This window comes from Papio anubis, chromosome 4, assembly GCF_008728515.1.
Source record: "Papio anubis isolate 15944 chromosome 4, Panubis1.0, whole genome shotgun sequence".
Classification (NCBI taxonomy): domain Eukaryota; kingdom Metazoa; phylum Chordata; class Mammalia; order Primates; family Cercopithecidae; genus Papio; species Papio anubis.
The window spans coordinates 9,728,617-9,800,189 of NC_044979.1; the positions used below are offsets into that span (position 1 = coordinate 9,728,617).

General features: G+C 46.3%; 2 protein-coding genes across 2 annotated transcripts in view; one reads left to right on the plus strand and one right to left on the minus strand.

Annotated features, from left to right (window-relative positions):
• Positions 1–10,437: 10,437 nt before the first annotated feature.
• Positions 10,438–42,162, minus strand: ZNF398 (zinc finger protein 398). The gene is made up of 6 exons (XM_003896818.3): positions 41,838–42,162; positions 34,637–35,032; positions 21,489–21,615; positions 20,843–20,956; positions 17,027–17,140; positions 10,438–14,640 (listed from the first exon to the last, which is right to left on the minus strand). Exons 1-6 carry the CDS (start codon positions 41,859–41,861, stop codon positions 13,487–13,489), a joined length of 1,929 nt encoding a protein of 642 aa, XP_003896867.1. The 5' UTR covers positions 41,862–42,162; the 3' UTR covers positions 10,438–13,486.
• Positions 42,163–62,395: 20,233 nt separating this feature from the next.
• Positions 62,396–71,573, plus strand: part of ZNF425 (zinc finger protein 425) — a 21,146-nt gene continuing 11,968 nt past the window's right edge. Inside the window, exon 1 of the mRNA XM_031665048.1 lies at positions 62,396–63,738. Within this exon, the coding sequence (XP_031520908.1) occupies positions 62,689–63,738 (1,050 nt within the window). The 5' untranslated portion in view covers positions 62,396–62,688. The remainder of the gene's footprint in view (positions 63,739–71,573) is intronic.

Genomic DNA, 71,573 nt, shown 5'->3' on the forward strand with positions numbered 1-71,573 from the left:
TAAGGCAGAGATCTCTAAGGCCCATCACCCTGTGTGGAGGCAGACCTGCTAGTACCTTTAAGTTCCACTGCACTTTGTAAAATAAAGGACATTATTGGCCTACGTGAGACATGTGCTTAGAGGGCCATATCCAGAAGAACGGTTATCAAGTACTTTCTCTGCTAGGCACACTTCCAGGACACAGAAATGAGTACTTCACAGACTTAAGATTATCCTCAAGGAGCTTATAGGCTAGTAAAGTCCACGCTCCCAGAAGTCAGTGATTTCCTTCCCTGCTTCCTGGCCCTGACTGTAAACATCACGTCCACTTTTATTAGAGGAACCAGGCAAGTCAAGTCTGAAAAGCTCTAGGCAAATTCATTTCCACCAGCAAGCCACATTTCAGAACACATCTTCTGCACTACAGAGTAGCAACTATCTTTCCTCTTTCCTAGAGGTGATAAAGGCAGGACTAGGTTAGTCCCAAACATTTATGCTATCTTTTCAGTATAAAGCCTTTAAAATGACTTGCGTTCCTAAGCACTTAACTAGTTATAACGATGTCCCTTGTTACACAATAAGACATCACTGTAGTGTGTCTACTTCACATTTCTCCTTCACGGAGGGTGGACTTTCATGCAGCCATCAACACTTTCACCCTTTAGCCCAGAGCTAGAGGTCCCATTCATTGTTAAGATAATCACAGCACTTTCGGAGGCCAAGGCGGACAAATCATGAGGTCAGGAGTTCGAGACCAGCCTGGCCAATATGGCGAAACTCCATCTCTACTAAAAATACAAAAGTTAGCCAGGCAGGGTGGCGGGTGCCTATAGTCCCAGCTACTCGGGAGACTGAGGCAGAAGAATCACTTGAGCCCAGGAGGTGGAGGTTGCAGTGAGCTGAGATCCTGCCACTGCACTCCAGCCTGGAGACAGAGCAAGACTCCATCTCCAAAAAAAAAAAAAAAAATATATATATATATATATATATACACACACACACACATACACACACACACATACACACACACACACACATATGGGCAAAGCTACTCAACTCAAATAGAATTTAAATGCACAGGCTTCATTGTACTTGCATTATTTTATTTTATTTATTTTTGAGACAAAGTTTCACTCTGTCACCCAGGCTAGAGTGCAGTTGCTCAATCTCGGCTCACTGCAACCTCCATCTCCTGAGGTCAAACAATTCTCCTGCCTCAGCCTCCTGAGTAGCTGGGATTACAGGTGCTTGCCACTATGCCCAACTAATTTTTGTAGTTTTAGTAGAGGTGGGGTTTCACCATGTTGGCCAGGCTGGTCTCAAACTCTTGACCTCACGTGATCGACCCGCCTCAGCCTCCCAAAGTGTTGGGATTACAAGCATGAGCCACCACACCTGGCCACTAACATTATTTTATAACCACCAAGCCTAGCAACCACAGGCCATAAAAGGCCATAGTGGATACCAGCACGAAGGTAGTGAAGGGAGTGATTAAGGAGAACGTCCCAGAAGGAAAACAAGCAGGGAATGAGGAGGAAGCTGCTGTAGCTGCATAGGCTGTGGGCCCAATTACAGGTCCTTCCATGATCAACCGGCGGATGAGACAGAGAGATCCCCAAGAGTGGGAGAGATCCTGCACTGGGAGAGGTGTCCAGGCATAAAACTGATTTCCAGGAATCACTGGGTGACTAGGAGACAGTTATCTAACGTACTGAGGAGCAGAATGAGCAACTGAATAAAGTGGATTATAAATGCCACGTATCACGGTTAATACACGTTTCTTATTAGGGAAGGACCCAGGCCTGGCCCCTCAGTCTCTCAGGTGGGAACTGATTGCTTTTCATCTACACCCCTAGAAATTTTATTGTTACTGCTCTGGACAGGATATCTGAAGTGATAGGTGCTGAACTAAAGAACACAGGAGAGGCCAATGGAGAGGAGATGCATCAACGCCAGAACATTTATGTCTACTATTTCCTAAAGATTTCTGGTGCTCTGCGTCTTTTCAACAACTGCAATAAAGCTTTATTTGAGGAAGAAAACTTCTAGACTAACTGTTAGCTAAGTGAAGAGGGTAACCAAATTTGCACTCCTATCTTGGTTTTTCGCCCCATACCTAATTTAATGAGCAGGCTATGAAGTACCAATGTGGTCACCGGGATAGGGAAAGGAAGGCAGCTCAGTTTCTCAGGCTTCCTCCGCCACTGGCATGTCTCTGGTCACAGTTTTCCACCTTCATTTTAGGACACTGTGCCTAGTTATGCCAACCTCCAAGGAAGAGCAACTCTTTTTTTTTTGGAGACAGAGTCTCGCTGTGTCACCCAGGTTGTAGTGCGGTGGCAGTCACTGCAACCTCCGCCTCCCGGGTTCAAGCGATTCTCCTGCCTCAGCCTCCCGAGTAGCTGGGACTACAGGCATGTGCCACCATACTCAGCTAATTTTTTTGTATTTTAGTAGAGACAGGGTTTCACCATGTTGCCCAGGCTGGTCTCGACTCCTGAACTCAGGCAATCTGCCCGCCTCGGCCTCCCAAAGTGCTAGGATGACAGGCATGAGCCACTGCATTGGGCCGAGCAACAAATTAGGTTACAATATCAGTGACAGCCTCAGTGTGATAAAAAATCAGAGACAGGGCTTTATGGAGGGGATGGGCACTAGGAGTAAGGTGACAAAGCCCCAGACCACTTAAAGGGGCAGAAAGTATTAATGTGGGGGTGGGGGAGAAATACAGTCAAATATTTTGTATTATAAAGTTTTAGGGCAATCTGCTCTTGCAAAGACATTTTTTAACATTTCTGCCCTTTACAGACCCACCTTTTGGCAACATTTTATTTCAAACTTAAACACCCAAACACATACACGTTCTCTTTCTCTTATTTCTGAAAATTTTTCCTTTACACATATGCAACGTTTGGAGAAAGTACTTTTTTCCTCTTGAATTCATTCTCAGTCTCCTTCAAATAAGCATTTCATTACCTTTACAAGTTTTGACTGTAGATGAGTAAAGTTGACTGGCTTCTCGTCAGTTCTTAGTGACTCCATGGTACCTCTCCACTGCTCAGGTAACTGAGCATGCTACTAACATACTAACACAACAGACACCTAGGGCTTAGAAACCCTTTATGCAGATGACAGGTTTCATGTTGGTAGTGCTATCGCCATTTCTAGTGAATCTATAGTGGAGGAAATGACAAGCACTTTTTTTTTTTGAGGTGAGTCACAATGTCTATTGCTTGCAGGCTGGAGGCGCCAGTGGCATGATCTTCTCACTGCAACTTCCATGCCTCCCTGGGTTCAATGATTCTCTGCCTGCTTCCCAAGTAGCTGGGATTACGTCTTGCCCGCCTGGCTAATTTTGTATTTTTCTTTTTTTGAGGCCAGGGTCTCCTTCGCCAGGCTGGAGTGCGTGGCCAGATCTCAAAACTCCTGCAAGCTCCGCCTCCCGGGTTTATGCCATTCTCCTGCCTCAGCCTCCCGAGTAGCTGGGACTACAGGCGCCCGCCACCTCGCCCGGCTAGTTTTTTGTACTTTTTAGTAGAGACGGGGTTTCACCGTGTTAGCCAGGATGGTCTCGATCTCCTGACCTCGTGATCCACCCGTCTCGGCCTCCCAAGGTGCTGAGATTACAGGCTTGAGCCACTGCGCCCGGCCTAATTTTTGTATTTTTAGTAGAGACGGGGTTTCGCCATGTTGGCCAGGCTGGTCTGGTCTCGAACTCCTGACCTCAAGTGATCCACCTCAGCCTCTCAAAGTGCTAGGATTACAGGCATGAGCCACCACGCCCAGCAACCTTTCAACTTTTAAGTGCAGATTTGATTACTAAAAATGGCCGAAATTCATGTAAAATAAAGTCTAGTGCTCATAAAGAAACATTCTAGTTCTTCCAAATTCAAAAATAAGGTATTAAAACCAAGTGCTGGCCGGGCGTGGACTCACGCCTATAATCGCAACATTTTGGGAGGCCGGGTGGGCGGATCACCAGGTCAGGAGATCGAGACCATCCTGGCTAACACAGTGAAACCCCGTCTCTACTAAAAATACTAAAAAAAAAAAGAAAAGAAAAAAAAATTGCCAGGCGCCTGTAGTCGCAGCTACTCCAGAGGCTGAGGCAGAAGAACGGCGCAAATCCAGAAGGCAGAGCTTGCAGTGAGCCAAGATCGCGCCACTGCACTCCAGCCTGGTCCACAGAGCAAGACTCCGTCTCAAGACAAAAAAACAAACAACAACAACAACAAAAGTATTATTGTTAAATCCAAGTTGGTAAGGATGTCACTAAAGTCCTTTTTTGCTCTTCACTAAACTGCTCTTATGAGGAGGTACTAGCCTCACCATTCTGGAAGTTAGTTAGGTCTACAGCATAGGCATGGGGTACCAGTCTCATCTGTGCTCACCTGGTCCTGCCAACTGTTTTTGAATCAGAGGCTCTGGACACAGCTCTGCAGTCTGAAGTGAATGCTGCTTTTCCCACTGACTCTAGAGCTCCTAACTATTGAGGTCAGAACTTTTTCAACCACCATTCCCATAGTTTTATATCCTTCTGAGTCCTGCCTCTAGAATCAAATTATGACTTCCCATTGTGGATTCAAAGGCCCTTTATTAATCTCCAATCCACAGCTCCCTGCTCCAATAAAGCAGGCTAAGTAGCCATTTCCAGTCCAATAATTCACTTTCTCTCTGATCTTCGATACCTTGTAGGCACATTAAAATCACTTGGGGGAACTCAAACACAAAACATCCAGGCCTCATCACACACCAATTAAATCATGCCATGGTGGGCCTTGGCATAAATATTTTTTTGAGCTCCCCAGGTTATTCTAAAGTTCAGCCAAAAACAAACTAGTGCAACAGAATCTTCCTCCTACTCCTCATCTCCTTGTCTCAGTCCCACAAGATCCATCTGGGCAAATAAACACCCTAAATGACTACTTTCTTAGCTAATAACATAAATATGATTGGTGTAATTATTCTTGCTTTTATCCTGCTCTTTACTCACTGAGGATGGCTTGTAGGTATCGTCTTATACAATTTTTTTAAATTATAAACTCAAGGCCAAGAACTGACCTGATGTACATAGATTGATGTACATCCTTAATTTTGAATCCTGCTTGTTTAGTCAACTCTTTCCAGTAACGTGCCTGCCTTCCTGATGTTCTAATTCTTCCTATACATACAAGTGGTTATCTTACAAAAGTTGCTGCTAGAGCTAAACACACTATACATGTAAAACTAATTTTTTCACATTAAATTTCTTCATCTCTGTCCATGCATACTTACACTTCTATTGCTCCCCAAATTGCAATCTTGGGCTAGCTTCTCATCATAGGCAAAGCAAATTGGAAACAAACAACTACTGCTTTTTTTTTTTTTTTTTTTTTTTTTTTTTGCTACAAGGTCTCACTCTGTCACCCAGGCTGGAGTGAAGTGGTGCAATCATGGTTCACTGCAGCCTCAACCTCCTGGGCTGAAAGGATTCTCCCACCTTAGCCTCCAAGTAGCTGAGATTACAGGAATGTGACACCACACCCAGCTTTTTAAAAATTTTTTGGTAGAGATGGGGGTCTCACTATGTTGCTCAGGCTAGTCTCAAACTCCTGGGCTCAAGTGATCCTCCTGCCTCGGCCTCCCAAAGTGGTGGGATAACATGAGTAAGCCATCACAACCGGCCTCTGCCCAGTCTTGAATGAAGAGAAGCATCAATATGACCCACGATATTGTTTTTTGTTTTTTTCTTTTGAGACAGAGTCTCACTCTGTCGCCCAGGCTGGAGTGCAGTGGCCGGATCTCAGCTCACTGCAAGCTCCGCCTCCCGGGTTCACGCATCCTCCTGCCTCAGCCTCCTGAGTAGCTGGGACTACAGGCGCCCGCCACCTCGCCCGGCTAGTTTTTTGTATTTTTTAGTAGAGACAGGGTTTCACCGTGTTAGCCAGGATGGTCTCGATCTCCTGACCTTGTGATCCACCCGTCTCGGCCTCCCAAAGTGCTGGGATTACAGGCTTGAGCCACCGCGCCCAGCCGATACTGTTTAACTGGTTAACAAAGGAATTCTCCTGCAACTACTATATCAACACTGGCTTCTTATGCCTGAAATATAGACTTCAAAGCACTTCAAAATCTTTCCTGCCAGGTGTGGTGGCTCATGCCTGTAATCCCACCACTTTGGGAGGCCGAGGAGGGCGGATCACCAGGGTCAGGAGTTCAAGACCAGCCTGACCAACATGGTGAAATCCCATCTCTACTAAAAATACAAAAATTAGCCAGGGGGTGGCGGGGCTGTGCGCGCCTGTAATCCCAGCTACTCAGGAGTCAGAGGCAGGAGAATCGCTTGAACCCCGGAGGCAGAGGTTGCAGTGAGCTGAGATCACACCACTGCACTCCAGCCTGGGCGACAGAACAAGACTCCATCTCAAAAAAAAAAAAAAACTTTCCTCATTTGATCTTCACAACACCTTTGTAAACTGGGTATTATCCTCACATTATGAATGAGAAAACTGAAAGCAAGGTTAAAACTCTGGTCTGCAACAGGCGGGTGGCTGAGCCTGTAATCCCAGCACTGGGGAGGCGGCCCGGGTGGATCACAAGGTCAGGGTCGAGACATCCTGGCTAACATGGGTGAAACCCCATCTCTAAAAATACAAAAACTAGCCCGAGAGGTGGCGAGCCTGTAATTGTAGCTACTTTCGGAGGCTAGGCAGGAAGAATGGCATGAACCAGGAGGTGGAGCTTGCAGTGAGCGAGATCGGCGCCCTGCACTCCAACCTGAAGCGACAAGCGAGATTCCGTCTCAAAAAAAAAAAAAAAAAAACTCTGGTCTCCTGACTTGCTTTCCAGGATCTTTTTCATGACAATAATCCTTATTCTTACAAAAACATTAAAAATGCTTTACGCGGGCTGGGCGTGGTGGCTCACTCCTGCAATCCCAGCACTTTGGGAGGCCGAGGCGGGCAGATAACCTGAGGTCAGGAATTCGAGACTAGCCTAGCCAACATGGTGAAACCCCATCTTTACTAAAAATAAAAAATTAGTCAGGTGTGGTGGCTCACGCCTGTAGTCCCAGCTACTTGGGAAGCTGAGGCAGGAGAATCTCTTGAACCCGGGAGGCGGAGGTAAGAGTGAGCCGAGATCACGCCACTGCACTCCAGTCTGGGCGACAGAGTGAGACTCCATCTCAAAAAAAAAAAGCTTTACACAATTGGGTGTGGTGGCTCTAATCCCAGTACTTTGGGAGGCCAAGGCAGGTGGATTATTTGAGGTCAGGAGATTGAAACCAGCCTGGCCAACATGGTGAAACCCCCATCTCTACTAAAAATACAAAAATTAGCTGGGCATGGTGGCAGGCACCTATTATCCCAGCGACTTGGGAGGCTGAGGCAGGAGAACTGCTTAAACCTGGGAGCCAGAGGTTGCAATGAGGTAACACTGGGCCACTGCACTCTAGCATAGGCAACTCCATCTCAAAAAAAAAAAAAAAGGTTTACACAAAGAGCTTTACATTACACAAAATTTATAGGGAAAAGTAATCACTGAATTACCCAGCACCCTAGCAAAAGAATTACTTTGTTTTCCTATGTTTTGAAAAAGTGAATTAAATGTATACTTTCTATTTAAAACAAAATTTTCTACTTTTGCTAGAACTTTTTCAGTTTGTGTAGCTTTGGAGTTATAATAATATGGATAGAATGAGACTCTTTAGTCTGTAAAAACACATACCTCTCCAAGATGTTTATACTGCTGTGCAGAACAATCACTCAAAAGGGCAGAATCTAGGAAGAAACCAGACAAGGAAAGAGGACCCAAAAGTAAAATCTTAAATTCTGTAATTTTAGAACTGAAGGGTCTTTTCCCCAACTCTGACAATCCTAATCCAGAAGAAAGGACTTTATATTACCATGTTGTTCTATTTTCACATTAGAGATAGGAAAATGAGATCTTTGTAAATTAGGTAGTTTGCCCCATACAAGTAGAGAATGTTAAGCAAGGACCATCATCCACTTTTTAACTCCTACTTCTGGTGACCTTCCTACTATACAATTATTCATTGAGCAACCATGTGCCTAAAAGCATGTGGCATCATGAGGAATACAAAATAATACATGGCCTCTGTTCTTGGGTAGCTTAGGTTTTAGACCAGTTCTAAGATTTTACAGTAAATACTGGTTTTGCTAATAAACATAAAGCCGCATAGCTCAATGAGGTTTTATCAAATATTTTATGTTTTTTTTTTTTTTTTTTTTTTTTTTTGAGATGGAGTTTCGCTCGTCACCCTGGCTGGTGTTCAGTGGCGCAACCTCGGCTCACTGCAACTTCCGCCTCCAGGGTTCAAGTGATTCTCCTGCCTCAGACTCCCGAGTAGCTGGGATTACAGGCACCCGCCACCACGCCTGGCTAATTGTATTTTTAGCAGAGATGGGGTTTTGCCAGGGTGGCTAGGCTGGTCTCAAACTCCTGACCTCAGGTGATCCGCCCGCCTTGGCCTCCCAAAGTGCTGGGATTACAGGCATGAGCCACCGTGCCTGGCCTTTATCAAGTGTTTTATTTGAAATGTAACCTGGCAATTTTTGAGAACACTGCAGGACACTGCTTTCGAGGCATCTCTGGGATATAATATCTGCCGCCTTTGACGGGAGGTTGGTCTTAAGGGTAAATTTTTTTTTTTTTTGAAGAGGCAATTTAACCAAGTTGAGCAAAATCATTGTGTATGTGTGTATACATATATGATTGTGCCAGTTACTCATTTAAAAAGAAACTAAAACAAGGCCAGAAGGGAGGAATAACATCCTAGAAAGTGACAAATGACTCCTGCAAGATACATAAACTGAACCTTCTAGATACATAAACAGAACCTTCCATATTGTTTTCTGCAAGAAACAATATGCTCTGGCCCGATAGTTCTGCAGAGCAGCCTCCGTTCTTGGCACCTTCACTTCAAATTCAGCCCGGCTTTATGATCCCCCATCTGGTTGGTCCTGTAAAATCTTTCCTGATGGCTGATACTGAACACCTCCTGTCAGGGTCCTGTGTTAAACACTACATAGGTTCCCTCCTCAGCCTTAACACCTCTGAGACACAGGTATTGTTATCCCTATCTTACAGATAAGGAAACTAAGGCTCAGGATGGTTAAATAACACATCAGTTATCTTACTTATGTCAGGACTTGAATCGAGGACTCCAGAGTCCCTGCTCATAACCATTAAGCTGTACTAACATACATGATGTATTGTTGTTAAGGCTCTGCACACTCCCTGCCCCCACCAATCTGATCTATCTTGTCTAGTCATGACAAGCAGTTCTCAGGTATTTCTTTAACTGAAGAGTTAAACTGCATGGTTTCTCTCAGGAGCACTTGATGGGCTAAGAGTTTCTCCTCCACACTTTCTGTTGGACACCTTATCCTTCCCACTGATCCATTTTACTTATCCACTTTTGAATCTTAAGCAAACACTCTTTGGAGCTGGCCTGCAGTTCTGATAGCAGACTGATGAAAGAAAAGAGTAACATCTTTTGCTTTTAAGAGTCTGAAACATTTTAAAACAAAGAACGGGCCAGACACAGTAATCCCAGCACTTTGGGAGGCCAAGGTGGGCGGATCATGAGGTCAGGAGTTCGAGACCAGCCCGACCAACATGGTGAAACTCCATCTCTACTAAAAATACAAAAATCAGCCAGGTGTGGTGGTGTGTGCCTGTAATCCCAGCTACTCAGGAGCTGAGGCAGGACAATCACTTGAACCCGGGAGGCAGAGGTTGCAGTGAGCTGAGATCACACCACTGCACTCCAGCCTGGGCGAGAGGGCCAGACTCCATCTCAAAAACAAAAACCAAAAACAAAGAACGGCCTCTGTGTATAAATCCTGTGAGAAATGACTGCTCCTTTGCTACAGATAAAGAACCGGAGCTAGGCCAGGCAAGGAGGCTCACACCTATAATCCCAGCTCTTTGGGAGGCCTTGGCAGGAGGATCACTTGAACCCAGGAGTTCAAGACCAGCCTGAGCAATATGGCAACACAGTGAGACTTCTCTGAAAAGAATTTTTCAGCAAAAACAAAAAACCAAGACTAAAGAGAACAGGCTTAGAAATATCAATAAGGCCCAAAGACAGAAAAAAAAAATGTATTTAGTGACATCAGAGGTCCTTGTCCATAAGAAAATTGTCTGGGAAAGATGCTTTTGCTCGTGGCTACTGAGCTGCCCTCAGGCAGCCACTGAGGATGCTTTTTGTAGTTTAAGAAGCTAAGACATGGGAAGAAGGGCGGGTGTCCTATCCCTCCTCAGAGAAAACCTGAGCAGAAATTTGGGATTTCCATTCCATTTGGAATGAGGTCCTTTCTCTCTCTCTTTTTTTAATCAACGAGGCTTTTGTGGACTGTTACTACCTAGTAAGTCACAGGGTCTGGTCCTGGTTGAGACAGGCATGAACATTTCTCAGATATGCTCAAGAGAAGCCCAGCAGAGCCCCACACCTTCCCCCCAGTAGGAACCTTGCACACTTTATTATTAATGAAAAGGGAAGTAGTTTCCAATACTAAATGGTCAGCAGAAAAGGAGCAGGGCCATCTTCTTTCACTTTCTAGACAATCAACCAACTTCCATTTATTTTCACAACTGTGGCTAAACCAGAGGTTCATCCAATGGTGACAATGAAAAACCTAGTAAGCAAAGAGTAAATCTGGTTATAGTTAACACCTGGATCCACTCTAAGGGAATGGTGCTTATGTGTAATAGTGACAACTTCTTGGTCCAAAAGGCTGACAGATGAAGAGCACGTTTCTGGGGTTTCCCCTTTCCTATCTTCTCTGGTCATGACAAGCAGTTCTCACGTATTTCTTTAACTGAAGAGTTAAATTTGCATGGTTTCTCTCAGGAGCACTTGATGGGCTAAGAGTTTCTCCCCCACACTTTCTGTTGGACACCTTATCCTTCCCACTGATCCATTTTACTTATCCACTTTTGAATCTTAAGCACTCTTTGGAGCTGGCCTGCAGTTCTAACTGATAGGGGACTGATGAAAGAAAAGAGTAACAGTTGAACTCTCTACTTTATTCCTGGGCTGAGGATTAGTATCACGCCTGCTTCCATCTCTCTGAGACGGCCTCACACATCCTCTTTCATTCCGTTTTAGGGCTCTTGCTTCATTTGTATTTGAGTTCCTTTCACAAGGGACTGTGGGATCTACCTGCAGCACTTCAATCCACAGGTCTCTTTCATTAATAAGCTGTGCTCTTGGCAAATCTTTGAGTAAAAAAGTATTTAAAGTGTTACCTAGTCCCACATCTCACCTACTGTAGGAGTCCCTCCTCCAGCATACCCTGGCAAATGCTTGAAATCCATTCAGAAAAGGAGCTCAGCACCTAGACAATACTTTGGCTCTTCTCCCTTTTCACTGGGGAAATCAAGGTGCAAACTAGAGCTAAATCTCACATTCAAGTTCATAGTGGGTTGCCAATGAAGCCAGAACCCTGGCTTAGGGATTCCCAGAACCCCTAAATCTTCCCATGGTATAGGTCCAGATTCTGGCTAGAAAGCTCTTAATCCCAATATGCTACGGTACTGCCCATCATGTCTTGTTCTGTTATTGGGCTTTTCCACTGTAAGTTATGACAGCAGGCACACATTTCTTGTGTCTCCCACGGTCCCTGGTATTGTGAATGTCAGAGAGCAGATGTTTTATAAATGTGATTATCCTACAGAGCAACATGTTCAGACACAGCCTTTCCAGAAGCCAAGTTAGCTGGGCTAACACCTTTTCCTAGTGTTGTTATGCATAACTAGAGAGAGTGAAGGTTGGGCTAGGTGATAAGCAAAAAATGGGTCCTTCCCTTATCACTTCATCAAGAAAATATCCTGACTAAACATTTCCAGACCTTGTTCTAGGCACCTCAGGAAGAAGCAGAGGAAACAAGAGTATAGGAATGAACATTTTCTGCCCAAGATGTAGGACTTCTGCATTCTGTCTTCTACCTCAGGCTTCCAAGTGGGAGTCAAACAACAAATCAAATAAATTTTAGTCAAGTTTCAGCAGGAATTTATCTGCTTTGATTTTGCTGTCTTATTTAGCTTTGCCTGGACAGAAGCCAAGGACAGAGACAGAATTTTGGCAGGAAAAGCAATGTATCACAAGATTTTTTTTTGAGTAACTTCTAGAGGCTCACTTTTTTTCCTTTCAACAGCCTCATTTTGCAGATGAAAATTTGAGATCCATAAAGGAAACAGAACTTAGGCCCAGCTGCAAAGCCACTTAGCAGCAGACTCGGATGCTCCCAGGTGATTAAATCACCCCAAGAAAAGAACGAATGGTAGTCAAAGCCCCTAAAAGCAATACAGGCAGGAACAAACTGTTGTTGTCTATGCATGGTGCTTAGTTCTCAGTGATCTAGGAAGTTCCTCAATCTGTCCACTGTCAATGGGATACAGCCAGATAGGGTGAACATACACTCTCTCTGATGACTCAAGAAAGCTGCATTACAACACTGTTATCATCTCACGACTGAGGATGAAGAGTTCACTTTCTGGAAGCTCCATGCTTCCAGAAAGTGCTGTGATCTTTGTTGTTGATGATTGTCAAGAATATCACACACCAGGAATGGAGAAGCCAACTTACTGGCTTGGAAAAGATAAGGAAGAATTGGATGTGAACGACTCTCAGAACATGGTGTAGGCACAAATTTTAGGCCGTTCTATCATTGTTAAGCCAGCTATTTCTCTGAGGTCTCTAGCTTTTAAAGCTGGGACTGAGAAAACTGTTGCCAATTTTTTAACCAGGACTTTGCCAAAGGTTTCTAGCACTTTAAATGGCAATAAGAGCCTGTTTCAAATCAAGCCAGTATAGTTAAGGAATGTTCTCCTTAATAATCTTTTAAAGTCAGATTTCATATTCAACCAATATTAAACAAAATGTACGTGAAGAATTAACCTAAGAAACCTAGGCAGGCAGTCTTGAGTTACCATGTTTCAGGGAAAGGTAGCCACAGAGGCTTGTGAACAGATCTTGGCTGGTTTTCAGACAGGAGGCAGCAACATCAACAGTGGCTTAAGCACTTTCTCCAACAACCATCTTAGCTATCAAGGAGCTAATAAAGGGCTTTATGGTTAAACATTCTCATGCCTCATGATGGGCTTCCAGTTTTGGAGACTCTTCCCATGTACCTGTCTCTACCTAGAGACATAATCTACTATCAACCTGCTGTTCTCTGAGAACAAGAGAACCAGAGGTTAAATCCTGCTTTCCAACCTCTCCACAATATTCTTGTAACTTCTGCTTTTGTTGTATCTTTGAAAAGATGGAGGTCCTGGGCCCCTTTCCAGGTCTTTCTGGGTTTCAAAATGTGGTATTCTTGTAAGTGTGTGAAATTCCAAACCACAACCATGTCTCTAGTCAAGTGTATAGGACCCCAAATTCAGTGATGTACCAGGTAATAATTACTGTGGGTGTTGGATGGGGCTCACAGACTTTCTCTTGGATTTTGTACCCTACTGTGAGCATATACAACCATGAAGCCACAGAGATTTGGATTTACAAAACTCCCCCTCCACTCCCTTCCCCATACCACTGGTTGGCCTCTAGACCTTCAGTGTTGACACTCAGGCCAGAAGTTTCAAGCCCAGTTATGAGGGGACCTGGTGGGTCGGGGGGCTGACCCGATGGGTCACTATCACCGCCACAGCCTCCATTGTGGCCCGAACGCAGGTGGTCCTTGAGTGTCTGCTTGTAGCGGAAGCTCCTGCCACAGTAGGAGCAGGGGTAGGGCCGCTCCCCGGTGTGGATGCGCTGGTGTTTCATGAGGTGGTGCTTGCGGATGAAGCTCTTGCCACAGTGAGGACAACTGAAGGGCCGCTCGCCCGTGTGCAGCCGCCGGTGGTTCAGCAGGTGCTCCTTGCGCATGAAGCTCTTACTGCAGTCAGTGCAGGGGTAAGGACGCTCACCTGTGTGGATCATCTGGTGACGGATAAGGGCCGAGTGGCCGTTGAAGTCAATGCCACACTGAGGGCAGGAGAAAGGGCGCTCTTGTGCATGACCCCGCTGGTGGAGCAGGAGGCTGATTTTCAAGCTGAAGCTCCTGCCGCACTGGGCACAGCGGAAGGGCCTTTCGCTTGCATGAGCTCTCCGGTGGCTGGTGAGTCGAGCTTGGTCAGCAAAGCGCTTGGGGCAATCAGGACAGGGGAAAGGACGCTCAGTGCTGTTATGGACCCGAAGATGGTAGGTAAGTCTTGATGGGTGAGTAAAAGTCCTGGCACAGTGTGGGCAGGTGGGGGGCGTCTCACTGGCATGGTCCTGGGAGGTGCTGCTGAGGTCCACCTGTGGAGTAAAGTGCTTAGGGCACTGGGCACAGGGTAAGGGGTGCTCAGTAGCGTGGCTACATTGGTGGGTCAGCAACATGTCTTGGCTGAGACTCTTGCCACAGTGGTGGCATGAGAACACCTGCTCGCCAACTGGAGGTGGGAGGGGATAGCTACCCAACTGAGTAAAAGTCACTTGTCCCTCAGAGGCTTCAGGCAGGTCAGTGGCTGGACGTCCAAAAGGTGTCATGGATGTAGACTGCTGGCTTTTGAAAGCCACATCTGAAAAAGCATCCTTTGCTGTTGCTGGTGGAGAAGAGAAAGGGACTGGAACTTCAGGGCACAATGAGGATCTAGCAAGGCCTTCAGCTTTGATGACAAGCTCTTCATCTGAAAGAAAAGACTCCAGAGTTATACCTATCAATAACTGTCTCACTAGCAACTCTCATGCATTCCTACCCAGCTCTAACAGATCACTCCAAGCTCTCAACTAGCTCAGATCAGAAACTCAGCAGAAGGTTGCAATAATAACCAAGACAACAGTGGTCTCTGTGACAAATCATCAGAGAAATGAAATGAAATTTTAAATTTATTTTATTTTATGATAGAATCACGTTCTGTCGCCCGTGATGGAGTGCAGTGGCGTGATCTTGGCTCACTGCAGCCTCCACCTCCTGGGTTCAAGCAATTCTCCTGCCTCAGTCTCCCAAGTAGCTGGGATTACAGGTATGCACTACTGTGCTCAGGTAATTTTTTTTTTTGAGACAGAGTCTTGCTCTGTCACCCAGGCTGGAGTGCAGTGGCGCAACCTCGGCTCACTGCAAGCTCCGCCTCCCAGGTTCACGCCATTCTCCTGCCTCAGCCTACTGAGTAGCTGGGACTACAGGCACCCGCCACCACGCCAAGCTAATTTTTTGTATTTTTAGTGGAGACAGGGTTTCACCGTGTTAGCCAGGATGGTCTCGATCTCCTGACCTCGTGATCTACCCGCCTCGGCCTCCCAAAGTGCTGGGATTATAGGCATGAGCCACCGTGTCCAGCCGTGCTCAGGTAATTTTTATATTTTTAGTAGAGATGGGGTTTTGACATGTTGACCAGCGGTCTTGAACTCCTGGAGTCAAGTGGTTCACCTGCCTCAGCCTCTCAAAGTGCTGGGATTACAGGCATGAGCCACCACACCCAGCCCTCATCAGAAAATTTAACATTGTACCTCTTCTATGCTATCTGTTAAGAAACAGAAAATCCTTGGCATCAATCTTCCCAATGTTACTTTCACCATATTTTACCTCTACTCAAGAACTTTCTCTATTGCCTGTTGTGACAAAGCCTAAAATCACATAATCATCTATTCCTATTTCTATCAGATCAACCCATCACTGTGGTCAGCTGTCTCTTTACGTCCCCTGAGAACAGAGTACACATTTCTGCTATGCATCTTTACTTATTCTGTCCTCCCTTTTGCAGAATGCTACCCCTCTCTCCCCATCTTCCCAAATTATACCCAACCATATCATACCAATCTTGTAAGGTACAATTGTGGCTTTATGCCCTTCCTTAGGTCTTATCTAAATACCTAAACGAAAACTGATGCATGTTCTCCTTTTTTTTTTTAGAGACAGGATCCCCCTATGTTACCCAGGCTGGTCTTGAACTCCTGAGTTCGAGTGATCCACCTACCTCAACTTCCTCCCAAAATGCTGGGCTTATAGGCATGAGTCACCAAGCCCAACCTGATGCATGTTCCTGAAACTTCTCATTCGTTTATGTAAGTCATCCACCCCACTCATCCTTGACACTTAACAGGCTTGCCTAGTACTGGTATGTATTTCCCTAGTATAAGTTTCTTCAAGAGCTAAAACTGTCTTATTTTTCATTTGTGTTTCCCAGTCTAAAAGAACACAGAGCACAGAAAATACTAAAAAAACAGACTGCATTAAGCTGTATAAATGACTGCGACCCTTCTGATCTTGAGATTCTCTTCTATAATACAAATGGCAAAAGTATCTTAGAAGGAGGGTACTTCTATTTCTTCTCCCATCATTGATTTTTCCTTTCACTGAGGGAGGGCCCTTACTTAACATTCCCATTTACGGCCGGGCGCGGTGGCTCAAGCCTGTAATCCCAGCACTTTGGGAGGCCGAGGCGGGTGGATCACGAGGTCAGGAGATCGAGACTATCCTGGCTAACATGGTGAAACCCCGTCTCTACTGAAAATACAAAAAACTAGCCGGGCGTGGTGGCGGGAGCCTGTAGTCTCAGCTACTTGGGAGGCTGAGGCGGGAGAATGGCGTGAACCCGGGAGGCGGAGCTTGCAGTGAGCCGAGATCAGGCCACTGCACTCCAGCCTGGGAGCACAGCGAGACTCCGTCTCAAAAAAAAAAAAAAAAAAAAAAACATTCCCATTTACACTTCTCCACCGCCATTTCTGTCTCCAGAGCTTGTCTCCCCACCCCACTCCCACTTTTTCTACCCTTTCTACATGATTTTCACGTGTTCTTCCGTCTTTCCCCATCCCCATAATTTTGGTTCGTCTGTATGCACTTATTTTTCTTGTTCTGACAATTCTCATTTGTCTTTGCACATAGGAGTATATTTTCTCACTTAAAATTTATTTTAGTGACTGTTTGGTTTCATTCGTAATGTTGAGCATGGCTTTGTTTCTTTCCCTCATTCTTTTCCTACACATTTGCCTCTACAAATTTCACCTGCTGTTTCTTCAGTCAGTCCTGGCACGAGCTAGATATGGACATGAACACCTCTTTAATTTCTTACTCACCAGCATAAGTGCTTTTGTAAACGTCACTTTCCTTGGACTCCGGTGGGGCCCCAACCTGAGGCTCTTCTTCTTGTTTAATCCAGGACAGAATATCTGATGTTGAAATACCAGGCTCTAATTTATGGGAGGGAAAAAAAAATGGCCTTCATGAACTTGAATAAGAAGGTGAGATAATCATGTTGGTTTGTCGAATACTGTATTTCGCTCAAATATTTTTCTTTTTTTTTTTTTTTGAGACAGAGTCTGGCTCTGTCGCCCAGGCTGGAGTGCAGTGGTGTAATCTCCTCTCACTGCAAGCTCTGCCTCCCAGGTTCATGCCATTCTCCTGCCTCCGCTTCCTGAGTAGCTGGGACTACAGGTGCCCACCACCACGCCCGGCTAAGTTTTTTTTCTTTTTTTTTTTTTAGTAGAGACGGGGTTTCACTGTGTTAGCCAGGATAGTCTCGATCTCCTGACCTCATGATCCACCCACTTTGGCCTCCCAAAGTGCTGGAATTACAGGCTTGAGCCACCGCGCTCGGCCCCAAAGATTTATTTCCAAATAACTATAACAATAACACATAACCAGCCTTTTAAAAAATGTATACAGGCTGGGTGTGGTAGCTCACACATATAATCCCAGAACTTTGGGAGGCCGAGGCAAGTGGATCATCTGAGGTCAAGAGTTCAAGACCAGCTGGCCAACATGGCAAAACTCTGTCTCTACTAAAAATACAAAAAATTAGTCAGGCGTGGTGACAGGCGCTGGTAATCCCAGCTACTCAGGAGGCTGAGACAGAAAAATCGCTTGAACCTAGGAGGCAGCGGTTGCAGTGAGCCAAGATCGCACCATTGCACTCCAGCCTGGGCAACAAGAGCAAAAAAACTCTATCTCAAAACAAACAAACAAACAAAAAAACCAAATCAATTTCCAGAATTACAAAGTTAGGTCAGTACAGACACAGAATCCAACTCCTTAGAAACACTCTTTTCAGATTCCCAATTCTGGGCTCTTTCTAAGAGATATGTTACCTTTGTCTATTAAATGATACAAGTCATTGCTTCCTAAATGCTGGGAGGGGGAAGAATATAGTATTGGCAAGTCCTTCAGGTCTTGGGGGTTCTTTCTGAAAGAAAAAGTGCACAGCCTATAGAGGCTTTGCACACAACATGCCTCATCTGATCAGTACCAAAACAGCCGTGCTAGCTATTACAACCTAGGCCTATATTGCCTTTTTTTTTTTTTTTTGGACTAAATGGACAAGCTGTCAAGCTGACAAGAGAGCTTGTCAAGCTCCAGAGAGTACCCTGAAGCTCTCTATGGTTATTTCTCAAACACAGCCTTGTGAGCAGAATATGGTTAAATTCACAGCAAATTAACAGAACTCACTACTTTACCCCAATGTCTTTTAAATCAGTTAGATGCCACTGAAAACTAAAGGTGTTCTCAAAGCAGAAATAAGAGGCTGGGATAAGACTACAGCCCAAAAGACCATCAGGTTATGGGGAGAGATTTGGAAAATAGATTTTAGCACATGCAACAGCTGCCTTCCAACCTAAAAGCAAAGCTGAAGTGTATTAAACATAGTCTAATCTTATCTTCGTTCTCTTCCAGATGTAATACACATACACACCTATAAGGGAAAAGGCAGAGGGGGAAAGACTGGATATAAGGAAGAAGATCGCTTAACTGATATCCAGAGGATTAACTTTCCATTCAAAACATCTAACTTTTGTTTGTTTGTTTCTGAGACAGGGTCTCACTCTGTCACCCAGGCTGGACTACAGCGGCGTAATCTCGGCTTACTGCAACCTCTGCCTCCCAGGGTCAAGCGATTATCCCACCTCAGTCTCCCTAGTAGCTGGGACCACAGCTAATTTTTTGTATTTTTGGTAAAGATGGGGTCTCACTCTGTTCCCCAGGCTGTTCTTGAACTCCTGAGCTCAGGTGACCCACCTGCCTCAACCTCCCAAAGTGCTGAGATTATAGGCATGACCCACCATGCCTAGCCAAAAAACCTGACTTTTAAAACACTTACCTGCTTGTTTTTAAAAATTTTGTGAATGGGCTGGGTACAGTGGCTCATGCCTGTAATCCCAGCACTTTGGGAGGCTGAGGTGGGCGGGTGATGAGGTCAGGAGTTCGAGACTACCCTGACCCAACATGGTAAAACCCCGTCTCTACTAAAAGTACAAAAATCAGCTGGCTGCGGTGGTGGGCGCCTATAATCCCAGCTACTTAGGAGGCTGAGGCAGGAGAATCGCTTGAACCCCAGAGGTGGAGGTTGCAGTGAGCTAAGATGGCATCACTGCACTCTAGCCTGGGCAACAGAGCGAGACTCCATCTTAAAAAAAAAAAAAAAAAAAAAATTCTGAATGATGAGTTAGTGCTCTAAAAACTACCAAATGTTTGGGAGGCCGAGACGGGCAGATCACGAGGTCAGGAGATCGAGACCATCCTGGCGAACATGGTGAAACCCCGCCTCTACTAAAAAATACAAAAAACTAGCCAGGCAAGGTGGCAGGTGCCTGTAGTCCCAGCTACTCGGGAGGCTGAGGCAGGAGAATGGTGTAAACCCAGGAGGCGGAGCTTGCAGTGAGCTGAGATCTGGCCACTGCACTCCAGCCTGGGCAACAGAGCAAGATTGCGTCTCAAATAAATACATAAATAAATAAATAAATAAATAAATAAATCTGGCCAGGCGTGGTGGCTCACGCCTGTAATCCCAGCACTTTGGGAGTCCAAGGTGGGCAGATCACAAGGTCAGGAGATTGAGACCACGGTGAAACCCTGTCTCTACTGAAAAAATACAAAAAATTAGCCGGGCGTGGTGGTGGGTGCCTGTATTCCCAGCAGATTGCGCCACTGCACTCCAGCCTGGGCGACAGTGAGACTCCATCTCTAACAACAACAACAAAAATATATATATACACACACACACACACACACACACACACACACACACACAAATTAGCTGGGTGTGGTGGTGCATGCCTGTAATCTGAGCTACTTGGGAGGCTGAGGCAGGAGAATCGCTTGAACCCAGGAGGCAGAGGTTGCAGTGAGTCAAGATCACGCCACTGCACTCCAGTCTTGGCGACAGAGCAAGACTCCGTCTCAAAAAAAAAAAAGAAAGAAAGAAAAAGAAAAAAATAACTGTATGGGACAGCAGGTGGGTTGTAAGAGAAGTTCATGTAACAGAGATGCCTGGAGGATGAACTGTGTGCTTCTATCCAACAAAGAAAAAAAAAAGTGTATGAGAATTTTCTGACAGCAAAGGTGAGGCATGAGAGAAACAATACAACCGGACTTTGGTTGGCAGTCTTTCCCACACAATATTAAGCAGCTGCCAACCAAAAAGTTAGGAAGAGTTCATGATAGCCAGCTTTCCAGACCTGAGAAAATCCATGTTGCCCAGGTGGATGTCATCAGTGTCTACCGATTCCATGCATCTTGGAGGGACCATGCAGACTCCTAGTCCCTTCAGCACTTATGAAGGGCCATGCTTACGTTTGCTCAAGCCACTTTAGTCCAGATGAGCATGACTGCCTCCTTCATCATGCAAGGACATGTTTATTTTACTAAACAGCTAGGTGTCAGTACTTCTGTCAGGGAATGCAACTAGTACCTGTTAGATGTGTAGTACTGATAAGTGAAGATACTGGACAAGGTGACCTCTAAGCTCCCTTTTATATTTAAATGCCTGATGACACATTCAAAATCTAGTTGCTTTAGCAATGAATGGCTCTAGAAGCCCCTAAGCCCTGCTTAGTTCTGAGCCACCATCTCTGACCAGGAAAGGGAGACGAGAAGTAGGAATCTCTTCACCCACTTACCTTCACTGGGGTCTGCGGGAATCTCACTTTCCTCTGGCCCTGCCTGGTCCTCTGTATTATGTTCCCCTTCTGGTTGAATCTGAGATAAGACATCAGGTTGATTTATAGCATAATCTAGGAGAGGAAAAAGGAAGAGAGGGTATGACAAAAAGATAAATGAGGAAGACAACTAACTGCCATCAAGGCTGAGCTGAAGCTTTGTGGTCACAGTCCCAGGCAATTTCTTTTAGACTTCATATCACTTCTTCCCATCTATCCACCTTCAACTGTGGATATCTATTCAGGAAAGCAGGCAGTGGAGATGTAATGTGTGGGGAAAGCACATGTGCTAGGTTAGCACTGCTTTCAGAGTGACAGTGTGCCTCAAGGGGGAGAAGTCAAGCTCCTTTCAAAGTGAAGGATACCCATGGAAACCACCAGCTGTCACACCCATAACCCTGAACTTCATTCTCTGCCCTAAAATTTGGTAAAAGGAGAGATTATGATTCCTATTTAGCAAGAATGAATTGGTCATCTTTTGGCTTGAAACCAGAATTCGAAGTGTGTGAAGACAGAGTGAGAATGAGGTCACTGGAGGAAAAGGGACTGTTTTGAGCCCTCTTGGAGCTGCTGTCACTTCATTCAAAAGGTGTCAACTCAGCCTCACCCATGGAGATGAGAGACTCATAGTTGCCTTTCATGATATTCTTGTAAAGTTCCTTTTGCCATTCTTCTAATTTTTCCCACTCTGGAGTGGAAAAGTAGATGGAGACATCATCAAATGCCACAGGCACCTAAAATTACAATCACATGGGTTAGTTCCTCCCATTATAATTCAGTCATTCAATAAATCTCTTTCCCCCAATTAGTTCCTTTTATTTTATTTTACATTTTCAAAGGGTGGTCAATAAATATTCTAAATATCTCTGAAACAGTTTCTTTTTTTTTTTTTTTTTGAGACGGAGTCTCGCTCTGTTGCCCAGGCTGGAATGCAGTGGCACAATCTCGGCTCACTGCAAGCTCCGCTCCGCCTCCCGGGTTCACGCCATTCTCCTGCCTCAGCTTCCCAAGTAGCTGGGACTACAGGCGCACGCCACCACGCCCGGCTAATTTTTTGTAATTTTAGTAGAGACGGGGTTTCACCATGTTAGCCAGGATGGTCTCGAACTCCTGACCTCATGATCCACCCGCCTCGGCCTCCCAAAGTGCTGGGATTACAGACGTGAGCCACCGCGCCCGGCCTTGAAACAGTTTCTTTTAATGCTTCACTTGTCATTAGTAAATCCTAAAATCCCAGTACTCATGCAATACAGCATGAGTACCTTAAATAAAGCCGGGACCTTTTCTTGAGGCACATTCCAGTATTCTGGTAAGCAGTAATAAAATATCTAAATACCATGTATGTTAAAACTTCAGGCTTTATTGAGTCTTTGATTTCACCCCTTTTCAAATGCCTTTTCTCTAAGAACATCACTCTCCAGGAGATCCAAAATTCCTCTATTTGTTTTCTTTGTGTTGTTTCTATTACCTCCAGTCTTTTGCCAAGTACAGAGTTCCCTTTGATGCTGTTCATCCTGCACATGAGGAGGAAAGGATAATACCATGGCTGATGACTGAGAGCAATCAGGATTGACTTTGGAGGCATGTTAGGAACCAAAATTAAACTTCAAAATTCATTATGTCTTCTGTGTGTATCCTTTAGTCTTTTCTGAAGCTTTGCATATTCTTCAAATGGAACATTTTGTCTATTTAAAACCCAATTTTGTTTCCATTTCTTCTCTACCTGCCTCCCAGATTTACACCTTGTCCTGCCATCTCTTCAGTTGTTTTCAGGGGAAGATTTCCTCTTTTTCTGGGCAACTGCAGCTCACTGCAATTTCTCTTTAGCTTGACTACACATTTCTCTGAGATGCTTTTCTTCTAACTGCTGTATCTGTTCTTTTTTCAATGTCTTTTTGACTTCTAGTTAGACTTTTTCAGCTTGATTTCTTATATTTCAGCATTCCTGTTTTAATGTCTCCATCGTTTCCTTCAGCATTTGGTTTGAACTCTGAAAGTGAGGTAGCCTGGATCTGAAAACTACTGATTTACTATTCCAGGTCAAAATTTTCATTTTTTTTCTTCCTCTGCATTTTTTTTTTTTTTTTTAGAGACAGAGTGTCACTGTACACCCAGGCTGGAGTGCAGTGGCGCGATCTCATCTCACTGCAACCTCTGCCTCCCGGGTTCGGGTTCAAGCAATTCTCCTGCCTCAGCCTCTCAAGTAGCTGGGATTACAGGCGCCTGCCACCACACACCGCTAATTCTTGTATTTTTAGTAGAGATGGAGTTTCACCATGTTGGTCAGGCTGGTCTCGAGCTCCTGACCCGTGATCCACCGCACCCGGCCTCCCACAGTTTCTTTTCACACTGATGCTTTTCAGATTGCTTCCAGACATCGTGCTCCACTTTCATTTTCTATCTGCTAACTTGTTCTCAAATTCTTCTAGCTTTTCTTCCTGTAATACCACAAATCTTTTACAACCTTCTTCCTTGGCATCTGGTGCCTTACATATTAACACATGATCTTTTTTTACTAAGGGCACTTTGTGGTGTTCAATAGCTGGTCTGAGAATTTCATTGTCTAACTGTAAACCATCCAGTTTACTTTGAATCTTTTTCCTTTCCCTTTCTAGCTGACTCTTGTTGCCTCTAGTTTCATGGCTGTTATTTCTAGTATGTTTGAAAGTTTAAGATTGAGTCTTGCTTGGTCACCCAGGCTGGAATGCAGTGACGCTATCTCAGCTTACTACAACCTCTGTCTCCTGGATTCAAGCAATCCTCCTGCCTCAGTCTCCCGAGTAGCTGGGATTACAGGTCCACACCACCACGCCTGGCTAATTTTTGTATTTTTAGTAGACACGGGGTTTCACCATGTTGGTCAGGCTGGTCTTGAATTCCTGACCTCAAATGATTCACCTTGTAGGGCGTGGTAGCTCACGCCTGTAATCCCAGCACTTTGGGAGGCCGAGGCAGGCAGATCACGAGGTCAGGAGATTTAGACCATCCTGGCTAACACGATGAAACACCATCTCTACTAAAAATACAAAAAATTAGCCAGGCGTGGTGGCAGGCACCTGTAGTCCCAGCGACTCAGGAGGCTGAGGCAGGAGAATGGTGTGAACCTGGGAGGCGGAGCTTGCAGTGAGCTGAGACTGCGCCACTGCACTCCAGCCTAGGCAACAGAACAAGACTCCATCTCAAAAAAAAACCCCAAAAAACAAAACAAAACAAAAACCAAAAATTCACCTACTTCAGCCTCCCAAACTGCTGGGATTACAGGCGTGAGCCACTGCCACCATGCCCAGCCTGGTCAGGGTATTTCTTTCTTGTTCAGTTTTATGTAATCTTTAATGATTAAAAAGGTATTTTGGCCAGGCGTGGTGGCTCCTAGCACTTTGGAAGGCCAAGGCAGGTGGATCACCTGAGGTCAGGAGTTTGAGACCAGCCTAGCCAACATGGCGAAACCCCGTCTCTACTAAAAATACAAACATTAGCTGGGTGTGGCCGTGTGCAGTGGCTCACACCTGTAACCCCAGCACTTTGGGAGGCCCAGGCAGGTGGATCACCTGAGGTTGGGAGTTCAAGACCAGCCTGACCAACATGGAGAAACCCCGTCTCTACTAAAAATACAAAATTAGCTGGCGGTGTGGTGGCACATGCCTGTAACCCCAGCTACTCTCGGGAGGCTGAAGCAGGAGAACTGATTGAACTCAGAAGGTGGAGGGTGCAGTGAGCCAAGATCACACCATTGCACTCCAGCCTGGGCAACAAGAATGAAACTCTGTTTTAAAAAAAAAAAAATTAGCTGGGCATGATGGTGCATGCCTGTAATCCCAGCTACTCAGGAGGTTGAGGCAGGAGAATCGCTTAAACCTGGGAGGCGGAGGTTGCAGTGAGCTGAGATCACCCCACTGCATTCCAGCCTGGGCAACAGGAGCAAAACTCCATCTTAAAAACAAACAAACAAAAAAACCAGTATTTTGTTCATTGTTTGATTGTGGCTCTTTTTCCGAGCATTTAACTTATAGTTTAGGTGACGTTTTTGGCCTCCTGGGACCTGACTGTAACCGCATCTCAGCCAACTGCCACACCTGTGTTCTTAGGACATTTTCTAACTGAGCACCAGAATTCTCTTTTTCAGCCCCTAAATCTGCTACTTTAGCTTCTATATATATATAGAGAGAGAGAGAGTAGCGCCTGTAGTCCCATCTACTTGAGAGGCTGAGGCAGGAGAATGGCGTGAACCTGGGAGGCGGAGCTTGCGGTGAGCCGAGATCGCGCTACTGCACTCCAGCCTGGGCGATGAAGCGAGACTCCATCCCAAAAAAAAAAAAAAAAAAATTAGCCAGCTGTGGTATTGCACACCTGTAGTCCCAGCCACTTGGGAAGCTGAGGCAAGAGGCTCACTTGAGCCTTAAGGCTTCAGTTAGCCAAGATAGCACCACTACACTCCAGCTTGGGCAAAAGCAAGACCCTGTCTTGAAGAGAATATAAATAAATAAAAATAAAAATAAATCTCTAATTCAAATTTTAGGGTTTTTTTCTAAACTACATGCAAATTCTTCTTCCTAGTGTTTCAGATTCTGATTGAAGAAATTTATGTTTATAGCAAAGCTTTCATCTCTATACTTTTCCACTTCTTCATCCCAATTGCAAAAACACTGGAGTTTCTAATTCTTGTTTTATTTGGGCTTTTAACAATTCCCCCCCTTTTTTTTTTGAGTTAATACCTGAAGCTTCATTTCTTCGAAGTCCTTAGCTTTTCTACTAATTCCCCTCTTAGTTCTTCAAGCAGGTGCTGAAGTTTTTCCTGGCATATTTGCTTTTCATTTAATAGGTGCTTGAGTAGTTTTGGCATCTTTATGTACTCATCCTGCCACCTTGTATGCCTGTATGTTAGGCATTCAGAATCTGTTAACTAGTTGTTTTTGTGTTTTGTTTTGTTTTTAAGACAGGGTCTCACTCTGTCACCCAAATTGGGGTGCAGTGATGTGATCATGGCTCCCTATAGCCTCGACCTCCTGAGCTCAGGTGATCCTTCCATTTCAGCTTCCCAAGTAGCTGGGATGACAGGCACATGCCACTATGGCAAGTCAATCTTTAGAAACAATTTTTATGGGCATGGGTCTGGCTATGCTGCCCGGACTGGTATCCTACACCTGGCCTCAAGCAATCCTCTGAGCTCAGCCTCCCAAAGCCCTGGAATTACAGGCTTGAGTCACCACACCTGGCCTAAAAACTAGTTTTTACCTTTCCTCAGTTAATATTTTTTGGAAGTCAGGTTGTCAGCCCACTGTCTCTAGTAGGAAAAAAAAAGTTGGGAAAAGATCCTGGTGGCAAGGAGCCAGAGCAAAGAGGAGAAGGGAGAGACAGGGTGAGGAGGTGGTGGTGGGACAGGGAGGAGGCAGGGCAAAGAGGAGAAGACACAGTGCCAAAGGGGCGCTGGGGAAATCTGAGGAATCCTGGGAAAGCTCCAAGGGTGAAGAGGGCAGTGTTGGAGAAAGCCCCCCTCCCCCTGACAGGCTTGCTTGGGGTGCGGAGCAGACACCATCTCAGCCAGCAGCCCAACCCCACTCCAGCCCCCTCAGTCTAAAAATCTTTACTATTTACTGTTTTCTGACTGCAAAAAACTATATGCGGTACTGAAAGGATACAGGAAAAATAAGACACAGACCAATCTCTAGGAGTTCACAATGTTTTCAAGAAGAAAGGTGATAATCTAAAGCTATGAGCTTCAGGAGGGTGGAGGACATTACTTCTAAACAGTTACTCAGAGTTAGATACAAACACAAAGTGTACTTAATTCACACAAGAAATCATTCTGAGTATCCACTACATACAAGGTTTTCCCTAAGCACTGAGATAATTAAAATATGGTTTCTGCCCCAAAGGGGAATTTGACTGTCTGCAAATGAATGACATGGACAAGACACGGGGCTGGCATGACTCTAAAAGAGATGTGACTTTGGCTAGTCCTAATGGGATGGAGAAAACATTCAAGTGAGGGAAACTGAAGAGTGCATTCAGAGGAGGACTGTGAATTCTGCCTCGCTGGGGTTAAGACTGCATGTAGGGAATGACCATATGCAGAAGAGAATCCCACTTCCTAGTATAGACTGGTCTAAAGCTAGGCACTTATCCCTAGGCAAAAACTGGAAAGTTATTCTGTGAAGAAATCCCAGAGTTTTCTAGGAAAATTAAGGTACTCGGCCAGGTGCAATGGCTCATGCCCGTAATCCCAGCACTTTGGGAAGCCAAGGCAGGTGGATCACCTGAGGTCAGGAGTTCAAGACCAGCCTGGTCAACATGGTGAAACCCTGTCTCTACTGAAAATACAAAAATTAAAAAAGCAAAACAAACCAAAAAAAACCCACAATGAGGCCAGGCGAAGGGGCTCACACTGTAATCCCAGCACTTGGGAGGCCAAGGCAGGCTAATCACTTGAGGTCAGGAGTTCAAGACCAGCCTGGTCAACATGGTGAAAGCCTATCTCTAATAAAAATACAAAAAAAAAAAAAAATTAGCTGGGCGTGGTGGCACACACCTATAATCCCAGGTACTTGGGAGGCTCAGGCACAAGAAATGCTTGAACCTAGGGGCAGATATTACACTGAGCTGAGATTGTGCCAATGCACCCCAGCCTGGGTGACAGAGCAAGACTCTGTTTAAAAAAAAAACAACCCACAATTAGGTATTATCTCACCCCACTTAGAATGGTCAATTATCTAAAAGACAAAGAATAATGAATGCTGGTGAAGATGCACAGAAAGGGGAACTCTGATACACCATTGGTGGGAATGTAAATTATTACAGCCGTTATGTAAAACAGTATGGAGGTTCAAAAAACTAAAAACAGAATTACCCTAGGTTCCAACAGTCCCACTGCTGGGTATATATCCAAAGGAAGGGAAATCAGTAACTGATGAGATATTTGCACTTCGATGTTTATAGCAGCACTATTCACAACAGCCAGGCGATGGAATCATCCTAAGTGCCCATCAATGGATGGACTTGAAAAAGGTGATATATATATATATATATATATATATATATGTGTATATATATACACACACACACACACACACACACAATGGTATACTATGAAGCCATAATAAAAAATGAAATCCTGTCATTTGCAGCAACATGGATGAATCTGGAAGACATTATGTTAAATGAAATAAGCCTGGCACAGAAAGTTAAACACCATGGCCAGGAACAGCGGCTCACGCCTGCAGTCCCAGCACTTTGGGAGGCCAAGGTGGGCAGACCGCTTGAGCCCAGAAGTTAGAGACCAGTCGGGGCAAAAGCTGATCTCAGTAGGAGAGAGTAGAATGGTGGTTACTAGAGGCTGGGAAGGGTAGTGGGTGGAGGAGATAGGAAAAAGTCAGTTAACAGACAAAAAAGTACAGCTAGATTAAAGGAGTAAGTTCTAGCGTTATATAGTATTGTACGGTTACTATAGTTAACAATAACTTATAGCTAAAAGAGAGGATTTTTTTTTTTCTTAGATGGAGTCTCACTCTGTCGCCCAGGCTAGAGTGTGGGGGGCGCAATCTCGGCTCACTGCAAGTTCCGCCTCCCAGGTTTACTCCATTCTCCTGCCTCAGCCTCCCAAGTAGCTGGGACTACAGGTGCCCACCACCACACCCAGCTAATTTTTTGTATTTTTAGTAGAGACCCCCATGTCAGCCAGGATGGTCTCGATCTCCTGACCTCATGATCCACCCGCCTTGGCCTCCCAAAGTGCTGGGATTACAGGCGTGAGCCACCGCGCCCGGTCTAGAAGAGAAGATTTTTTGGTGTTCCAAACACAAAGAAATGATAAATGCTTCAGGTGATGGATATGCTAATTACCCTCATTTTATCATTACAGTTTATACAAATGTATCAAAGTATCACACTGGCTGGGCCTGGTGGCTCACACCTGTAGTCCCAGAACTTTGGGTGGCTGAGGCAGGCGGATCATCTGAGGTCAGGAGTTCGAGACCAGCCTGACCAACATGGTGAAACCCTGTCTCTACTGAAAATACAAAATTAGCTGGGCATGGTGGCACATTCCTCTAATCTAAGTGCTGGGATTACCGGTGTGAGCCACCACACCCGGCCATGAATACTAAATTTAAACTATCCCAAGAACTTCTGGAGGAGCTCCAGATACACAAATAAAATGTACTATGGAGAAGGTTCTCTATGAGAAATGTCTCTAATATCCTTCCCAGGTACTTCCTCATCCTCCACCACACTTCACAGAAAAATCTGAAAGAGTTGTTGATCATCTTTCCATTTTCTCTCTTCCCATTCACTCTTCAAAACCTGCTCCATTCAGTCTTCTATCCTACCAGTCCACACAAGCAATTATTGTAAAAGCCACCAGTGACATCTACGTAGACAAATCATACTCACTGTCCTCATCTTTCTAAACCTCCCAGTAACATAGTTAACACAAATGACAACTCTCTACTTGGCATGCTTTTTATTCTCCTTGGCCCTGTGACACCACATACTTTCCTGTTTGTTTTTTCCTCTACCTCATCAGCCTTTCCTTCTTTATTTTTATTTTTATTTTTTGGGGGGGACGGACTCTTGCTCTGTCGCCCAGGCTGGAGTGCAATGGCATGATCTCAGCTCACTGCAACCTCCGCCTCCTGGGTTCAAGCAATTCTCCTGCCTCAGCCTCCCTAGTAGGTGGGACTACAGGCGCCTGCCACCACGCCTGGCTAATTTTTTTGTATTTTTAGTAGAGACAGGGTTTCACCATATTGGCTGGGCTGGTCTCGAACTCCTGACCTCATGATCCGCCCACCTGAGCCTCCCAAAGTACTGGGATTACAGGCATGAGCCATGGTGCTGGCCCAGCCTTTCCTTCTTAATCTTCTCTGCTGGCTCCTCCTACCCCAGGAGCGTGGTCCTGGACTTTTTTTTTCTTTGAGACAGAGTCTCGCTAGAGTGCAGTGGCACGATCTCTGCTCACTGCCACCTCTGTCTCCCGGGTTCAAGCAATTCTCCTGCCTCAGCCTCCCGAGTAGTTGTGACTACAGGCGAGCACCACCACGCCCAGCTAATTTTTGTACTTTTAGTAGAGATGGGGTTTCACCATGTTGGCCAGAATGGTCTTGATCTCTTGACCTTGTGATCCACCTGCCTTGGCCTCCCAAAGTGCTGGTATTACAGGCGTGAGCCACCACGCCCGGCTGGTCCTGGACTTTCTCGGTTTACTAAACGTCTCTCCTGAAAGTATCACAGGCATTTCAAACCTAACATTGTCAAAGGTGAACTCCTAATTTCCTCCCACCTCCAAGGCCACACTTCCCCAAGTTATTCCTCTCAAGGAAACGCCAACACCATCTACCCAGTTCTTCAAGCCAAAAGCCTGAGTCAGTAAACCTGACATGGTTAAGAGCATCTGCTCTGGAACCAACCTAGTTAAAACACAACTTTGTTATTTATATTAAGTAACTATGTGATCTCAGGCAAGTTGGGTTATTATGAGACTCATATGCCTTAAACTAAGTAGAACACTTAGAATAGTAAATTCTAACTAAATTACCACACAGTAAATTTATAATTATTGTTCTTTTTTTTTTGAAATGGAGTTTCACTCTTGTTGCCCAGGCTGGAGTTCAGTGGCACAATCTCGGCTCACTGCAACCTCCACCTCCTGGGTTCAAGCAATTCTCCTGCCTTAGCCTCCCAAATAGCTGGGATTACGGGCATGTACCACCACGCCCAGCTAATTTTTTTGAATATTTAGTAGAGATTTATCCATGTTGGTCAGGCTGGTCTCAAACTCCTCACCTCAGATGATCCACCTGCCTCAGCCTCCCAAAGTGCTGGGATCATAGGCATGAGCCACCGCAACTGGTCTAAAATTACTGTTCCTAACGCCTTATTTCCTAATTCCCACCAGTACCTGTTTTTTTGTTTTTTTTTTTTTTTTTTTTTTTTTTTTTTTTTGAGACGGAGTCTCGCGCTGTCGCCCAGGCTGGAGTGCAGTGGCGTGATCTCGGCTCACTGCAACCTCTCCGTCCCAAGTTCAAGTGATTCTCCTGCCTCAGCCTCCCAAGTAGCTGGGATTACAGGTGCCCACCACCACGTCCATCTAATTTTTTTTGTATTTTTTAGTAGAGACGGGGTTTCACCACGTTGGCCAGGCTGGTCTCAAACTCCTGACCTCATGATCTGCCCACCTTGGCCTCCCAAAGTGGTGTGATTACAGTCGTGAGCCACTGCACCTGGCCTTCCCATCAATAACTCTTATTATCAGTTCTACCACCAAACATCCTGTATCTGTCCACTTCTCTCCATCTCTGCAACTGCTACCCTCATCCAAGCCACCTACATCCCTCCTTGCCTTAGTATTTCCTCCCTCCCTTCTTCAGTTCTTGCCTCCACGATTCATTCTCTACAAAGCAGCCAAAGGGATTCTTTCAAAATATAAAACCAAATATAATTCCTCTGCTTCAAACCCTCCAATTTCTCCTCATTACACCTTAAAAATCCAAATTCCTTTCCTTGGTCTTAAACACCCTACACATCAGTGGTTCACAACCCTAGCCATTTATTAGAATCATCTATGGAGGTTTTTAAAAAAATTATTCATGCTTAGGCTCCATCCTGGACCTATTAGGTCAGAATCTGGATGTGATGCTCATCAAAATTTTAAAAGCCTACCAGGTGATTCTTCTTTTTTTTTTTTTTTTTTGGAGACGGAGTCTCACTCTGTTGCCCAGGCTGGAGTGCAGTGGCACAATCTTGGCTCACTGCAACCTCCGTCTCTCAGGTTCAAGCAATTCTCCTGCCTCAGCTTCCTGAGTAGCCGGGATTACAGAAACCTGCCACCACACCTACCTAATTTTTGTATTTTCAGCAGAGACAGGTTTCACCACGTTGGCCAGGCTGGTCTCAATCTCTTGACCTCGTGATCTGCCCACCTCAACCTCCCAAAGTACTGGGATTACCGGCATGAGCCACCACACCTGGCCCCAGGTGATTCTTACCTACAGCCAGGGCTGAAAAACACCACCCTAAATGATCTGACCCCTGCCCCTTTCTCCAGTCATGCTCTTGCTCATTCATCCATATCAACTCACTGGCATCTTTCCTTTGCCTCAGGGTTCCAAATCTGTTTGTGCCTTAGGGACTTTGCATAGCTATTCTTTCTGCCTGGAAAGCTCTTTCTCAGATCTTCTCACAGTTGAATCCTTCCTCACCTTTAAGAATCAGCTTAAATATTAGCTCCTTTATGAGAGCTTCTCTGACACCCAATTGAAAATATGAAAATAGATCACCAGATGGCACTTTGTTTTATTTTTATCAAAGCATCTAAATGTGTATGTGGGTTTACATTATTTTTCTTTCCTCAAAAAAATCTAAGCTCCAGAGGAGCTTAAGTGAATTGTTTGCTGCTATGCCCTCAGGATGTAGATAGCAAATAGTAAGCATTCAAAAAATATTTGCTAACTGAGTGCGGTGAAACATGCCTATAGTCTCAGTTGAGGTATGAGGATGGCTTGAGTCCAGGGGTTTGAGGTTGTAGTGAGCTATGATCACGTCACTGCACTCCAGACTGGGCAACAGAGCGAGATTCCACCTCAAAAAACAAACAAACGGCCGGGCGCGGTGGCTCACAAGGTCAGGAGATCGAGACCATGGTGAAACCCCGTCTCTACTAAAAATAGAAAAAATTAGCCGGGCACAGTGGCGGGCGCCTGTAGTCCCAGCTACTCGGGAGGCTGAGGCAGGAGAATGGCGTGAACCCGGGAGGCGGAGCTTGCAGTGAGCCGAGATTGCGCCACTGCACTCCAGCCTGGGCGACAGAGAAAAACACCCCCTCAAAAAAAAAAAAAAAAAAAAAAAAAAAAAACAAACAAACAAAAAAACCACAAATTTTTGTTGAATGAATGAAACAGTAAATAAATAGGCTTGCATGCAAACCAGCTTCCTCAGGGCTATCTCCTGTAGCTTACTTTTATTTATTTATTTATTTTTTTTTGAGACAGGGTCTTGCTCTGTCACCCAGGCTGCAGTGCAGTAGTATGATTTTTGCTCACTGCAACCTCTGCCTCCCAGGTTCAAGCAATTCTCCTGCCTCAGCCTCCTGAGTAGCTGGGATTACAGATGCATGCCACCACGCCAGGCTAATTTTTGTATTTTTAGTAGAGACAGGGTTTCACCATGTTGGCCAGGCTGATCTCAAACTGCTGACCTCGTGATCCACCTGCCTTGGCCTCCCAAAGTGCTGGGATTACAGGTGTGAGCCACCGCATCCAGCCAATTTTTATTTATTTTTTAATTTTTAGAGACAGGGCCACCCAGACCTCCTGGGTTCAAGCAATTCTCCTGTTTCAGCCTCCTGACTGGGATTACAGGTGCCCGCCACTATGCCCAGATAACTTTTCTTTTCTTGTTTTTTGAGACGGAGGCTTGCTCTGTCGCCCAGACTGGAGTGCAGTGGCCGGATCTCAGCTCACTGCAAGCTCCGCCTCCCAGGTTCACGCCATTCTCCTGCCTCAGCCTCCCGCCACCTCGCCCGGCTATTTTTTTGTATTTTTTAGTAGAGACAGGGTTTCACTGTGTTCGCCAGGATGGTCTCGATCTCCTGACCTAGTGATCTGCCCGTCTCGGCCTCCCAAAGTGCTGGGATTACAGGAGTGAGCCACCGCGCCTGGCCTCTTTTTTTTTTTTTGAGATGGAGGCTTGCTCTTGTCGCCCAGAGTGGAGTGCAATGGCACGATAGGCTCACTACAATCTCCACCTCGCGGGTTCAAGCAATTCTCCTGCCTCAGCCTCCCAAGTAGCTGGCATTACAGGCACCCGCCACCATACCCAGCTACTTTTTTATTTTTAGTAGAGATGGGGTTTCGCCTTATTGGCCATGTTGGCCAGGCCAGTCTTAAACCCCTGACCTCGTGATCTGCCTTCCTCGGCCTCCCAAAGTGCTGGGTTTACAGGCGTGAGCCACCATGCCTGGCCAATTTTTGTATTGTAAGTAGAGATGGGGTTTCACCATGTTGGCCAGGCTGGTCTCAAACTCCTGACCTCAGCAAATCCACCTGCCTCAGCCTACCAAAGTGCTGGTATTATAGGCGTGAGCCACCTCGCCAGGCTTTTTTTTTTTTTTTTTTTGAGAAGGTTTTGCTCTTGTTGCCTAGGCTGGCATGCAATGGCGTGATCTCAGCTCACTGCAACCTCCAACTCCCGGGTTCAAGCTATTCTCCAGCCTCAGCCTCCCGAGTGGCTGGGATTACAGGCGTGCACCACCACACCTGGCTAATTTTTGTATTTTTAGTAGAGACAGGGTTTCCTCACATTGGCCAGGCTGGTCTCGAACTCCTGACCTCAGGTATCTGCCCACCTTAGCCTCCCAAAATGCTGGGATGAGCCACCGTGCCCAGCCTCAAATTGACTGATTTCAATGAATATTTATGTAGTCTCCTCCCCAAGATTCTGGCACATAAGTTAACGAAGAAAGAAGCGGTTCATAGGTAATGGGTAGGATAAACCAAAAGAGAAAAAAAATCCATCTACCAGATAGCCAACTTTGGTCCAGAAAGAGGTTTCCAATCTGAATCTTGGCACTCTAAATGGGTACTAAGTTAAATATAAAATGTTTCCCAAATAGACAAACATAAAACACTTTCATGATTCTTTCAGCCTGAGACATTTGAAGAAACTTTAAAAGGAAATAAAAATATCTAAGTAACTGAATGACCAAGACTACTACTAGTATAAGTTTTAGTGGTACCACTTTACATCTGGAAATGAAGGTATTACCTTTGGGATATCTCCCTTAATACCTGGAGGGAGCCGCAGGATCCAGAAGTTCCTGTTGCGCAGCAGGTTCTCCAAGTTCTCCAGCCGCCTCTGCAGCAGCCCGTACTCCTGCAGCAGGGTTCCCAGCACAGCCCACTTGCCCTCCAACTGGTTCCCAAGCTCGGTAACTGTCTTTTCACAGCTGGCTAGTTTCTTCTCTGCTGTCCCTGTCCGACCTTCTAGGTGTAGGAGTCGCCGGCTGTGGACCTCCACCTTCCTCTCTATAGCCTGCACGGCGGCCACCACCGTCCACAGAGAGATAGCTGCTGTCTGCAGGTGTGCCTCATTTGCTGCTGGGGGTGTAGGAAGAGGAAGGGGCTGCAGGGATGTAAGGCACTCGGAGTCCCATTCAGATGTCTGCATGCAGTGGAAAGATGGAACAAGACACTGAGCGTTAGAAGGAACCCTAACTCCAAACTAAAATCAGATAAGGACTGCTTAACTGTCCAGCAGAGATTAATTTGAATATAGTTTTAGTACTGTCTCATCTTTCTGAAGCTCACTGGCAACAACAGCCAAGAGACCTGATGTGGTGGTTCTGGGATAGATTGGGTAAGACAGTGAATTAATGAAATTGGCTCTTGAACTAGTCTGGTATATTTCCTCCAATATAAGGCCCAGCTTAGGTTGCTGCAGCATCCTCTGTCTCTGGAAAAGGCAAATGTGTACAGGGATCCTTTCCAGGCCTCACTGAACCTAGTGCCCTCTGATAAATCCATTATAGACTTATGCTCTAGACCTGTCAATCACCCTGTTTACAAACTACAACCACACCATTCAGTAATGGCTGAATAAGCTAAGAATCTTGAATCTGAAGAAAACATGAGAGCTGTTTTCAAATAATGAGGGTTACAAAACAGAAGGCAGAATAGACTTATTTCATCTTACACTATGTTACTCCAGAGGGCAGAACTAAAACCAACATAACGAAATTTTCAGACAGGCAAACTTTGGCCTACAATAAATACATTTTTTGTTTCTTTTTAGAGACAAGGTCTTGGGGTCTCATTATGTTGCCCAGGCTGGCTCACTCAAGCAACCCTCCTGCCTCAACCTCCCAAGTAGCTGGGGCTACAGGTGTGTGCCTTTGTGACCCACTAATAAATAATGATTGAACTATTCAAAAAAAGAAATTCTGGCTGGCGTGGTGGTTCATGCCTGTAATCCCAGCACTTTGGGAGGCCGATGTGGGCAGATCACCTGAGTTTGGGAGTGCGAGACCAGCCTGGCCAACATGGTGAAACCCCATCTTTACTAAAAATACAAAAATTAGCCAGGTGATGGTGCACGTCTGTAACACCAGCTACTCGGGGGGCCCAGGCAGGAGAATCACTTTAACCTGAGAACTGGAGGTTGCAGTGAGCCAAGATTATGCCACTGCACTACAGCATGGGCAACAGAGGGAGACTCTGTCTCTTAAAATAAAAAAAAAAAAAGAGGCCAGGCGTGGTGGGTGGCTCACACCTGTAATCCCAGTACTTTGAGAGGCCAATCACCTGAGGTCAGGAGTTCAAGACCCACCTGACCAACATGGAGAAATCCTGTCTCTACTAAAAATACAAAATTAGCCAGCCATGTTGGCGCATGCCTGTAATCCTAGCTACGCGGGAGGCTGAGGCAGGAGAATCGCTTGAACCCAGGAGGCAGAGGTTTCAGTGAGCTGAGATCGCACCATTGCATTCCAGCCTGGGCAACAACAGCAAAACTAAAAAAAAAAAAAAAAAGGCCGGGCGCGGTGGCTCAAGCCTGTAATCCCAGCACTTTGGGAGGCCGAGACGGGCGGATCACGAGGTCAGGAGATCGAGACCATCCTGGCTAACACGGTGAAACCCCGTCTCTACTAAAAAATACAAAAAACTAGCCGGGCGAAGTGGCGGGCGCCTGTGGTCCCAGCTACTCGGGAGGCTGAGGCAGGAGAATGGCGTGAACCCGGGAGGCGGAGCTTGCAGTGAGCTGAGATCCGGCCATCGCACTCCAGCCTGGGCGACAGAGCCAGACTCAGTCTCAAAAAAAAAAAAAAAAAGAAATCTAGGCCGGGCGCAGTGGCTCATGTCTGTAATCGCAGCACTTTGGGAGGCCGAGGCAGGTGGATCACAAGGTCAGGAGATCAAGACCATCCTGGTTAACATGGTGAAACCCTGTCTCTACTAAAACTACAAAAAATTAGCCAGGCATGGTGGCAGCCGCCTGTAGTCCGAGCTACTTGGGAGGCTGAGGCAGCAGAACGGCGTGAACCCAGGAGGTGGAGCTTGCAGTGAGTGACATCGCACCAGTCGGGGTGACAGAGAGAGATTCCGTCTCACCAAAAAAAAAAAAAAAAAAAAAGTCTTTAAGGGAAATCACATTATTTATTTATTTATTTATTATTTATTTATTTATTTATTTACTTCTTGAGACAGAGTCTCACACTGTCACCCAGGCTGGAGTGCAGTGGTGCCATCTCAGCTCACTGCAACCTCTGCTGCCCAGGTTCAAGGGATTCTCCTGCCTAAGTCTCCCAAGTAGCTGGAATTACAGGAGGGTGCCACCAGGCCCAGCTAATTTTTTGTATTTTCAGCAGAGACGGGGTTTCACTGGGTTCGCCAGGATGGTCTTGATCTCCTGACCCCGTGATCCACCCTCCTCGGCCTCCCAAAGTGCTGGGATTACGGGCGTGAGCCACCGCGTCGGGCCACGTTATTTTATATGATTTTAAAGTCTAAGATGGATAGTTTAAATGTTATCCACTTATCGCTTGAACCCAGGAGGTGGAGGTTACAGTTAGCCAAGACTGTGCCACTGTACTCCAGCCTACACGACAGAATGAGACTCAGTCTCAAAAATAAAAAAAACAAAAAAAATTTTTGTTGAATGAGTGAATAAATAAACAGGTTAGCATGCAAACCAGCCGCCTCAGAGTGTCTTCTATAGCTCAATTTTATTTTATTATTTTTTATTTTTAGACACAGGGTCACCCAGGTTGGAGTACAGTGGCATGACAATAGCTCATTGTATCCTATAACTCCTGGGTTATTGATCTTTCCAAGAAAATAAAAGGCTGCTCCGAAATAATTTGCTTTGAAACAAAGAGTAGTATAAAAGGAAAAAATTTCCACAACAAATAAGTTGGACTAGGATGACGTATACAATGCCTTCTAACTCTATGAAACTGATAAGCCACTCTCTTCATCTTTCCAGCCATCTTTCCAGCTTGCCCATTACCTTATTCTCATTTCACCTAGTTCTTTGACCATTCCATTTGCTCCTAGTTTATCTGCCTATTCCTGGCTTTGTTTTTTTCTCCAGTTGATCATGTCAGTCACTTCCAAACCCCCTTCTCTCATGTCTTTCTGCCTCACTTGCTCAGCTAACCTCCAGCCTTGAATCAGTCCAATCATTCTTTCTCCCATTCCTGTAAGCAGATTAGTAAGCACGCCTAGAGGAAACCACCAGGTAAACTGCAGTCACCACACACCAGTGGTTTCTAAGCTTAATGGGGACCTCAACATTGACTCGTGCTGCTTGTCCCATTCCATAAAGTGGCTACTATAAAGCCTCAGCACAGTCCTTCAGCTTTTAGTACAGTTGTCCTTAAACTAACATGAATAAGAATCACCTGGAGGGGCCAGCTGGGCGTGGTGGCTCACGCCTGTAATCCCAGCACTTTGGGAGGCCGAGGCAGGTGGATCACCTGAGGTCAGGAGTTTGAGACGAGCCTGACCAGCATGGTGAAACCCCAAAACACAAAAATTATCTGGGTGTGGTGGCAAGCGATGTAATTCCAGCTACTCGGGAGGCTGAGGCTAGAGAATCACTTGAACCTGGGAGGCGGAAGTTGCAGTGAGCTGAGATTGTGCCACTGTACTCCAGCCTGGGACAGAGTGAGACAGTGTGGGCGGGGTGGGGGGGCCTGGGGAGAATCACCTGGAGATCTTGTCAAAGCACAGATTTTGATTCAGTAGGTCTGTGAGGAAAACTGAGATTCTGTTGGGTTTTGTTTTCGTTTTTTTGGGATGGGGTCTCACTGTCACCCAGGCTGCAGTGCAGTGATGCAACCTCAGCTCACTGCAACCTCCATCTCATGGGCTCAAGCGATTCTCCCACCTCAGCCTCCCGTGTAGCTGGAACCACAGGCACACACCACCATGCCCCGCTAATTTTTGTATTTTTGGTAGAGACAGGGTTTCACCATGTTGCCTAGGCTGGTCTCAAACTCCTCAGCTCAAGTGATTCACCTGCCTCAGCCTCCCAAAGCGCTGGAATTACAGGCGTGGGCCACGGTACACGGCCTGAGATTCTGTATTATTATTATTTTTTTTTGAGACGGAGTCTCGCGCTGTCGCTCAGGCTCTGGAGTGCAGTGGCCGGATCTCAGCTCACTGCAAGCTCCGCCTCCCGGGTTTGCGCCATTCTCCTGCCTCAGCCTCCAGAGTAGCTGGGACTACAGGCGCCCGCCACCTCGCCTGGCTATATTTTTGTATTTTTTAGTAGAGACGGGGTTTCACTGCGTTAGCCAGGATGGTCTCGATCTGCTGACCTCGTGATCCGCCCGTCTCGGCCTCCCAAAGTGCTGGGATTACAGGCTTGAGCCACCGCGCCCGGCCGAGATTCTGTATTTTTAACAAACTCCCAGGTAATGCTGACACTGAGTAGTAAGACTTGTCTGCTGCAGTCCCCCACTCTCAGAAGATGACATGTCCTCTTACTTTGAGACAAAAATTAATCAGACCTAAATTCATTCAACTCTCTTTATACTCCTCGCTTCAAACTTATCAGTAACTGAATCTAAGTTTTCTTCTTTACTTAGTAAGGAAGTTGCATCCTATTTAAATCTTAACTCTCCACATTAGCTTCACTTATGCCAACCCCTTCCACTTTTTTGGGGAGGTTGTTCCTTTCTTAGTGTCAATCTGTCTCCTGATTCTTCTCCATAAGGTAGACTGGCACTGTTCAATACAGTAGCCACTACCCACATGTGGCCACTGAGCACCTGAAATGTGGTTAAATTGAGATGTGCTATAAGTATAAAATACACGAGATTTTGAAGACTTAGTATGAAAAAAATATTTGTTTGTTTGCTTGAGACAGGGTTTCGCTTTGTTGCCAGGTTGGAGGGCAGTGGCAGGATCACAGCTCACTGCAGCCTCCACCTCCCCGGCTCAAACACCTCCCACCTAAGCCTCCTGGGTAGCTGGGAGTACAGGTGCATGCCACCACGCCTGGCTAATTAAAAAAAAAAAACAAAACAAAAAAAACAAAAAAAACCTTTTTTTTGTTTTGTTTTGTAGAGATGGGGTCTCCCTGTGTTGCCCAGGCTGGTCTTCAACTCCTGGGCTGAAGCCATCTTCCCACAACAGCCTCCTGAAGTGCTGGGGATAACAGGCTTGAGTCACCACACCCAGCCATTAATGTTTTAAATTGATTACATGAGGCCGGGCGCGGTGTCTCATGCCTGTAATCACAGTACTTTGGGAGGCCAAGGCGGGCGGATCACAAAGTCAGGAGATTGAGACCATCCTGGCAAATACGGTGAAACCCCGTCTCTACTAAAAATACAAAAGGAGCCGGGCGTGGTGGCACGCACCTGTAGTTCCAGCTACAGGAGGCTAAGGCAGGAGAATCGCCTGAACTGGGAAGGCAGAGGTTGCAGTGAGCCGAGATGGCGCCACTGCACTCCAGCCTGGGCGACAGAGTGAGACTCCACCTCAAAAAAATAAAAAAGTAAATTGATTACATGTTGAAATAATATTTTGCATATATTGAGTTCAATAAATATATCATTAAAATTAATTTCATCTATTTATCCTTATTTTTTTTCAAAAATTTTTTTTTATTTTAGAAACACGGTGTGGACTGCCTCGAACTACTGGCCTCAAGTGATTCTTCCGCCTCAACCCCCAGCCTACCTGGGACTACAGGCGCGCACAACACAGCGCCTGGCTTTTTACTTTTTAAAAGTGACGCCTAGAGAATTTAAGCAGGGGTGTCCAATATTTTGGCTTCCCTGGGCCACATTGGAAGAACTGTCTTGGGTCACACATAAAATATTGATGATGATAGCTGATGAGCTTTAAAAAAAGAAAGAAAAAGAAAAAGGTCCGTGCATAAATCTCATAATGTTCTAAGAAAGTTTACGAATTTGTGTTGGGCCGCATTTAAAGTAGTCCTAGTCCGCACGCGGCCTGGGGGCTGCGGATTGGACAAGTTTGATTTAGAGTTTTGTATGTGGCTTCCCTTATATTTCTATTAGCCAGGGCTGGCACAGACACAGGATCATCTCTACCATCCCACCTATACACAAACACACAAAAAAGGTTGGAAAAAAGAAAAACAGGTCCAAGAGTGGAGGTAGCACTTCCCTCTGCTTTATCCCCCACCCATCGCTGCTCTTCCTCCTTTTCCCAGTCACCCCTCAAGTGCCAGTGTGGCTCCTGACCCAGTACAATGGCTATCCTAGAGGTGACCAAAGGCCTCTTGGGGGGCAAATGCGATCAGTGCTTTCCCCGCGGCCTGACCGTCCCCTTCTCATTCTATGGGGCTGCGTGCAGGCGCGGCCAGGTCTCCTCGGTCGCCCTGGCAACTGGCCGCTGCCGGCCCCCGCAGGCCTTGGCAAACACCCGCGAATGAACCGCCACGCACGCAAGGCCGGCCACTCCAGCCTCCGGGTCCGCACCATTCATTCGGCAGATATTTCGGGAGGGCCTCCCCCGTGTCTCGTGTCCGGTGCCGGGCGCCACGCAGCGCGGCGGGAAGGCGCCTCCGCACACTAAATGCCGCCCGCGCCACCGCTCAGATTGCCGATGACGACCGCTCCCGTGGCCGCGAGAATGGCTGACGGCTCCCCAGCCCAACTCCGCTGCCAGCGTCTGGCGGGTAGGAGTGGGGCTGACACGCAGCGGGCAACCCCTCGGCTTCAACCCAACTGCAGGGCCCCGGGTTTCACAGCTGCCTGCGAGTTCCCCTCAGACCCGCGCCCCAGCCTGGTGTCCCCGGGTGGGCGGTTTCACACCCACCCGCTAAGTCCCTTCACGCGAGGCTGCAGCCGCCAAGCCCCGGCGACGGGCGACGTGGCCCGTGGGACCTGAGAACGGCGCCTGTGCCTGCCAGCTCCCTGCCCGCCCGCCTTCCTCCCTCGGGGTCTGGGTCTCGGGGGCTCACAACACTCGCGCGCGGCCTCTCTTACCGGGGCCGGGGCCGCCTCAGCCATGGCCCTGCGATGTCTGGCCCGGGCCTCGGAAGTCTCCGCCGCCGCCACTGCCGCCGCGCTCGGCCCCACGCAGGCCTGGCCGCCGGGTCCTCTCCACAGGCGGCGCCGACCCGGCCCTGCCTTCCCCGCACGGACGGGACTCACGCGGCCGTCGGGGCTCGGGACGCGCAGGAACGCGGCGGAGACGCGGGGCGGCAGGCGGCGGGTCAAGCTCCGGTCGCGAGGCAGGCTCCGCTGCACTCCTCCCGCAGCGGCCCCTCAGCTGGCGCTTTGTGGGCAGCGAGTGCACCGGGAACCGCGCGGGCCTAGACGCGCCGCAGGCTCGCGCTGCCCGCCAGCCGCGGCCAGCGCGCCCCCTGCCGGCCCCCGCGGCCAGCGCCGCCCGCGTCACCTCCACCCCCCCTCCTCCGGCTCGTGGGCTTCGATGTGGGGAGGATTGTTATTTGGGGCTCACGAGTGTTCCGCTTTCTCATATTCCCACGAGAAGGTTCAGCTGACCGCAGTTTAGGACCCAGCCGCAAAGCCGGGTTCATTCTGGGGAGTGATTTTCTTCACCGAGGCTCGATACGCAGGCGCCCTGTGCAGGGAACGGCTTCTGCTGAAGTGCAGCGGTATTTAAAACAGCGGAAATGTGCAGGGTGAGAGTAAGGGGGACAGGGCTGAAGGGAGCCTGTGGGTGGAATGAGTGACGGGGAGGCACAATTTTGGGATGAAGAAGATATAGATCATTTGCGGAAATTACAAACGTGGTTGCCGAGGTGAGGCGGTTCACGTCCCATGCGGCCCGTGTTGGGATCAAATAATATTCTAAGGTTTCTTTCACATCTCGGATTATTGACTCTCCGGGGCCTGTCTGGAAATGGGATTCTTAATTTTTGTTTATGTATTTATTTAGAGAAGGAGCCTCACTCTGTCGCCCAGGCTGGAGTGCAGTGGCGGGATCTCGGCTCACTGTAACTGCCTTCCGGGTTCAAGTGATTCTCCTGCCTTTGCCTCCCAAGTAGCTGGGATTACAGGCATGTACCACCATGCCTAGCTAATTTTTTTTTTTTTTTTTTTTTTTTAAATTTTTAGTGGAGACGGGGTTTCACCATGCTGGCCAGGCTGGTCTGGAGCTCCTGACGTCAAATGATCCACCCGCCTTGGCCTCCCAAAGTGCTGGGATTACAAGCGTGAGCCATCGCGCCCGGCCTTATTTATTGATTTATTTATTTAGAGACAGTCTCCCTCTGTCGTCCAAGCTGGAGTGCATGTGGCACAAACAAGGCTCACTGCAGCTTTAAACTCCTCGGCTCAAACGATCCTTCCCCTCACCCTTCCCGAGCAGCTTGGACTACAGGCGCAGCTACCAAGCCCGGCTAATGTTTAATTTATTTGTATTTATTTATTTATTTATTTTTTCTGTAGAGACAGGGTCTCGCTATGTTGCCCAAGCTGGAGGAAGTGGAATTCCTGAGAGCAGCAGAGATCGAGCTTGGGGTTACTACGGTTTGCTGCGTCTGAGCTAAAGGACCTGCGAGAACAGGCCGGGCGCGGTGGCTCACGCCTGTAATTCCAGCACTTTGGGAGGCCGAGGCGGGCAGATCACCTGAGTTCCAGATCAGCCTGGCCAACATGGTGAAACCCCGTCTCTACTAAAAAATACAAAAATTAGCCGGGCGTGGTGGCGTGCACCTGTAATCCCAGCTACTCCGGAGGCTGAGGCAAGAGAATTGCTGGAACCCAGGAGGCGGAGGTTGCAGTGAGCAGAGATCGCAGCGCTGCACTCCAGCCTAGGTGACAGAGCTAGACTCTATCTCAAAAAAAAAAAAAGGACCTGCGAGAACAAAGTGTTACCTGGGGAGGTTGTGTTTTAAGTCAACAGAGTGTGTGTAACTGCAATAGGTTCTTGCCCAATGCACATAGCAAGTCTATATGCTGAGACACCAGGTTGCAGCAGGGAAAGAGGTCTAATCATACGGCTACCTAAGGAGGAGACAGGAAGAAGCCTCACATCTATCTCCCCTAGGAATTTGGGGTTGGGGTTTGTAAGGGTAATGGAGATGACTGATTGGTGGGAGAGTGCTGGGTGAAATGATGGTACAAGGAGATGAGGAAACTACATTCTCATGCTCTTGCCATTCCTCTGTGGGGGGTCTTCAAGCTGCTTGAAATCAACTGTTTCACTGGAATTCGTGGTCTGAAAAACATCTTAAGCGATCCTTAAACAAAAGCCTTATGATTCTAATGTCAGAGATCCTGTCTACAGGAACAACAGGGATGCAAATCAATGCTTAGTCTGAAGTCTGAAATCCTATCTATAGGAACAATAGACATGCAAATGTCAGTATCTAGTGCCTTGTGACTATTAGCAACAAGGAAGTAGGCCAAAGTGCAGCCTGATTAATGCTTAATTATAACTATATTTCTGTCCAGAACCTGCATGCAGTTTTTGTCAACCCTGTAGGGGCGGTTTCATGTGTGTCTTGATAGGATAAGCGCAGGCCCCTGGTTTTCCAGTAAGTCTTCGTTTCAAACGTGGATGAATCAAACCCTGCCAAACCTGTATTTCAACACATGAATGAGTCAATGCCCGTAACAGTATAACTATCTGTAAATCACAAAAGTATGAGAACTATCCTGTTGGGGCAACTACTCTTGAGCAGACTAAGTTACTTTTAGCCTGGGGCTACATATGCAGTCTGTAATTTGGGATTTACCTGAATATACATATTGGTCAGATGGTGAATGTTTAATAATGAAAATTACCATTCTTTGAATCACAATATGACCAGGTTACAAAAAAATAATAATCTGAATTTTCTTGGAAGGAAAATTCTGTTGTGTAATTTTATTATTTAAAATGTAGCAGCCGAGGCGCCGGGCACGGCGGCTCCCGCCTATAATCCCAGCACTTTGGGAGGCTGAGGTGGGTGGGTCGCCTAAGGTCAGGAGTTTGAGACCAGCCTGACCAACATGGTGAAACCCCGTCTCTACTAAAAATAGAAAAACTAGCTGGGCATGGTGGCGGGTGCCTGTAATCCTAGCTACTCAGGAGGCTGAGGCAGGAGAATCACTTGAACCCAGGAGGAAGAGGTTGCAGTGAGCCAAGATTGCACCATTGCACTCCACCCTGGGCAATAAGAATGAAACTCCATCTCAAAAAAAAAAGTAGTAGCCGAGCACAGTGGGAGGCCGAGGCAGGAACCCAAGAATTTGAGACCAGTCAGGGAAACCTGGTGGGACCCTGTCTCTACAAAAAACACAAAAATTAGCCAGCAATGGTAATGCATACCTGTCGACCCAGTTACTCGCGAGGCTGAGGTACGATCACTTGAGCCAGGGAGGTTGAAGCTGCAGTGAGCTGTAATCACACCCGTGCACTCCAGTCTGGACGACAGACTGACATCCCATCTCCAAAAAAAAAAAACGTAGTAAAGTTTTCAAGTTTGATGTTATAACGTAAGAACAATTTCTGTCAGATGCTCCTATGGCCATTTCACAGGGACATTTGTATTACTAAATAAGACACCTTCAACTGAGCTCCATGGAAAGCAAGGCTACCTCTCTGCTTTAATATGGTAATATTACCACCAATTTATTAAATGTTCCTTCCTTGAATAGGAATTTACTAAGACAAGAAATTCTTCCTATTTAATTCTTGGCCTTAAAAATTCTTTGGAGGGTACTGGCATTTCATTAAGCAATTTCACTGACTGAAGCTTCTTGTGTACTATTTAAAGAAGATGCACAGTATTTTCAGAAGCAGATTTAAGGTTGTTGTACTAACTTATTTTTAATTTATAATATTTTTGTCCGCTCTTGCTGCTATACATAATCACTAGAGAAAAAAATTGTCCTAAAAGTTTGGATCTAGAAATGTGACTATGAAACAATTTAATTGGCTTTTTTAGGGGTTGTTTGTTTCTTTGTTTTTTGAGATGGAGTTTCACTCTTGTTGCCCGGACTGGAGTGCAATGGCGCAATCTCTGCTCACTGGAACCTCCGCCTCCCAGGTTCAAGTGATTCTCCTGCCTCAGCCTCCCAAGTAGCTGGGATTACAGGCGTGCGCCACCATGGAGGCTAATTTTGTATTTTAAGTAGAGACGAGGTACCACCATGTTGGCCAGGCTGGTCTTGAACTACTGACCTCAGGTGATCTGCCCACCTTGGCCTCCCAGAGTGCTGGGATTACAGGCATGAGTCACCATATCCAGCCTTAATTGGTTTGTTTTGGGGTTGGGTTTTTTTTTTTTTTTTTTTTGAGACAGAGTCTGTCTCTGACACCGAGGCTAGAGTGTAATAGCATGATCTCTTCTCACTGCAACCTCCACCTACCAGGTTCATGCAAGTCTCCTGCCTCAGCCTCCCAAGTAGCTGGGACCACAGATGTGCGCCACCATGCCCAAATAAGTTTTGTATTTTTAGTAGAGACAGGGTTTCTCCATGTTGGTCAGGCTGGTCTCCAACTCCTGATCTCAGGTGATCCGCCCACTTTGGCCTCCCAAAGTGCTGGGATTACAGGCATGAGCCACCACGCCCTGCCAATTGGTTTTTGAGTTAACAAAATAATCACAGTTTCCGTCTGCATCTTGACTTTCCCTGTATATGCACACCAATTTCAGCATCTTCCCTTGCATAGAATCAAGGACAGATTTTTTTCAGCGTATATCATGTAAAAAGTACCCTCATGGCACATACATTTATTCAGCAAGTTCCAACAAACTCTTTTGTCTGCAAGCAACCATTGGTTATTGGTAAATCTTGCTACATTGGTAATATTCTCTGAAAATTACAAAATTAAAGCCTTTATCCGATCAGCTTTAGAAAGACATAATAACTGCTCCACCTTGCTTAAGTATCTTGTAAAACGAGACAATTTCAAAATCTACAATGTTTCGCCGGGCGCGGTGGCTCAAGCCTGTAATCCCAGCACTTTGGGATGCCGAGACGGGCGGATCATGAGGTCAGGAGATCGAGACCATCCTGGCGAACACGGTGAAACCCCGTCTCTACTAAAAAATACAAAAAACTAGCCGGGCGAGGTGGCAGGCGCCTGTGGTCTCAGCTACTCGGGAGGCTGAGGCAGGAGAATGGCGTGAACCCGGGAGGCGGAGCTTGCAGTGAGCTGAGATCGCGCCACTGTACTCCAGCCTGGGCGACAGAGCGAGACTCCGTCTCAAAAAAAAAAAAAAAATCTACAATGTTTCTGCTTGCTGCCAGTGATTTTCTTTTCTTTTCTTTTTTGAGATGGAGTCTCACTCTGGCCACCGCACCTGGCCAGTAATTTTGTATTACATCATTAATACATTAAGGTAGAGGTGGGAGAATCACCTGAGCCTGGGAGGTTGAGTCTGCAGGGAGCCGAGATCATGCCACTACAATCAATCAATCAATCAATAAAATAACATACATTAAGCTATACCTATTTTGTGAATATAAAACTGAAGATGGGAACAAACTATAGTGTGCTTGTGCTCATAGCCTTTACTGTATTTTTCCATGGGAAATTAGACTTTCATGCATTTCTGTTTACTGAGTTTACATTCCATAAATTTTTCTCAAAGTCAGATTCACTGAGACCTAGGAATTTTTCATAAAGTAGGGAAAATGGAAACAGTTGAATTAATAATTGGTCGCTGTGTGGTCAAACATAAAAAATTAAGCTTCATTCTTCATATCCAAATATATACTAGATATGTACAGTATCTGGTATATATACAGTTATATACTGTATATATCTGGTATATAAGACATTTTAAATATTTTTGCAGCATATTTAATATTTCATTAACCTTTTTGTGCACAGCAGAAAATGAATCAGGAAAAATATTTTAGGAATGTTTCCTAAAATAATATTTAGAATTAAGATATTGGGGAAATCGCAACTGAAAATGGTTACCAGTCTATAGCAGTTATCTCTACAAGCTCTAAAATCATTAGTCCAGGCACGGTGACTCACCTCTGTAATCTCAACACTTTGGGAGGTCGAGGTGGGAGGACTGCTTGAACTCAGGAGTTGGGGGCTGTATTGAGCCATGACTGCACCATTGCATTCCAGCCTGAGTGACAAAACGAGACCCTGTCTCAAACAAAAACAGCCTTCATGCATGCCAACCTATGATAACCTGTCTTACTAAAAGCATGTTTATAAAGTCTGTGGATTAGGGCCGGGCGCCGTGGCTCATGCCTGTAATCCGAGCACTTTGGGAGGCCGAGGCAGGCGGATCACTTGAGGTCAGGAGTTCACGACCAGCCTGGCCAACATGATGAAACCCAGTCTCTACAAAAATACAAAAATTTGCTGGGCATGATGGCGATGCCTATAATCCCAGCTACTCGGGAGGCTGTGGCGGAAGAATCGCTTGAACCCGGGAGGCGGAGGTTGCAGTGAGCCAAGATCGTGCCATTGCACTCCAGCCTGGGTCACAAGAGCGAAACTCCATCTCAAAAAAAAGAAAAGTCTGTGGATTAGAGAGAACAATTGTATTTGGAGTGCCCCATTTTAATCTAAACTTTCTCCTTTTCTTCATACGCTCTTTAAAAAAATTTTTTAGTCATGTCTCAAAGATGATTCAAAGATGATTTATCATATATGTGTTGTACATGAGATTCTCCCTCCTTGTGAAATTTTGAGGTGACCAAGTTGACAGTGTTTTTTTCTCCCTAATGTGTGAAAAATTACCAAATAGGAATTTTTTTTTTTTTTTGAGACAGGTTCTCCCTGTTGCCTAGGCTGGAGTGCAGTGGCACAAGCGTGACTCACTGCAGCCTTGACCTCCTCGGCTCAAGCAATTCTCCCATCTCAGCCTCCCAAGTAGGTGAGACTACAGACCCGCCCTGCTACACCTGGCTAACTTTTAAATTTTTAGTAGAGAGGAGGTCTTGCTATGTTGCCCAAGCTGGTCTCCAACTCTTGGGCTCAAGGGATGCTCCTGCCTTGAATTCCCACAGTGCTGGGATTCCTGGTGTGAGCTACCATGCACAGCCAGGGATTTTTTTTTTTTTCGAGGGGAGGGAATGGAACAAAACTGTTAAACATTTGTTTCTAAAAAGTGTTTTATGGGCCTGGCTTGGTGGCTCACGCCTGTAATCCCAACACTTTGGGAGGCCAAGTCGGGTGGATCACCTGAGGTCAGGAGTTTGAAACCATTCTGGCCAACATGGTGAAACCCCGTCTCTACTAAAAATACAAAAATTAGCTGGGCGTGGTGGGACATGCCTGTAGTCCTAGCTACTTGGGAGGCTGTGGCAGGAGAATCACTTGAACCCGGGAGGCGGAGGTTGCAGTGAGCGAGATCACACCACTGCACTCCAGCCTGGGGAACAGAGCGAGACTCTGTCTCAAAAAAAAATAAGTATTTTATATACTGTTATGAATGCAACTGTGCAAAATAATTCCATAGTAACTAGAATTATTGTATCGAATGTTCATTCTTTTTCCCTATGGTACGATTGTATTTTTATAAATATCTGTAGGCTCAAAAAGAACATAATGTTCTTTCTAAAGTTATCTAGATAACACACTCTTAATATCATACTGTCAGTGTAACTATTTGAAAGTTCCTGTTTATTACATAAAATAACATCTTTCATAATCCTCAATAATTATTATAGTATTTTACTTTTGTAGTATTAAATATATATTCATATATAATTCTACTGACTGCCAGGATTTGAATATTAAAGCACATCATCAGATTTTTATTATTTTTAAATTTTTATTTATTTATTTATTTTGAGACAGAGTCTCTCTCTGTCACCAGGCTGGAGTGCAGTGGTGTGATCTCACTCACTGCAACCTCCGCCTCCCAGGTTCAAGTGATTCTCCTGCCACAGCCTCCCAAGTAGCTAGGACTACAGGCATGTGCCACCACGCCCAGCTAATTTTTGTATTTTTAGTAGAGACGGGGTTTCACCATGTTGGCCGGGATGGTTTCAAACTCCTGACCTCATGATCTGCCCGCCTCAGCCTCCCAAAGTGCTGGGATTACAGGTGTGAGCCACCATGCCCGGCACATCATTAGATTTTATACTTCAAGTTACATTTGGAATTTAGAATACCTAAATTTAAAAGCAGGTATTCACACAGTAACGATAGGCCAGGTACACTGGTTTGCGCCTATAATCCCAGCACTTTGGGAGGCCCAGATCAGAGAATCACTTGAGCCTAGGAGTCTGAGACCAGTTTAGCAACATTGTGAGACCCCATCTTTACAAAAAAAAATTAAAACTTAAAAAAAAAAAAAAAAAGGCCAGGCGCAGTGGTTCGTGCCTATAATCCCAGCACTTTGGGAGGCCGAGGCGGGTGGATCATGAGGAGGTCAAGAAATCAAGACCATCCTGGTCAACATGGTGAAACCCCGTCTCTACTAAAAATCCAAAAATTAGCTGGGCGTGGTGGTGTGCGCCTGTAGTCCCAGCTACTCTGGAGGCTAAGGCAGGAAAATTGCTTGAACCCAGGAGGCAGAGGTTGCAGTGAGCCAAGATGCGCCACTGCACTCCAGCCTGGTAACAGAGCGAGACTCCGTCTCAAAAAAAAAAAAAAAAAAAAAATTAGCTGGGCATGGTGGCATGCACCTGTAGTCCCAGCTACTCAGGAGGCTGAGATGAGAGGATCAATTGAACCCCAGACGTTGAGGCTGCAGTGAGCACATTTAATATTATTTTTCTGTGCTTTGCAGAATATTTGAAATATACAGGGATGTATAAAGACAAAGGCCACATATAATCATACAATCCAGAGATAATCACTTGAAGCATTTTGTTTCTTATCTTTCTGAGCTTATTTTATATAAATACACACACACACACAAAATATTTATTTATTTATTTTCTTAATACAGTTGAAACCGTAAATACTGTTTTTTGATTTGTTTTGTTTTGTTTTTGAGATGGAGTTTCACTCTGTCACTCAGGCTGGAGTGCAGTGGCACGATCTTGGCTCCCTGCAACCTCTGCCTCCCGGATTGTAGCAATTCTCATGCCTTAGCTTCCTGAGAGTAGCTGGATGCAGGCGTGTACCACGATGCCCGGATAATTTTTGTATTTTTAGTAGAGATAGTGTTTCACTATGTTGTCCAGGCTGGTCTCAAACTCCTAACCTCAGGTGATCCACCCACCTCGGCCGCCCAAAGTGTTGGAATTACAGGCATAAGCCACTGCACCCAGCCATAAATACTGTTTTGAAACCTGCCTTTGTTATTTAATATACTTGAATACCTTCCATAGCATTAAATATTTTTCTTTTTTTTTCCTTTTTTTTTGAGACAGAGGTTCGCTCTTGTTGCCTAGGCTGGAGTGCAATGGCCTGTTCTCAGCTCATCACAACCTCTGCCTCCCAGGTTCAAGCTATTTTCCTGCCTCAGCCTCCCGAGTAGCTGGGATCACAGGCGTGTGCCACCATGCCCAGCTAATTTTGTATTTTTAGTAGAGATGGGGTTTCTCCATGTTGGTCAGGGTGGTCTTGAACTCCCGACCTCAGGTGATCTGCCCACCTCGGCCTCCCGACGTGCTGGGATTACAGGCGTGAGCCACTGCACCCGGCCAAATATTTTTCGAAAACATAAATTTAATGTCTACATATTTCATCTTATGGGTGCTTCCGACTTATTTACATGATTAGGTTCCAGTTTTTCACAATTAAATAGATGTGATTTTGCTTGCCCATAAATGCAGAAAAATAATTTGACAAAACAAATACTCACATTTACTCACAATAAAAACTCTCACAAAACTAGGGATGAAAGGGAATTAGCACAACATGATAAAAAGTATCTACACGCCAGGTGGGGTGTTTCACGCCTGTAATCCCAGCACTTTGGGAGGCTAAGGCAGGTGGATCATGAGGTCAGGAGTTCGAGACCACCCTGCCCAATATGGTGGAACCCCATCTCTACTAAAAATACAAAAATTAGCCAGACATGGTGGCATGCGCATGTTATCCCAGCTACTCAGGAGGCTGAAGCAGAATTGCTTGAACCCGGGAGGCAGAGGTCGTAATGAGGGAGATCATGCCACTGCACTCCAGCCTAGGGGAAAGAGTAAGACTCTGTCTTAAAAGTATGTACAAAAACCTGCAGTTAACGTCATACTCAATAGTGAAAGACTAAATGGCTTCCCCTCAGACTGAGAAAGGCAAGGATGTCTACTCTCAATACTCCTCCAAAGCTACAGTAATCACGAGCATGTCATACTGGGGAAGGGATAGACACATGGATCAATAAAACAAGAATCCAAAACTAAACCCACATAAATTTGGACAACTGACTTTTTACAGAGGTGTAAGAGCAATTCAGTGGGCCAGGCATGGTGGCTCACACCTGTAATCCCAGCACTTTGGGAGGCTGAGGCGGGAGGATCACCTAAGGTCAGGAGTCCGAGACCAGCTTGGCTAACATGGTGAAACCCCGTCTCTACTAAAAATACAAAAATTAGCCAGGCATGCTCGTGGGCACCTGTAATCCCAGCACTTTGGGAGACCAAGGCGGGCAGATCACGAGGTCAGGAGTTCGAGACCAGCCTGGCCAACATAGTGAAATCCCGTCTCTACTAAAAATATAAAAAAATTAGCTGGGGGCCGGGCACGGTGGCTCAAGCCTGTAATCCCAGCACTTTGGGAGGCCGAGACGGGCGGATCACGAGGTCAGGAGATTGAGACCATCCTGGCGAACACATTGAAACCCCGTTTCTACTAAAAAATACAAAAAACTAGCTGGGCAAGGTGGCAGGTGCCTGTAGTCCCAGCTACTCAGGAGGCTGAGGCAGGAGAATGGCGTAAACCCGGGAGGCGGAGCTTGCAGTGAGCTGAGATCCGGCCACTGCACTCCAGCCTGGGCAAGAGAGCGAGACTACGCCAAAAAAAAAAAAAAAAAAAAAAAAAAAAATTAGCTGGGTGTGGTGGCAGGCGCCTGTAAACCCAGCTACATGGCAGGCTGAGACAGGAGAATCCCTTGAACCCAGGAGACAGAGGTTGCAGTGAGCCTAGATCATGCCACTGCACTCCAACCTGGGTGACAGTGCGAGACTCCGTCTCAAAAAAATTAAAAAATAAAAAAAAGCACTTACATGAAGATAGAATAAGTTTTTCAACAAATTGTATCTCGGCCGGGCGCGGTGGCTCAAGCCTGTAATCCCAGCACTTTGGGAGGCCGAGACAGGTGGATCACGAGGTCAGGAGATCGAGACCATCCTGGCTAACACGGTGAAACCCCGTCTCTACTAAAAAATACAAAAAAGTAGCCGGGCGCGGTGGTGGGCGCCTGTAGTCCCAGCTACTCGGGAGGCTGAGGCAGGAGAATGGCGTAAACCTGGGAGGCGGAGCTTGCAGTGAGCTGAGATCCAGCCACTGCACTCCTGCCTGGGCGGCAGAGCGAGACCCCGTCTCAAAAAAAAAAAAAAAAAAAAAAAAAAACCAAATTGTATCTCAACTATTGGACTTCTATATGCAAAATAAATGAACCTCAACCCAACTCTCACACTTTTTACGCAAAGTAAATAAAAACAGATCATGGCCGGGCGCGGTGGCTCACGCCTGTAATCCCAGCACTTTGGGAGGCCGAGGCGGGCGGATCAAGAGGTCAGGAGATAGAGACCATCCTGGCTAACACTGAAAAACTGTCTCTACTACAAATACGAAAAAATTAACCGGGCATGGCGGCGTGCGCCTGTTGTCCCAGCTGCTGGGGGAGCTGAGGCAGGACAATGGCAGGAACCCGGGAGGCGGAGCTTGCAGTGAGCCGAGATCCGGCCACTGCGGGTGACACAGCAAGACTCCGCCTCAAAAAAAAAAAAAAAAAAAAAACCAGATCATAGATATAAATTTAAACTGGGAAGTGAGGCGCACCTCTGCCTGGTAGACGCACTGTCTAAAAAGTGAGGAGTGCCTCTGCTGGGCCGCCCCACCGTCTGGGAAGTGAGGAGCGCCTTTGCCTGGCCGCTGTGCAACCCTCTAAATCTGAAGTGGCAGCCTTGTGTGTGATCTTTATGCCCTCCCCAAGTTTGCATTTTTGACAATAAATTTTACTTTTAAATTAAAAGTTTTAAATACGGGAATATAAACATACACGTAAATAAATTTAAAACATAAAACTAGGAAACTTCTAGAACAAAAAAAAATCTTTATGACCTTGAGTTAGGCAGAGTTCTTACACGACACCAAAAGCCCAATCCACAAAAAGCAACAAAGTACAAATTGGACTTCATCAAAATTAAAACTTCATTATTATTATTATTATTATTTTTTTTTTTTTTTGAGACATAGTCCCCCTCTGTCTCCCAGGCTGGAGTGCAATGACCTTGGCTCACTGCAACCTCCACCTCCCGGGGTCAAGTGATTCTCATGCTCAGTCTCCTGAGTAGCTGGGACCACAGGTGCGCACCACCACACCCAGCTAATCTTTGAATTTTTAGTGGAGACCTGGATTCACCATGTTGGCCAGGCTGATCGTCAACTACTGCTTACCTCAAGTGATCTATCTCCTTCAGCCTCCCAAAGTGCTGGGACTACAGGCCTGAGCTACCGCACCGGGACTATTATTATTCTAATAGTTTTGCGGGGAACAGGTAGTGTTTAGTGACATGGGTAAGTTCTCCAGGTGTGATTTCTGGGATTTGGTGCATTCATCACTGGAGCAGTGTACGCTGCATCCAATGTGTAGTCTTCTATCCCTCACTCCCGCTCCCACTCTTCCGAAGTCCCCATAGTCCATTATAGCATTCTTACGACTTTGTGTCCTCATAGCTTAGCTCTCACTTAAAATTAAAGCTTTCTTTGTTGTTTTTTTGTTTTTGTTTTCGTTTTTTTTGAGACAGAGTCTCGCTCTGTCACCCAGGCTAGAGTGCAGTGGCTCGATCTCAGCTCACTGCAAGCTCTGCCTCCCAGGTTCACGCCATTCTCCTGCCTCAGCCTACTGGGTAGCTGGGACTACAGGTGCCCGCCACCATGCCCGGCTAATTTTTTTTTGTATTTTTAGTAGAGACAGGGTTTCACCCTGTTGGCCAGGATAAAATACTTATTGATCATATATCCAACAAAGGACTTACATTCAGAATAAATTAAGAACTGTCAAAACTGAACAGTAAGAAAATAAACTACTTTCAAATGCCTGCCTTCTTCAACTAGGCTTTGTTAATGTGGTTATTGCAATCAGCATTCTCTCTAAGAGTCTTTAACATAATAAATGAGGTCAGGTGGTAATCCCAGCACTTTGGGAGGCCGAGCTGGGCAGGTCATTTGAGGCCAGGGATTCCAGACTAGCCTAGCCAACATGGTGAAACCCTTCTCTACTAAAAATACAAAAATTAGCTGCGCGTGGTGGTGTGTGCCTGTAGTCCCAGCTGCTCAGGAGGCTGAGGCATGAGAATTGCTTGAACCAGGGAGGCAGAGGTTGCAGTGAGCCGAGATTGCGCCACACATTCCCGCCTGGGCGACAGAGCCAGACTCTGTCCAAAAACATAAAAATAAAAGTGCTGAAGGAAAAAAAAACCAGCCTGGGCAACAGAGTGAGACTCCATCTCTAAATAAATAAGTAAATAAGTAATACATGATTAGGTGTTACTCTTTTACCTATTACCTAATGTCTAGTTAATATATCTTTAGAAGTACTCAGAGTTGAAAAAATAAAATTTAGGTTGTACAGAAAGATCATTAAGAATATAATGGATGGGATGCTGTGGCTCACACGTGTAGTCCCCAAAGATCCAAACTTTGGAAGGCTGAGGCGGGAGGATTTTGAGCCCAGAGGGTGTAGGCTGCAGTGAGCTATGATCACACCATTGCACTCCAGCCTGGGCAAAAGAATGAGATCTCATATCAAAAAGACAAAAATGGGCCAGGCACGGTGGCTCACACCTGTAATCCCAGCACTTTGGGAGGCCGAGGCAGGTGGATTACCTGATGTCAGGAGTTCAAGACCAGCCTGGCCAACATGGTGAAACCCCGTCTCTACTAAAAATACAAAAAAAAAAAAAATTAGCTGGGCGTGGGGGCAGGCGCCTGTAATCCCAGCTACTTGGGAGGCTGAGGCAGGAGAATTGCTTGAACCTGAGAGGCAAAGGTTGCAGTGAGCCGAGATTGCGCCATTGCACTGCAGCCTGGGCAACAAGAGCAAAATTCCGTCTCAGGAAAAAAAAAAAAAAAAGACAAAAACAGTACAGCTGGGCGTGGTGGCTCACGACTGTATTCCCAGCATTTTGGGAAGCCAAGGTGGGCAGATCACCTGAGGTCAGAAGTTGGAGACCAGCCTGACCAATGTGGAGAAACCCCGTCTCTACTAAAAATACAAAATTAGCCGGCCACAGTGGTGCATGCCTGTAATCCCAGCTACTCGGGAGGCTGAGGCAGGAGAATCGCTTGAACCCGGGAGGCGGAGGTTGTGGTGAGCCAAGATCACACCATTGTACTCCAGCCTGCACAACAAGGGCAAAACTCTGTCTCAAAAAAAAAAAAAAAAAAAAAATCTGAAGGTCACAAAAATCAAAAATATACATATATTTAAAAAACACAAAAATAACCAAAAAGCCAGGTGCAGTGACTCACGCCTGTAATCCCAGAGCTTTGGAAAGCTGGGGCAGGCAGATCACTTTGTCAGAAGCCTTTGAACTGGAGCACCTCCATCTTGAATAGGGGCTAGGTAAAATGAGGCTGGTCTGCATTCCCGGATGGTTAAGGCATTCTAAATCACAGGATGAAATAGGAAGTCCTCACAATATACAGGTCATAAAGACCATGCTGGCACAGTGGCTGATGCCTATAATCCCAGCACTTTGGGAGGCTGGGGTGGGCAAATCACTTGAGCCCTGGAGTTCGAGACCAACCTAGCCAACATGGTGAAACCCCATCTCTACTAAAATACAAATACAAAAGTTAGCCATGTGTGGTGGCAGGCCTGTAATCCCAACTACTCGGGAGGCTAAGGCAGGAGAATTGACTGAACCCATCAGAGAGGTTGCAGTGATCCAAGATTGTGCCACTGCACTCCAACCTGGGCAACAGAGCGAAACTCTATCAAAAAAAAAAAAAAAAAAAAAAACCTTACTGATAAAACAGGTTGCACTAAAGAAGCCAGCCTAAAACCTACCAAAACCAACATGGCTATCAAAGTGACCTCTGGTTGTCCTCACTGCTGATATAGGAGTTAAAAAGAAATTATTTAGGCAGATAGTGAGGGTAAGAAAGTCCTCAGTAAGGGTTTCCTTTTAATAAAAAGCAGCCCCCAAATTTTATTTCTAACAAGGAGCCTGTAAAGTTGAGCTGCAGACATACACAAGCAAGTGGAAGCTTGCATGGGTGAATGCCGGCAGTTGTGCCAATCAGAAAAGGCTACCAGAGACTAGGCGTGTTCAAAATGGCAACTCCATCTTCTCTTTTTCTTTCCAACCACTTGTGCAGTGGGGAGCAGACAACATGGCACTGGCCCAGTGGCAAGCCCATCTGCATTAAGAAGATTAGGGTGGGTGGCCAGCTTCCTCTCATGCTATATAGATGTCACACCTGGTCCAACCCATCTTTGGGCCCCTGGTAAATCAGACACTGTCTCCTCAAGCCTGCCTACAAAATCCGGTGCACTCCACTGAGGTCTGGAGGTCCCATTCGGGTGCCCCTCTGTCTCGAAAGAGAGAAAGTTGGTTCTCTGGGCCAGGCAGGGTGGCTCATGCCTGTATTCCCAGCGCTTTGGGAGGCCAAGGCGGGCAGATCACATGAGGTCGGGAGTTCGAGACCAGCCTGACAAACATGGAGAAACCCCCTCTCTACTAAAAACAAAAAATTAGCCAGGCGTGGTGGCGCATGCCTGTAATCTCAGCTACTTGGGAGGCTGAGGCAGGAGAATCAGTTGAACTCAGGAGGTGAAAGTTGCAGTGAGCCAAGATCGTGGCACTGCACTACAGCCTGGGCAACAGAGCAAGACTCTGTCTCAAAAAAAAAAAAAAAGAGAGAGAGAATATAAGGAAGTTGGTGGAGCTATAAATTGATATAACCTCTTCTGAGCAACTTAGTAGTGTGTCAATTATAAATAAGTAGACCTTTTGATCAAACAATTACTTTTTTAGTAATATATTCCATAAATATATTTGCAAATGTAAGACTCATCGAAAGCAGTATTTGATGCTTTTTGACTATAAACTAAAACTTGACTATAAACAAAATGTCTAGTAGAGGACTAGATGAATAAGTTGTGGTAAATTGGTATGCTGCATAGCTATTAAAGGTGTGAACATACTTAAAATGTCTAAAACTGTTTAAAAGTGTCAAAAGCAAATAATTTTCCACTAGGATAATAGACTAAGCTAAAACACGAAACCCTCCCCCCTACTTCAAATTCAATAGAAATGCTAAATAAAATATATATTTTTAAATGTTTCCAAAGCTGGATTATGGCTGGGGCTTATTATATTGTTCTGCATATGTTTTTTGTTTGTTTTGTTTTGTTTCTGAGGCGGAGTCTCACTCTGTCGCCAGGCTGGAGTGCAGTGGCCCAATCTTGGCTCACTGCAACCTACGCCTCCCAGGTTTAAGCGATTCTCCTGTCTCAGCCTCTCCAGCAGCTGGGACTACAGGCGTGTACCACCACACCCAGCTAATTTCTGTATTTGTAGTAGAGACAGGGTTTCACCATATTGGCCAGGAAATCTCCTGATTTCGTGATCCACCAGCCTTGGTCTCCCAAAGTGCTGGGATTACAGGTGTGAGCCACCACGCCCAGCCTGTTCTAAATACGTTAAAAGAATTGCCTATAATAAAATCTTTCCTTAATAAAAAGTCCATATTTATCAACCTGAGAAAAATACAATTTAAAAATGGGCAAGGAACAAGAACAAAAACTTAACTAAAAGTTGGCAATTTAGCACATAATAATATTTTTTTATATCATTAGCAACTAGGGAAATGCAAATAAAAACTACATCGAGATACCCCTATACTGAAACAGATCCAATTGCCCTATAGAGCTGATGTATATGGTTTCTTTCAATAAACACAGTAACTGATCCTTTTAAAACTTGAGACAGTTACATTTGTCTTATCTGAGTTCCTTTCTCAGGAAACCATCAGGCCTCCCAGATAGTATGAACCAGTTGAAACTCACAAGATCACTGCATTTGGACAATGAAAGTCAGACCCCTCACCTATCATGATTGCATAACCCACCACCTACTTCCTGTTCACCAACCCCTCTTCCTTACCCCTCACCAATTCATGTTTTTCCACATATGGTTACATTTCTTACCAGCAATATAAGCCACTCATTTTAGTCTGTCAGGGAGATGGATTTGAGACTGATCTCCCATCTCCCATCTCCTCAGCAGTAACACCCAATTAAAGCCTTCTTCCTTGGTAACACTTACTGTCTCCCTGATTGGCTTTCTAAGCCACAAACAGCAGCACCTAGACCCAAACCCTGGTGTTTCAGTAACAACACCATTGATTAGAATGTCTAACAGTTTTTGGCCGGGCGCGGTGGCTCAAGCCTGTAATCCCAGCACTTTGGGAGGCCGAGATGGGCGGATCACGAGGTCAGGAAATCGAGACCATCCTGGCGAACACAGTGAAACCCCGTCTCTACTAAGAAATACAAAAAATAGCCGGGCGAGATGGCGGGCGCCTGTAGTCCCAGCTACTCGGGAGGCTGAGGCCGGAGAATGGCATGAACCCGGGAGGCGGAGCTTGCAGTGAGCTGAGATCCGGCCACTGCACTCCAGCCTGGGCTACAGAGCGAGACTCCGTCTCAAAAAAAAAAAAAAAAAAGAATGTCTAACAGTTTTTTAAAATGCTAAAAATACCAAATAAAGAACGTGGACCAACTGAACTCTCGTAAGTTCATAAGGGGAACACATAACAGCACAGTCACTCTTAAAAATGGTTTGCTGGTTCCTTGTACAATTAAATATACATATTTACCATGACTCAGCAGTCCCACTCCTGGGTATCTACCTTAAAGAAATAAAAATTTATCTTCACGCAAAAGCCTGTACACAAACATTTATAGCGGTTCTATTCAGAATTCCAAAACTTGGAAAAGGCCGGGCGCGGTTGCTCATTCCTGTCATCCCAGCACTTTGGGAGGCCAAGGCAGGAGGATCACTTGAGGTTAGGAGTTTGAAACCAGCCTGGCCAACATGGTGAAACCCCTTCTCTACTAAAAATACAAAAATTAGCCAGGTGGGGTGGTGTGCACCTATAATCCCACCTACTCGGGAGGCTGAGGCAGGGGAATCACTTGAACTCCAGAGGCGGAGGTTGCACTGAGCCAAGATCTCGCCACTGCACTCCAGCCTGGGCAACAGAGTGAGACTTCATCTCAAAAATAAATAAATAGGCCGGGCATGGTGGCTCATGCCTGTAATCCCAGCACTTTGGGAGGCCGAGGCAGGCAGATCACCTGAGGTCAGGAGTTTGAGACCAGCCTGACCAACATGGAGAAACTCCTTCTCTACTAAAAATACAAAATAGCTGGGCATGGTGGCATATGCCTGTAATCCCAGCTACTAGGGAGGCTGAGGCAGGAGGATTGCTTGAACCTGGGAGGTAGAGATTGCGGTGAGCCGAGATTGCGCCATTGCATGCCAGCCTGGGCAACGAGAGCGAAACTCTATCTCAAAAAATAAATAAATAGACAAACAAATAAATATAAAAAATAACAAAACGCAGCCGGGCGTGGTGGCTCACGCCTGTAATCCCAGCACTCTGGGAGGCCAAGGCGGGCGGATCATGAGGTCAGGAGATCGAGATCATCCTGGCTAACGTGGTGAAACCCCATCTCTACTAAAAATACAAAAAATTAACCGGGCGTGATGGCAGGTGCCTGTAGTCCCTGCTACTCGGGAGGCTGAGGCAGGAGAATGGTGTGAACCTGGGAGGCAGAGCTTGTGGTGAGCTGAGATTGCGCCACTGCACTCCAGCCTGGGCGACAGAGCAACACTCCATCTCAAAAATAAAAAAATAAAAAAATAAAAAACGGGCAAAAATACAAATATCCTTCAATGGGTAAATACTCTTCAGTATATTCACACCATGGAATACTATCAGCAATTAAAATAAAACTGTTGTAGGCCAGGTGTAGTAGCTCATGCCTGTAATCTTTGGGAGGCCGAGGTGGGTGAATCACCTGAGGTCAGGAGTCGGAGAACAGCCTGACCAATATGGTGAAACCCTGTCTCTACTAAAAATATAAAAATTAGCCAGGCATGGTGGGATGCACCTGTAGTCCCAGCTACTCGGGAGGCTGAGACAGGAGAATCATTTGAACCTGGCAGGTGGAGGTTGCAGTGAGCCAAGATCGAGCTGCTGCACTCTAGCCTGGGCAACACAGCAAGACTCTGTCTCAAAAAAAATAAAAATAAAAAATAAATAAACTTTTCACATACAATGATATGGATACCAACTAAATTGTGACCTTTTTTCCTTTCTTGTCCAAATTTCTAACTAAGAGACCTAGGGAGTCACGCCCTACAAACCATAAAAATCTCACCAGGAGGGTTTTTTTTTTTTTTTTTTTTTTTTTTTTTTTGAGACGGAGTCTCGCTCTGTCGCCGGGGCTGGAGTGCAGTGGCCGGATCTCAGCTCACTGCAAGCTCCGCCTCCCGGGTTTACGCCATTCTCCTGCCTCAGCCTCCCAAGTAACTGGGACTACAGGCGCCCGCCATCTCGCCCGGCTAGTTTTTTGTATTTTTTAGTAGAGACGGGGTTTCACCGTGTTCGCCAGGATGGTCTCGATCTTCTGACCTCGTGATCCACCCGTCTCGGCCTCCCAAAGTGCTGGGATTACAGGCTTGAGCCACCGCGCCCGGCCCAGGAGGGTTTTATTTAACCCTATATACCGGCTTAGTTTCCAACCTGACTGTGGCATAACATTGCATGACAAAGAAGGAAATCAAAATATTTTATCACCAAATAGCCTTCTTTGCCATATATATTATATATTTATATAAAAATATAGGGCCGGGTGCGGTGGCTCATGCCTGTAATCCCAGCATTTTGGGAGGCCGAGGCAGGTGGATCATGACGTCAAGAGTTTAAGACCAGCCTGGCCAACATGGTGAATCCCAGAATCCCATCTCTACTAAGAATACAAAAATTAGCCCGGCGTGGTGGCACATGCCTGTAATTCCAACTACTTGGGAGGCTGAGGCAGGAGAATCGCTTGAACCTGGGAGGCAGAGGTTGCAGTGAGCCGAAATCACACCACTGCACTCCAGCCGGGGCAACAGAGCAAGAGTCCGTCTCGAAAAAAACCCAAAAAACAAACAAACTATATATTTTTTATTTTATTTATTTATTTATTTCATTTTTTTGAGAGAGTCTCCCTCTGTCTTCCTCTGTCACCCAGGCTATAGTGTCATAGCACAATCTAGGCTCACTGCAACCTTCGCTTCCCAGGCTCAAGTAATCCTCCTACGTCTGCCTCCCAAATAGCTGAGATTAACGTCTTTGCCACTGTGCCGGCAAAGTTTTGTATTTTTTGTAGAGATGGGGTTTCGCCATGTTGCCCAGGCTGGTCTTCAACTCCTGGGCTCAGGCAATCCTCCTGCCTAAGCCTCCCGAAGTGCTGGGATTACAGACTTGGGCCACGGCACCCGGCCAGAGAATCTAGCACCTTTTAAAGGTCTAAATAGGACATTTTTGCCATCTAAAGCCGGTCACTATGAGACATCCTAAGAACCTCGGTCTCCACAACTCCTTATCTAAACCCAGACACTCCTTTCTATGAACCTGGTCTTCCGATAACCAATTGCCAATCAGAAAATCGCTGAATCCTCCTATGACCTGTTAGCACCGCTTGGAGTTGTCCCGCCTTTCCTGACAGAACCAGTCATTTTCATTTGTTACTTTATTTAGCCTGACACCTTAAACATGACTGGGACAGAATGCGAGGTTGATTTTCTGGGAACAATCGCCACCCTCTTCCTTGCCCTCTCTCTCCTTTCTGTCTCTCCCTGGTTTCCCCTTCTGCCTTCCCACCTCTCCCTTGTTTTTGCATCCCCGTGTTTCTCACGCCCTGTATCATGGTCTCCGTCTGTCTCCTCTCGCTCTGTCACAGTCTCCCGCCGGGGGCCGAGGGTGCCCGGCCCGCATCCCTGGGTGACCCTGAGTCCCCGCAGGCGGCCCCGAGACCGGGGTGGCTTCCGCATGGGGTCTCTGCCCGGGGCCGTTCTCTGCCAAGGAGGGAGCGTGGCCGCTCGGGGAGCCCAGAAGGCCCCTGGACCCACGGGGACCGGACGTGGTGGGCGGACCCCTCCTCCGCGTCCCCGAAGGGACAAACCCAGGGCCCCCACGGCCTCCGCGCCCCCGACGGAACAGACACCCTCAGGCCACCGCCCGCCTCCCACCACCTATCCGGCCTCGCTGGATTCCCGGGACCTCCTCACGGACGAAGCCCTCGAGCTCATCCCTGACTCGGGGGCGGCTTTGGAAGGAACCGCACCGGACGCTCCCCTCTTGCTGCCTCTCAGTCTGGGTTTCTGTGGAGCGCGTCTCCCAGTCGCTGTCCCTACTCTCTCTCTCTCTCTGTTCCTGCTCTCTCCATGTTCACCTGCCCCTCCATTTCCCCTCCCGTCAGCTCCCTCATCTGGTCTCCGACCGCCTCCCTCGCTTGCAGATCCCGGGAGTCCGAGGCTCACTCAAACATCGGCGTGCTGCGGCCTGCACGGAGGGTTCCCGGGCCCCTCCTCTGAGGACCGACCCCCCGGGCGGCGCCGCTCCTCCAGCCCGCAGGGGGCGGTATGGGGCGGAGCGGCCCCAGCCATTGCCGGGCGCCGAGTCCCAGCATGCACCGCGCCCGGTCGGCGCTGCGTTGTGGGGCAACCCAGGCTGTGCCTGGGAGTCGGGTTGGGGCGGAGCGGAGGGGAGGCCGTGCCAGGCGGGGCCGGTTCGTGCGGAACCGCCATGGCCGAGCCGGCTTCGGTAAGAGGGGCCGATGGAGGATGCAGGACTGTCGAAACTCGGGTCCCTGTTGCAGCTGGAGTGGGGTCCGCGTCCAGGGAGTGGGGCGGCGGGGGCCTGGGTCTGGGGGTTGGCAGTGGCCCACGGACTGAGCTCCGGGCCGGGCTGGAGAAGGCGCAGTCTTGCTGCGTGTGCTGTTCTGGAATTGACCTGGGGAAAAGCTGGTCTGGCCGGGCTTGGCAGCGCGAGTCTGTGGCCCCGGCCACTCGGAAGGCTGAGGCGGGAGCAGTGCTTGAGCCCGGGAGCTCTGCGCTGTATATGCGCTGTGTCCCTCGCGCGGTGCCTCCGAGTTCTGCATCTGTGTGGTGACCTCGGGAGCGGGGACCACCAGGTTCCCCAGGGAGGGGGAACCGGCCCAGCTCGGAAGCCAAGCAGAGCAAAACTCCCGTGCTGATCGTTAGTGGGATCGCGCCTGTGAATAGCCACTGCCGTCCAGCCTGGGCAACAGCCAGACCCCGTCTGTTTAATCAATAAATAAAAGTCGGTTTGGGAGAAAGAATCCGGGTGGGAAAGATCTGTTTCTCAGCTTGTTGTCGGCTCAGATCAACAACGCTGTCCCTGCCTTCAGTGTCGGGACTCTGAACCTCGGGGTGTCTCTGGGGCCCGTGCTCTCCTGCTGAAGGTAGTTTCAGAGAAGCACATCTGTGTTAAGCAGATGAGAAAAAGGAGAAGGAAAACTGGAACTGAGAGAAATTGGAGACTGCTCCCTCTAGGAAAGGACAGAAAACTTAAAATGAATTGGGTGGTTAGCGTAAATCGAATTTACCGTAAATGCTGTAGTATTGTAATGGAAAATTTGAGCACCGGTTTTAGAGTTTGAAAGGCATATCCTGAGGCTTAATCCAGGAAACTCTGTTACATTCAGTTAAGTATAACCTTCTTATATGTGCAAGTTTTTCTTGTGCTCCCAATGAAATTTTATAATCTTACGAATGTAATGCTCCTTATTTATATTTGATTCTTCCCTTTTGCCTCCCACTCCTTTTCCCCAGCCTCCCTTGGCAAGTACAGATTCTTTTTCTGATTTCTTCAAGCTGTGTTTCTACAGCCAGGCTTTCTTTTTTTCTCTCTTCTTTAAATGATTGGGAACCTCCTGGAATATTCCTCTCTGGGAAAGTTTGTGGTAGCTCTTCTTTGACTGTACATTTGAGTTCATAGAAAATGTGATAACAGTTTCTTGGCTAATATATTATTTGGGATAGGCAAGGAGAAATCTTTTTTTGATTTTCCTTTCCACTGTAGCAGTTTAATGCTAATTGTAAATATGGTCATAAATGGGAATTTTATAGGTGGAAAACACATGGATGGCTGGGCGTGGTGGCTCATGCCTGTAATCCCAGCACTTTGGGAGGCCAAGGCAGGCGGATCACCTGAGGTCGGGAGTTCGAGACCAACCTGACCAACATGGAGAAAGCCCGTCTCTACTAAAAATACAAAATTAGCCAGGCATGGTGGTGCATGCCTGTAATCCCAGCTACTGGGAACGCTGAGGCAGGAGAATCACTTGAACCCAGGAGGTAGAGGTTGCAGTGAGCCGACATCGTGCCATTGCACTCCAGCCTGGACAACAAGAGCGAAACTCCGTCTCAAAAACAAAACAAAACAACAACAACAAAAACACATGGGTGAGGTACAAGAAAACCGTAGAGGATTTTGGTTTAAGTCTCATTATAAGAATAACAAGGCCAGGCACCGTGGCTCACGCTTGTAATCCCAGCACTTTGGGAGGCTGAGGCGGGCAGATCAACTGAGGTCAGGAGTTCCAGACTGACCAGGCCAACATGGCGAAACCCTGTCGCCTGTAATCCCAACTACTCGGGAGGCTGAGACAGAAGAATCTGTTAAACCTGGGAGGTGGAGGTTGCAGTGAGCCAAGATCGTGCCACTGCACTCCAACCTGGGGACAGAGTGAGACTCCGCCTCAAAAAAAATAAAAATAAAACAAGTTTGAACTTGTTTGTCATAATAGCTGATACTTCAGCTTTCAGGGCTTATGATAGTTTTGATGATAGAATTTTAGCTTTAAAACTTTTTATCTCCAAAATCCTAAGTGTCAAATGTCAGGTGTCCTAGATTCCCTTATTGGGAGAATTGTGCTCCTGACCAACATTTTCTAGACACTTGGGAAGAGCCTCAGCCATCTTTCAAAATGTCCAGTGCTTTTCTTCTAGGCTGTCATGTATATTTATAGCACAGAATCTGAAAGGAGTGAAAATGGAATTTTCAAAAGTTAACACATGTTCTGTTGCTTCCCTATTGCCACAGCGGATCTGTCCTCAAACACCCAGGAAGAGCAGCCCTGGTTAGTTCAGTCCATACTAGAGATTGTAGATTAATGGTCCACGAGCCAATCATGGCTTGCAGACATTTTGTTTGAAACACCCCTGTTAAAATTGTGAATTTTAGTTGCCAACATGAGTTCACATAAAATGATCTATGTTTCCAGTTTGTCTTTTAAGAAAATGACACGGCCGGGCGTGGTGGCTCAAGCCTGTAATCCCAGCACTTTGGGAGGCTGAGACGGGCGGATCACGAGGTCAGGAGATCGAGACCATCCCTGGCTAACTTCGGTGAAACCCGTCTCTACTAAAAATACAAAAAAAACTAGCAGGCGAGGTGGTGGGAGCCTGTAGTCCCAGCTACTCAGGAGGCTGAGGCAGGAGAATGGTAAACCGGGGCCCGGAGCTTGCAGGTGGCTGAGATCCGGCCACTGCACACACTCCCAGCCTGGAAGCGACAGAGCAGACCCTGCGTCTCAAAAAAAAAAAAGACACATCCCAGGCCGGGTGTGGTGTCTCACGCCTGTAGTCCCAGCACTTTGGGAGGCCGAGGTGGGTGGATCACCTGAGGTCAGGAGTTCAAGACCAGCCTGGCCAACATGGTGAAACCCTGTCTCTACTAAAAATACTGAAATTAGCCGGGCGTGGTTGCACATGCCTGTAATTCCAGCTACCACCAGGAGGCAGAGGCAGGAGGATTGCTTGAACACGGGAGGCAGAGGTTATAGTGAGCCGAGATTGCACCATTGCACTCCAGCCTGGGTGACAGAATAAGACTCCATCTGTTGTAACTAAGCGAGTTATAGAGAAACGCCACACTTTGAGACAAATTATGGAGTCCTTTATTAGCCAGTGACCGAGAGACAGCGCTCAAAATTTTCTCGGCCCTGAGGAAGGGGCTAGTTTTGTTTTCATACTGTGGTCTAAATGGGGGAGGGGGGAGTTTAGCTGAAGCAATTTTTACAGAAGCAGAACTGGCAAAAAGTTAAAAAAAATTGATTGGTTACAAAAGTTATAACAAAAAATAAACAGTTCCAGGTGCAGGGGCTTAAACTATCACAAAGAGATAAATGCAGGGGCTTTGGGTGCCATCCACCGAGCGCGTCCCCAGGAGCTGCTGGTGCAGCTTGCCTCATATCTTATCAGTAAGTGCATTCCTGGACGTGCTTTGAGTCAGTTTCCACTAGTTATGCCCTTAAGGGAGGGAGGTAAAGGGGCTGAAAGTGAAGGAACTAAAATGGAGTCTGTCTGGCTCCCTCAGCTAAGAGAGAATCAGGTTAAAACAAGGTAGGCTATCACATGTCTACAAAAAAACAAACAAAAAACACGTCTCAGTGTAAAACCAAGCTACAAACCCTGTAGAAGATGACACTGGAGAAAATCTTTAGAACCTAGGGCATGGTGGGAAGTTCCTAGATGTTGCATCACAAGCACAATCAATAAAGGGAAAAAAGGGATAAATTGGACATAATCAAAACTGAAAACTTTGGCTTTCTGAAGGATCCTGTTAAGAGGGTGAAAAGATACGGACTGGGGTCAAAATTTGCAAACCACCTATCTGACAAAGGACTCCTATCTAGACTACATAAAGAGCTCAGCTAGGCAAGATGGCTCACGCCTATAATCCCAGCACTTTCAGAGCCTGAGGTAGGAGGACTGCTTGAGCCCCGGAGTTTCAGATTAGTCTGCGTGACATAGCAAGACACCATCTCTATTTTAAAAATTAAGAATCTTCCTTGGACAGTTAAAAAAGATCCAATTAGAAAATGGGCAAAAAATATAAAGCGACATTTCGCCAAAGAGAATATATGCATGGGAAAAAACACATAAAAAGATGTTTGACTGGGCATGGTGGCTCACACCTGTAATCCCAGCACTTTGGGAGGCCGAGCGGATCACGAGATCAGGCATCGAGACCATCCTGGCTACCAACACGGTGAAACCCCTGGCCTCTACTAAAATACAGTAAAAAATTAGCCACGGGCAGCTGCACCTGTGGCCCAGCTACCCTCGGAGGCTGAGGCAGGAGAATGGCCTGAACCCGGAGGCGGAGCTTGCAGTGAGCTGGATCAGCCACTTAATTCCAGGCTCAAGCACAGAGCAAGACTCTGGTCTCAAAAAAAAAAAAAAAAAAAAGATGTTTAACATCATTACTCATATTAGGAAACCAAAATAAAGTTTACAAAGCATATATCACTTTACAACTATTAGAACTGTTAAAAGTAGTGACATTGCCAAATGCTGGAGAGGGTGCTAAGAAATGCTGTCTTACAGATTGCTGGTAAGAATGTGAAATGGTGACGAGGCACAGTGGCTCAGGCCTGTAATCCCAGCACTTTGGGAGGTCGAGGGTGAGGGCTCGGGCCAAGGTCAGAGTCTCGAGACCAGCCTGGACCTCAACATAGGGAACCCCTGCTTTTATATTAAAAATACAAAAAATTAGCTGCACCATGGCAGCACACCTGCAGTCCCAGCTGCTCGGGAGGCTGAGGCTGGACAATCACTTGATTCCAGGAGGTGGGGTTGTGGTAAGCTGAGATTGCGCCACTGCACTCCAGCCTGGGCAACAGAGTGGTACTCCCTCTCAAAAAAAAAAAAAAAAAAAAAGGAATGTAAAATGGCCCAGCCACTCTAGAATATAGTTTGGCATTTTCTTTAAAAACTAAACGTATACTTATCATATGACACAGCAGTTGTAGTCCTGGGCATTTATCCCAGAAAAATAAAAAAAACATGCCCACCCCAAATCTGTACATGATTGTCCATAACAGCTCTCTTGTTAATATCCAAAAAGTTAAAACCAAAATATTTCTCAGTAGGTGAATGGTTAATCAAACTGGTGCATCCATACCATGGAATACTACTCAGCAATCAAAAAGAAATGAAATACAGTCATGGGTTGCTCAACGACAAGAATGCGTTGTGAGAAACACATTGTTAGGCAATTTTGTGGTTGTGCAAACAGAGTGCTTCCAAAAACAGATGGTATAGCTTACTACGCACCTAGGGTATATGGTGTAGCTTATCGGGCTATTAGTCTTGTACAGCATGTTACTGTACTGAATACTGTATGCAGTTGTAACACAATGGTATATTTGTGTATCTAAACATAAACGTACAGTAAACATGCAATATTATAACCTTATAGGACCACTGTTTTATATGTGGTCTCTCACTGAAGCATCATGTGGCACATGACTATATTGGTAAACATGACAACTTGGATGGATCTCAAGGACATTATGCTGAGAGAAAAAAGTCAATTTCAGAAGGTCGCATACCATGTGATTCCATTTATATAACTTTTTTTGTTTGTTTGTTTGTTTGAGACAGAGTGTCACTCTGTCTCTCAGGCTGGAGTGCAGTGGCACAATCATGGCTCACTGCCATCTACGCCTCCCAGGTTCAAGCAATTCTCCTGCCTCAGCCTCCTGAGTAGCTGATACTACAGGCATGTGCCACCATGCCCAGCTTAACTTTTTGTATTTGGGTAGAGACGGGTTTTCACCATGTTGGCCAGGCTGGTCTCAAACTCCTGCCTGCCTTGGTCTCCCAAAGTACTGGGATTACAGACGTGAGCCACTGCACCCAGCCAACATTCCTGAAATGGCAGAATTGTGATGGATAATAGATTTGTGGGTGTGATTATAAAGGGTTGGAACAAGGGAGCTGTTTGTGGTAATGGGATGCAGTTGTCTCTCAGTATCCTCAAGGAATTGGTTCCAGGACCCCTCACAGATACCAAAATCCATGGACGCTCAAGTGCCTTATATAAAATGGTAGAATTTACATATACCCTGTGCACATTTTCTTGTATATAAATTATCTCTCAATTGCTTATAATACCTAATACAACATAAATGCTATGTAAATAGTTATGCTGGATTTTTAAAATTTTGTAGTATATTTTATTATTGCGTTTTAAAATACATTATTTAAATTTTTATTTTATTTTTGAATAGAGAAGAGGTCTTGCTATGTTGCTTAGGCTGGTCTCAAACTTGAGCTCAAGCACTCTTCCCACCTCAGCCTACCAAAGTGCCGGGATTACCGTACCTGGCTTTTATTTGTAAAGCAGTTTTGATCCAAGGTTGGTCGAATTTGTGAATGTGGAACCTGCGAATACAAAAGCTGACTGTAGTTGTGTTTTTTGATTGCAGTGGTGGTTACATGAGTGAGCACATGTGATGAAATAACGGAATTATACGCACACATTGTACCAATGTCAGTTTTTTTCCTTGTTTTGATATAGTACTATAATGTACAATATGACCTTTAGGGTAAACTGGGTGAAGGGTACGTGGAACCTTTTTAAAAATAACTTTTTGGCCAGGTGCAGTGGCTCATGCCTATAATCCAGGCGTGCCACCACGCCCTGCTAATTTTTGTATTTTTAGTAGAGATGAGATTTTGCCATGTTGGCCAGATTGGTCTCTCGAACCAGGCATGGTGGCACACCCTGTAATCCCAGCTACTTGGGAGGCTGGGATAGGAGAATCAGTTGAACCTGGGAGTCAGACCTTGCAGTGAGCCAAGATTGTGCCACTGCACTGCAGCCTGGGCATCAGAGTGAGACTCTATCTCCAAAAAAAAAAAAACAAAAAAACCCAGGCTGGTTTTGAACTCCTGAACTTAAGCAGTCCTCCTGCCTCAGCCTCCCAAGTAGCTGGGACTATAGGCACACTTACAGGGAAGCCTTCTGTGCTGTTTTTGCAACATCTTGTGAATCTACGTAATTATTTCAAAGTAAAACATTTTTCAAAAACTGACACATCCAACAATACTGGACCCAGTCTTCCACAGCAATAACTGGTTGCTGCTAAGTAAAGCATCCCTCTTTAGATGGTCTTTGTGTTCAAAGACCTGCTATTCATTCATTCATTCATTTTCTTTTTTTTTTTTTCTTTTTTTTTTTTTTTTGAGACGGAGTTTGGCTCTGTCGCCCAGGCTGGAGTGCAGTGGCCGGATCTCAGCTCACTGCAAGCTCCGCCTCCCGGGTTTACGCCATTCTCCTGCCTCAGCCTCCCAAGGAGCTGGGACTACAGGCGCCCGCCGCCTCACCCGGCTAGTTTTTTGTATTTTTTAGTAGAGACGGGGTTTCATCGTGTTAGCCAGGATGGTCTCGATCTCCTGACCTCGTGATCCACCCATCTCGGCCTCCCAAAGTGCTGGGATTACAGGCTTGAGCCACCGCGCCCGGCCCATTCATTCATTTTCGTTTATTTTTATTATTTTTGAGACAGTCTCACTCTGTAGCACAGGCTGGAGTGCAGTGGCAGGATCTCGACTCACTGCAACCTCTGCCTTCCAGGTTCAAACAATTCTCCTGCCTCAGCCTCCCGAGTAGCTGGGACTACAGGAATGTGCCACCACGCCCAGCTAATTTTTTTATTTTTAGTAGAGATGAGGTTTTGCCATGTTGGCCAGGCTGATCTCTTGAACTCCTGACCTTAGGTGATCCACTCACTTTGGCCTCTCAAAGTGCTGGGATTACAGGCGCGAGCGACCACGCCCGGC

Coding starts and splice junctions, on each gene's coding strand:
- ZNF398 (XM_003896818.3), bottom strand. CDS start 41,861: ATGGCTGAGGCGGCCCCGGCCCCG. Junction 20,957..21,488: donor TGAGTCTCTCATCTCCATGG/GTGAGGCTGAGT, acceptor TTCCTCTCCTAG/ATTATGCTATAAATCAACCT. Junction 14,641..17,026: donor TTACAAAAGCACTTATGCTG/GTGAGTAAGAAA, acceptor CTTTTCTTTCAG/ATGAAGAGCTTGTCATCAAA.